The 72,089-nt window shown below is 44.7% G+C and overlaps 1 protein-coding gene, 1 long non-coding RNA gene and 2 pseudogenes across 19 annotated transcripts; 2 read left to right on the top strand and 2 right to left on the bottom strand.

The window, feature by feature from the left end:
• Nucleotides 1-17,802: 17,802 nt before the first annotated feature.
• Nucleotides 17,803-33,896, top strand: LOC125517180. 18 transcript variants are annotated; one of them, XR_007287454.1, is made up of 18 exons: nucleotides 17,803-18,409; nucleotides 19,130-19,233; nucleotides 19,894-20,025; nucleotides 20,106-20,254; nucleotides 20,628-20,696; nucleotides 21,565-21,621; nucleotides 21,697-21,798; nucleotides 22,346-22,455; nucleotides 23,675-23,771; nucleotides 24,852-24,962; nucleotides 25,172-25,237; nucleotides 25,408-25,540; nucleotides 28,806-28,895; nucleotides 29,469-29,539; nucleotides 29,749-29,900; nucleotides 30,459-30,583; nucleotides 32,606-32,712; nucleotides 33,595-33,896. It is a non-coding gene; the product is annotated as an uncharacterized LOC125517180 (long non-coding RNA). The 18 variants fall into 18 exon arrangements; XR_007287448.1 differs by lacking the exon at nucleotides 25,172-25,237 and having other exon boundaries at nucleotides 24,160-24,962; XR_007287450.1 differs by lacking the exon at nucleotides 25,172-25,237 and adding an exon at nucleotides 24,160-24,213 and having other exon boundaries at nucleotides 22,346-23,771.
• A 1,391-nt stretch (nucleotides 33,897-35,287) lies between these two features.
• On the bottom strand, nucleotides 35,288-43,660 carry LOC125517178 (calmodulin-binding protein 60 B-like). The gene is made up of 8 exons (XM_048682363.1): nucleotides 43,355-43,660; nucleotides 40,040-40,115; nucleotides 39,860-39,918; nucleotides 37,951-38,444; nucleotides 37,716-37,876; nucleotides 37,435-37,638; nucleotides 36,293-36,482; nucleotides 35,288-36,068 (listed from the first exon to the last, which is right to left on the bottom strand). The coding sequence occupies exons 1-8, from the start codon at nucleotides 43,438-43,440 to the stop codon at nucleotides 35,497-35,499; spliced, it is 1,842 nt and encodes a 613-aa protein (XP_048538320.1). The 5' UTR covers nucleotides 43,441-43,660; the 3' UTR covers nucleotides 35,288-35,496.
• Nucleotides 43,661-43,833: 173 nt separating this feature from the next.
• On the top strand, nucleotides 43,834-55,503 carry LOC125517179 (annotated as a pseudogene).
• Nucleotides 55,504-57,149: 1,646 nt separating this feature from the next.
• LOC125517177 lies at nucleotides 57,150-59,916 on the bottom strand (annotated as a pseudogene).
• Nucleotides 59,917-72,089: the final 12,173 nt, after the last annotated feature.

The raw sequence follows: 72,089 nt of genomic DNA, 5'->3' as shown, positions 1-72,089 counted from the left end.
ATCAGCCAATAATGCACCACATGATTACTCTAAGGGATCACGTGTATCTTAAGTTGAGCTATAGGCAGAAAAAAAACATAGTACCTCCGTTTGAAATTACTTGAAAAACTGTTGTTTCAGCGTCAAGTAATGCCGGATGGAGGTAGTATATCTTTTCATCAAGAGTTTATACTTGGCTTGTTGGCATATGAGCATACAAGTGAGCTCTCCCGACTCTTTTATTCTCTGCCACGTCATAACATATTCTGCATGGTAAATTTTGCTATTGATACCGCCGCCAACAGTATTGAAAATGATTTTCAGTTTTGTTAAAGCACATCTAGATGTGTTATAAGTATTGCACATCTAAGTCCCATGTCATTGATCTTATGTTGAGATTCGTGTAGATATTTTCTTTTTCTTTTTTCTCTTTTTCTCTATGCTTAATTCACTCACTTAGATGTGCAATAACTAAAGCACATCTAGATGTGCCCTAGACACACCCAATGATTTTATGCCATCTTGATCCTATATGGGATTGTCCTACGGCTCTTTTATATCGTGATCTCACAGATCTAGAGGCACGGTTTGATTGCGATTGGCAGATTTTCAGACAGCAAACCGAAGAAAGACAGACGGAAAAACTGGAAGCTAGAATTCATGAGCATCGAATAATAAACTCAAAACTAACAAGGTAGGACAAGTTCGCCGTGTTGTCCATCGTCGCACGGCGGCATCGGCGATCCAACCATGGCGCGGTCCTCTACCCAAGGTATGTCTTTCCAAACTTTTCGATTATTTTGAAGCGGGTGCTTGGAAGATGGTCGAGAGAAAGAAAAAAGAAACGGCCGGCGGCGGCGGCCAGCCGGCCGGCTGAGATCCGCCACGCGCGCCTCCAGCGTTTGAATTCCCTGATCGGCGCTGGTGGACCAGATGCGGCTGAGGCGAATTGGGCCCGGTCTATGAAGAGGAAGGAAGCCCAGCTTAGGACGAATCAGAGTGGGTCGGGGATAACTGGGTATGAGGCCCAGGTTATCACGGACTCCACATCGGTTCGGTGCTACGGCCCGTGCATGCTCCAGATCGTGAATCGATCGCAAGACTGTTCAGCGCCGCCTCCTAGGGTTACACGGCGTTGTGCGGTGCTAGGCTTCGCGGCGTGCGGTGCAGGACGCGCAGCACGCATCCCCCCCCCTCGCGGCAATGGCTAGTCGAGGTGGTGTTGCTATGACTGGGCAGAAAACGCAGGTTGTTGCCGGGAATGCGCCGACAGGGGCGAGGTGGTGGTGCTCCGCCGGTTCAGAAGTCCAAGATGGCTGTCGGGATGACGCAGGCTACAGGGTCGGCGGGTCGTGGCGGAGGCTCCGATCCTAGGCCGCCGGCACCCCGGCCGGTTGCACAGGCACCCGCACCTGCTGTTGCGGGGCGCGGCAACGGACTTAGGCCGCCGCAGCCCGGTGTGGTCGGCATTGCTCCTTGCAAGCAGGCACCGGTGCTTGTGCAGCAACCGTGGGCGGCACCTGGACAGCAGCCATGGGCGGCGCCGCCGCCCCACTATGTGGCTAGGCCGCCTCAACAACGTGTCATGCGGTGCAGACTCAAGTACTGCCTCAACATGTGCATGTGGGTGATGGAGGTGCGGATGTTGCTCGTGTACCGGTTAACCGCGGCGGTATTGGACAACCTCAGGGACAATGGGGTGACGATGGTTACAATGCCTATGGGGATGGCCGTCATCGTGGTTCGTCGTCGGCGGGCGGCGGGCGCGGATATGCATGGCAAAGTGATGGTTCAGCTGAAAGACCGTTCTACGGCCCCACGGGTGGTTTTGTTGAGGGGGCATCTGGCCCAGATTACCAGCAGTGAGGTGGATACCGAGGTCATCGTGGTGGTCGCGGTGGTAGGAACGACTATCACCAACCTCCTCTGTCTGTTGTGGTGGAGCCGACGATATCCTCAGAGGTGGTTGCTATCGGTCAGATGCCGGATGTGTCTGGTCAGGCTATGGAGGTGGTGACGGCGTTGGCCAATGCTGAGGTGCCTGAGACTGATACCTTGGTGTCGGATGCTGCCAGTGCCGCCGACAAGACAGATGCGGATAGAGCCTCTAAGTGGGCTCGTAAAAAGGAGAAGATGTTGTGCTATCGCTGTGGTGAGAGGGGCCACTTTATAGCTGAATGTGTGACTGAGCTTTGTGATACCTGCCTCAAGCCTGTGCATGACATGGGGGAGTGCCCAATTCTGCGTGATCAGCTGCCGAGCATCACCATTTATGGAGTTTATTGTGCTGAGCTGATGTTTTTTGAGTCTCCTAGTGCGAGGGAGATACCTGAGGAACCCCAGAGCACGACCACGGGGGTTGTCAAAGTCACGAAAGGTGATGTGTCTGAGGCACAGATTATGCACAGGCTCAGTGAGCTAGCTCCAGGTAATTTTCAGTGGGAGCTTACTCGTCTCGAGGCCAATACGTATAAGGTTGACTTCCCTACAACAGAGGATTTGGAGCGTCTTCTAAGTTTTGGGCTGTGCAGAGTACCTGGCACAGAGTGCATCCTTGAGTTCCATGAGTGGAAGAAGGTCGAGCCACAGGGCAAGCCTCTCACTCAGGTCTGATTACGTTTCTCAGGGGCTCCATCAAAGCCGCTTCAGGATGCTCGGGTTGCTGCTAGCTTGGGGATTTTGGTCGGGAAAACCGAGAGGGTGGACATGGCTTTCACCCCAGCTCACGGGGGTGGCCTGACTGCTGGTGAGTGTCCTAGACATTGTGTTTGTGCCTGACATGGTCAAGTGGACTTATAGGGGCCAGGTATTTAACCTAGAGATTGAGTTTGAGGATACAGATCTCTTTGCTGAGGCTCTGGCAGGGACGGATGTGGATATGCATGATAAGGATGATGGATCCGGAAATATGGATGCACGAGGGGAGGAGGTTGGGCGTGAGTCGTCCAATGGCCCGGGTTCCACTTCGCAGACGCCCGGGACTGGGGCCGCTTCTTCAGTTACAATGCCGATGAGAACTCTGAGATTCGATTCGTTTGAGCCAGTTTTTGCTCCTCCTAGGTTGTGGAGTGATCGAGTTGAGTCTGAGGACGTGCTAGAACGCACGCTCCCTCCTCTAGACTTCGCAGCGGCTGTTGGCTATAGCGAGGGGTGCCTGGAGGCGTCGGTTACTCAGATGACTGCGGTCGAGCGGGGGGGAGGATCATGGGCAGGTGGCCCCTCTTTCTCTCCCTCCTTCTGATGGTTCGCCGCGGATGAGGACCGCGGCGGAGGTGTCTGCGTTGCCGACCGGTGACATGACCAGTATGGGCAGGGGACCCGGGCAGGTGGCCTCGGTTCCCTCCCCTCCCGCGGTGGTCGGGGCAGCCGTGCCGGTGGCGACCTTGGGACCCGGTAGCCGGCCGTCACCTGCTCAGCTGCAGGGGCGGCTCCAGCCGACGCCGACCAAGGTGGTCACGTCACCCCCTTGCCTGAGGGCAGGGTCGGGTGGGGTGCGGGGGTAGGTGACCCCCGTGCTCACTTCCCCTTGCTCGCTTGTGGGCGGGACGTCGACTGTGCTGGCCGTGTGTGGAGGGGAGTGTGGGCAGGTGGCCCAGCACTCTCTTCCCTCGGGCTCGCCGGGGACGTTGGCATCCCCGCCGATTCTTACGGTGTATCTTCGTGCCTCTCCGGGTGTTGCAGCCTGGCCGTGTGTTGGGGGGGTGGAGGCCTTACCCCAACCAGGGCCACTCAGGAGGAGGTCATCGCTTTTGGAGGCATTCCGGATCCTATTTCTGAGGGGCGACGGTTGAGCTGCCGTCTCCAGGACCAGCCGGATGTTGATGACATGCAGCTGAGGTGCGCCAAGCGGGCGGCCAAGCTTCGTGATATTGAGATCACTACCGGTATGTCAGTTAACACTTACAATTCCATTCTGCATTTTTCTAATGATGAGATTATTCATAATGCAAATCAGTTAGGAATTTCACTAGGTAGTGATGATAGTGAAATCTCTAAATCCGTTAATGATATCCTGGATCTTGAAGCGGAACGCGCTTTAGAACTGATTCGCAACCTAGCAGAGGTAAAACCTATGAATGATTCAGACATTGATGCTTTAGGAGTTAGCGTGCTAGACACTTTCTGTGCAGATATTGCCCCATCCCTCCCTGAGACAGAGGAGGATGACGATTCCATACCCCTAGGGGATATTGCACCCTCGAGGATCGGAGTGTTAGGTCCATGGAGTCCGGTTGTGAGGACCGGATGGAGGACCAAAACAAGCCTAAACGTAAGATCTATCCAGCTTCGGTGGTGCGTAGAAGCGCTAGGAACCGTACGACCAAAAAAATTCATGATAAATTATGAGAGGAATTTTTGGGAATAGCAGAGGTATGAAAGACTTGGCTAAAAGAAGATTTCTAGCGAATGCTTCTATCGAACATAGATTGGACTTTATCGCCCTGTCTGAAACGGGAAGGGGTAATTTCTCACCACGGTTCCTAACTACTTTATCGGGAGGTATCGATTTTGATTGGCACTGCCTTCCCCCGAGAGGAAGATCAGGTGGGATCTTACTTGGGGTTAGATGCGAGATGTTGGAAGTCCGAAGTGTGGTGATGGGATATTTCGTCGTCAAGTTTCGGGTTAGACCAAAAGCTGATGGGTTTAATTGGGCATTGGTGGCGGTATACATGGCCGCGCAGCCAGAACTCAAACCAGATTTCTTGGTGGATCTTGTCCGTATATTGTGGTTCTGAGCAGCTTCCAATCTTAGTTAGAGGTGACTTCAATATTATTAGAAGGAGAGAGGAAAAGAACAATGATAATTTTGACGGCAGGTGGTCTTTTATGTTTAATACCATTATAGAAATCTTGGATTTGAGAGAGATAGAGCTTCCGGGTAGAAAATTTTCATGGGCTAATACTTTGCCAACTCCTATGTTTGAAAAGCTCGATCGTGTCCTCGCGAGTGTTGACTGGGAGCAGAAGTTCCCTCTGGTAATAGTCCAGGCGTTATCGCGCGGAATTTCAGACCACACCCCTCTATTGGTTGACTCAGGTGGGGCAACACATGTGGGGAATAAAAATACATTCTCTTTTGAATTAGCGTGGTTCGAAAGAGAAGGTTTCTTCGAGCTAATAGCCAGGGAATGGGCTAAAGATGTGATAGGAAAGACTTCTGTTGAGAGATGGCAGAATAAGATCAGACACTTGAGAAGTTTCTTACGTGGGTGGGCCAAGCATCTCAGTGGGATATATAAGGTTGAAAAGGAAAGGCTCCTTACTCTTATTCATGCCTTAGATGTAAAAGCCGAATCCACAATCCTAGAAAACCGTGGAGCTTCATGCCAAAGTAGACGCGGAGATGCTATTGAAAGAACTCCTGCGAGAGGAGGAATTGAAGTGGGCATTGCAGGCCAAGGTCCGCAAAGTTGTCCAACGGAACGCCAACACTCAATTTTTTCATATGATCGCCAATGGCAAGCATAGAAAGAAAAGAATATTTCAGCTTGAGCAAGACGAGGGGACGATTTTAGGACATGAAAACCTAAAATTATACATAACCAATTACTACAAGCAGTTTTTTGGGACTCCGGAGGATAATTTCGTGTCCCTGGATGAGTCGAGGATTGTGGATGTTCCTCAACTTGCCGCAGATGAAAATGATCTTTTGACTGCCCCATTTTCGGAGAAAGCGGTGTTTGAAGCTATTTCGCAGATGAAGAATAATAAAGTGTTGGAAATATGCCCTAGAGGCAATAATAAAATGGTTATTATTATATTTCTTTGTTCATGATAATTGTCTATTGTTCATGCTATAATTGTGTTATCCGGAAATCATAATACATGTGTGAATAGATAGACCACAACACGTCCCTAGTGAGCCTCTAGTTGACTAGCTCGTTGATCAAAGGATAGTCATGGTTTCCTGACTATGGACATTGAATGTCATTGATAACGGGATCACATCATTAGGAGAATGATGTGATGGACAAGACCCAATCCTAAGCATAGCTCAAAGATCGTGTAGTTCGTTTGCTGTAGCTTTTCCGAATGTCAAGTATCATTTCCTTAGACCATGAGATTGTGCAACTAACGGATACCGTAGGAGTGCCTTGGGTGTGCCAAACGTCACAACGTAACTGGGTGACTATAAAGGTACACTACAGGTATCTCCGAAAGTGTCTGTTGGGCTGGCACGAATCGAGACTGGGATTTGTCACTCCGTATGACGGAGAGGTATCTCTGGGCCCACTCAGTAATGCATCATCATAATGAGCTCAATGTGACCAAGTGGTTGATCACGGGATCATGCATTACGGCACGAGTAAAGTGACTTGCCGGTAATGAGATTGAACGAGGTATTGGGATACCGACGATCGAGTCTCGGGCAAGTAACGTACCGATTGACAAAGGGAATTGTATATGGATTGATTGAATCCTCGACATCGTGGTTCATCCGATGAGATCATCGTGGAGCATGTGGGAGCCAACATGGGTATCCAGATCCCGCTTTTGGTTATTGACCGGAGAGTCGTCTCGGTCATGTCTGCATGTCTCCCGAACCCGTAGGGTCTACACACTTAAGGTTCGGTGACGCTAGGGTTGTAGAGATATTAGTATGCAGTAACCCGAAAGTTGTTCGGAGTCCCGGATGAGATCCCGGACATCACGAGGAGTTTCGGAATGGTCCGGAGGTAAAGATTTATATATAGGAAGTCCGGTTTCGGCCATCGGGAAGGTTTGGGGGGTCACCGGTATTGTACCGGGACCACCGGAAGGGTCCCGGGGTCCACCGGGTGGGGCCACCTATCCCGGAGGGCCCCATGGGCTGAATTGGGAGGGGGACCAGCCCCTAGTGGGCTGGTGCGCCCCCCTTGGGCCTCCCCTGCGCCTAGGGTTGGGAAACCCTAGGGGTGGGGGCGCCCCCCACTTGGCTTGGGGGGAAGCCACCCCTTGGCTGCCGCCCCCTTGGAGATCCATCTCCCTAGGGCCGGCGCCCCCCCAAGGCCCCTATATAAAGAAGGGGGGAGGAAGGGCAGCCGCACCCCTTGCTCTTGGCGCCTCCCTCTCCCTCCGTAACACCTCTCCTCCCCGCTTACGCTTGGCGAAGCCCTGCCGGGATCCTGCTGCATCCACCACCACGCCGTCGTGCTGCTGGATCTTCATCAACCTCTCCTTCCCCCTTGCTGGATCAAGAAGGAGGAGACGTCTTCCTAACCATACGTGTGTTGAACTCGGAGGTGTCGTCCGTTCGGCACTAGGTCATCGGTGATTTGGATCACGTCGAGTACGACTCCATCAACCCCGTTCTCTTGAAAGCTTCCACGCGCGATCTACAAGGGTATGTAGATGCACTCCTCTCTCCCTCGTTGCTAGATGACTCCATAGATTGATCTTGGTGATGCGTAGAAAATTTTAAAATTCTGCTACGTTCCCCAACAGTGGCATCATGAGCTAGGTCTATGCGTAGTTTCTATGCACGAGTAGAACACAAAGTAGTTGTGGGCGTCGATATTGTCAATTATCTTGCCGTTACTATTCTTATCTTGATTCGACGGCATTGTGGGATGAAGCGGCCCGGACCGACCTTACATGTACGCTTACGTGAGATTGGTTCCACCGACTGACATGCACTAGTTGCATAAGGTGGCTGGCGGGTGTCTGTCTCTCCCACTTTAGTCGGATCGGATTCGATGTACAGGGTCCTTATGAAGGGTAAATAGAAATTGGCAATTCACGTTATGGTCTTGGCGTAGGTAAGAAACGTTCTTGCTAGAAACCTATAGCAGCCACGTAAAAACTTGCAACAACAATTAGAGGACGTCTAACTTGTTTTTGCAGCAAGTGTTTTCTGATGTGATATGGCCAAAGGATGTGATGAATGATATATGTGATGTATGAGATGATCATGTTCTTGTAATAGGAATCACGACTTGCATGTCGATGAGTATGACAACCGGCAGGAGCCATAGGAGTTGTCTTTATTTATTTATGACCCGCGTGTCAACATAAACGTCATGTAATTACTTTACTTTATTGCTAAAGCGTTAGCCATAGTAGTAGAAGTAATAGATGACGAGAAAACTTCAAGAAGACACGATGATGGAGATCATGGTGTCATGCCGGTGACAACGATTATCATGGAGCCCCGAAGATGGAGATCAAAAGGAGCAAATGATATTGGCCATATCATGTCACTATTTGATTGCATGTGATGTTTATCATGTTTTACATCTTATTTGCTTAGAACGACGGTAGCTTAAATAAGATGATCCCTCGTAATAATTTCAAGAAAGTGTTTCCCCTAACTATGCACCGTTGCGAAGGTTCATTGTTTCGAAGCACCACGTGATGATCGGGTGTGATAGATTCTAACGTTCGAATACAACGAGTGTAAGCCAGATTTACACACGCAATACACTTAGGTTGACTTGACGAGCCTAGCATGTACAGACATGGCCTCAGAACACAGAAGACCGGAAGGTCGAGCATGAGTCGTATAGAAGATACGATCAACATGAAGATGTTCGCCGATGTTGACTAGTCCGTCTCACGTGATGATCGGACACGGGCTAGTTGACTCGGATCATGTTTCACTTAGATGACTAGAGGGATGTCTATCTGAGTGGGAGTTCATTGAGTAATTTGATTAGATGAACTTAATTATCATGAACTTAGTCTAAAATCTTTACAATATGTCTTGTAGATCAAATGGCCCACGTTGTCCTCAACTTCAACGCGTTCCTAGAGAAAACCAAGCTGACAGATGATGGCAGCAACTATACGGACTGCGTCCGGAACCTGAGGATCATCCTCATAGCTGCCAAGAAAGATTATGTCCTAGAAGCACCGCTAGGTAACGCACCTGTCCCAGAGAACCAATACGATATGAACGCTTGGCAGTCACGTGCCGATGATTACTCCCTCGTTCAGTGCGGCATGCTTTACAGCTTAGAACCAGGGCTCCAAAAAGCGTTTTGAGAGACACGGAGCATATGAGATGTTCGAAGAGCTGAAAATGGTTTTCCAAGCTCATGCCCGGGTCGAGAGATATGAAGTCTCTGACAAGTTCTTCAGTTGTAAGATGGAGGAAAATAGTTCTGTCAGTGAGCACATACTCAAAATGTCTGGGTTGCATAACCGCTTGACTCAGCTGGGAGTTAATCTCCCGGATGACGCGGTCATTGACAGAATCCTTCAGTCGCTTCCACCGAGCTACAAGAGCTTTGTGATGAACTTCAATATGCAGGGGATGGAAAAGACCATTCCTGAGGTATATTCAATGCTGAAATCAGCGGAGGTAGAAATCAAAAAGGAACATCAAGTGTTGATGGTGAATAAAACCACTAAGTTCAAGAAAGGCAAGGGTAAAAAGAACTTCAAGAAGGACGGCAAGGGAGTTGCCGCGCCCGGTAAGCAAGCTGCCGGGAAGAAGCCAAAGAATGGACCCAAGCCCGACACTGAATGTTTTTATTGCAAGGGAAGTGGTCACTGGAAGCGGAACTGCCCCAAATACTTAGCGGACAAGAAGGCCGGCAACACTAAAGGTATATGTGATATACATGTAATTGATGTGTACCTTACCAGTACTCGTAGTAACTCCTTAGTATTTGATACCGGTGCGGTTGCTCACATTTGTAACTCAAAGCAGGAGCTGCGAAATAAGCGGAGACTGGCGAAGGACGAGGTGACGATGCGCGTCGGGAATGGTTCCAAGGTCGATGTGATCGCCGTCGGCACGCTACCTCTACATTTACCTACGGGATTAGTTTTAAACCTCAATAATTGTTATTTAGTGCCAGCTTTGAGCATGAACATTGTATTAGGATCTCGTTTAATTCGAGATGGCTACTCATTTAAATTTGAGAATAATGGTTATTCTATTTATATGAGAGATATGTTTTATGGTCATGCTCCGATGGTGAATGGTTTATTCTTAATGAATCTCGAGCGTAATGTTACACATATTCATAGTGTGAATACCAAAAGATGTAAGGTTGATAATGATAGTCCCACATACTTGTGGCACTGCCGCCTTGGTCACATAGGTGTCAAACGCATGAAGAAGCTCCATGCAGATGGGCTTTTGGAGTCTCTTGATTACGAATCATTTGACACGTGCGAACCATGCCTCATGGGTAAAATGACCAAGACTCCGTTCTCAGGAACAATGGAGCGAGCAACCAACTTATTGGAAATCATACATACTGATGTGTGCGGTCCAATGAGTGTTGAGGCTCGCGGTGGCTATCGTTATGTTCTCACCCTCACAGATGACTTGAGTAGATATGGGCATGTCTACTTAATGAAACACAAGTCTGAGACCTTTGAAAAGTTCAAGAAATTTCAGAATGAGGTTGAGAATCAACGTGACAAGAAAATCAAGTTCTTACGATCAGATCGTGGGGGAGAATACTTGAGTCATGAATTTGGCACACACTTAAGAAAATGTGGAATAGTTTCACAACTCACGCCGCCTGAAACACCTCAGCGCAATGGTGTGTCCGAACGTCATAATCGCACTCTATTGGATATGGTGCGATCTATGATGTCTCTTACTGATCTACGCTATCATTTTGGGGCTATGCTTTAGAGACTGCCGCATTCACTTTAAATAGGGCTCTATCGAAATCTGTTGAGACGACACCGTATGAATTATGGTTTGGGAAGAAACCTAAGATGTCGTTTCTAAAAGTTTGGGGATGCGATGTTTATGTCAAGAAACTTCAACCTGAAAAGCTCGAACCCAAATCAGAAAAATGCGTCTTCATAGGATACCCTAAAGAAACTATTGGGTATACTTTCTACCTCAGATCCGAAGGCAAGATCTTTGTTGCCAAGAATGGGTCCTTTCTAGAGAAAGTGTTTCTCTCGAAAGAAATAAGTGGGAGGAAAGTAGAACTTGATGAGGTATTACCTCTTGAACCGGTAAGTGGCGCAGCTCAAGAAAATGTTCCTGAGGTGCCTGCACCGACTAGAGAGGAAGTTAATGATGATGATCATGAAACTTCAGATCAAGTTGCTACTAAACTTCGTAGGTCCACAAGGACACGTTCCGCACCAGAGTGGTACGGCAACCCTGTCCTGGAAATCATGTTGTTAGACAACGGTGAACCTTCGAACTATGAAGAAGCGATGGGGGGCCCAGATTCCGACAAATGGCTGGAAGACATGAAATCCGAGATAGGATCCATGTATGAAAACGAAGTATGGACTTTGACTGACTTGGCCGATGATCGGCGAGCCATAGAAAATAGATGGATCTTTAAGAAGAAGACAGACGCGGATGGTAATGTAACCATCTATAAAGCTCGGCTTGTCGCTAAGGGTTATCGACAAGTTCAAGGGGTTGACTACGATGAGACTTTCTCACCCGTAGCAAAGCTGAAGTCCGTCTGAATCATGCTAGCAATTGCCGCATTCTATGATTATGAAATATGGAAAATGGACATCAAAACGGCATTCCTTAATGGTTTCCTTAAGGAAGAATTGTATATGATGTAGCCGGAAGGTTTTGTCGATCCTAAGAATGCCGACAAGGTGTGCAAGCTCCAACGCTCGATTTATGGGCTGGTGCAAGCATCTCGGAGTTGGAACATTCGTTTTGATGAGATGATCAGAGCGTTTGGGTTTACGCAGACTTATGGAGAAGCCTGCATTTACAAGAAAGTGAGTGGGAGCTCTGTAGCATTTCTCATATTGTATGTGGATGACATACTGTTGATGGGAAATGATATAGAATTCTTGGAAAGCATAAAGGCCTACTTGAACAAGTGTTTTTCAATGAAGGACCTTGGAGAAGCTGCTTATATATTAGGCATCAAGATCTATAGAGATAGATCGAGACGCCTCATTGGTCTTTCACAGAGTACGTACCTTGACAAAATATTGAAGAAGTTCAAAATGGATCAGTCAAAGAAGGGGTTCTTGCCTGTATTGCAAGGTACGATATTGAGCATGGCTCAATGCCCGACCACGGTAGAAGATAGAGAAAAGATGAGTGTCGTCCCCTATGCCTCGGCCATAGGGTCTATCATGTATGCTATGCTGTGTACCAGACCTGATGTAAACCTTGCCGTAAGTTTGTTAGGAAGGTACCAAAGTAATCCCGGCATGGAACACTGGACAGTGGTCAAGAATATCCTGAAGTACCTGAAAAGGACTAAGGATATGTTTCTCGTTTATGGAGGTGACGAAGAGCTCGTCGTAAAGGGTTATGTCGATGCTAGCTTCGACACAGATCTGGATGACTCTAAGTCACAAACCGGATACGTGTATATTTTGAATGGTGGGGCAGTAAGCTGGTGCAGTTGCAAGCAAAGCGTTGTGGCGGGATCTACATGTGAAGCGGAGTACATGGCGGCCTCGGAGGCAGCACAAGAAGCAGTCTGGGTGAAGGAGTTCATTACCGACCTAGGAGTCATACCCAATGCGTCGGGCCCGATGACTCTCTTCTGTGACAACACTGGAGCTATTGCCCTTGCCAAGGAGCCCAGGTTTCACAGGAAGACCAGGCATATCAAGCGTCGCTTCAACTCCATTCGTGAAAGTGTTCAAAATGGAGACGTAGAGATTTGTAAAGTACATACGGACCTAAATGTGGCAGATCCGTTGACTAAACCTCTCCCTAGAGCAAAACATGATCAACACCAGAACTGCATGGGTGTTCGATTCATCACAATGTAACTAGATTATTGACTCTAGTGCAAGTGGGAGACTGTTGGAAATATGCCCTAGAGGCAATAATAAAATGGTTATTATTATATTTCTTTGTTCATGATAATTGTCTATTGTTCATGCTATAATTGTGTTATCCGGAAATCATAATACATGTGTGAATAGATAGACCACAGCACGTCCCTAGTGAGCCTCTAGTTGACTAGCTCGTTGATCAAAGGATAGTCATGGTTTCCTAACTATGGACATTGAATGTCATTGATAACGGGATCACATCATTAGGAGAATGATGTGATGGACAAGACCCAATCCTAAGCATAGCTCAAAGATCGTGTAGTTCGTTTGCTGTAGCTTTTCCGAATGTCAAGTATCATTTCCTTAGACCATGAGATTGTGCAACTCCCGGATACCGTAGGAGTGCCTTGGGTGTGCCAAATGTCACAACGTAGCTGGGTGACTATAAAGGTACACTACAGGTATCTCCGAAAGTGTCTGTTGGGTTAGCACGAATCGAGACTGGGAATTGTCACTCCGTATGACGGAGAGGTATCTCTGGGCCCATTTGGTAATGCATCATCATAATGAGCTCAATGTGACCAAGTGGTTGATCACGGGATCATGCATTATGGCATGAGTAAAGTGACTTGCCGGTAAAGAGATTGAACGAGGTATTGGGATACCGACGATCGAGTCTCGGGCAAGTAACGTACCGATTGACAAAGGGAATTGTATATGGATTGATTGAATCCTCGACATCGTGGTTCATCCGATGAGATCATCGTGGAGAATGTGGGATCCAACATGGGTATCCAGATCCCGCTGTTGGTTATTGGAGAGTCGTCTCGGTCATGTCTGCATGTCTCCCGAACCCGTAGGGTCTACACACTTAATGTTCGGTGACGCTAGGGTTGTAGAGATATTAGTATGCAGTAACCCGAAAGTTGTTCGGAGTCCCGGATGAGATCCCGGACATCACGAGGAGTTCCTTAATGGACCGGAGGTAAAGATTTATATATAGGAAGTCCAGTTTCGGCCATCGGGAAGGTTTCGAGGGTCACCGGTATTGTACCGGGACCATCGGAAGGGTCCTGGGGGTCCACCGGGTGGGGCCACCTATCCCGGAGGGCCCCATGGGCTGAATTGGGAGGGGAACCAGCCCCTATTGGGCTGGCGCGCCCCCCCTTGGGCCTCCCCTGCGCCTAGGGTTGGGAAACCCTAGGGGTGGGGGTGCCCCCCACTTGGCTTGGGGGGGGGAAGCCACCCCTTGGCCGCCGCCCCCTTGGAGATCCATATCCCTAGGGCCGGCGCCCACCCCCAAGGCCCCTATATAAAGAAGGGGGGAGGTAGGGCAGCCGCACCCCTTGCTCTTGGCGCCTCCCTCTCCCTCCGTAACACCTCTCCTCCCCGCTTACGCTTTGCGAAGCCCTGCCGGGATCCTGCTGCATCCACCACCACGCCGTCGTGCTGCTGGATCTTCATCAACCTCTCCTTCCCCCTTGCTGGATCAAGAAGGAGGAGATGTCTTCCTAACCGTACGTGTGTTGAAGGCGGAGGTGCCGTCCGTTCGGCACTAGGTCATCGGTGATTTGGATCATGCCGAGTACGACTCCATCAACCCCGTTCTCTTAAACGCTTCCGCGCGCAATCTACAAGGGTATGTAGATGCACTCCTCTCTCCCTCGTTGCTAGATGACTCCATAGATTGATCTTGGTGATGTGTAGAAAATTTTAAAATTCTGCTACGTTCCCCAACATAAAGCTCCGGGCCTGGATGGATTTCCAGTGGAGTTTTATAAAAAATGCTGGCATATTATTAAAGGGGATTTGTTACCGATGTTCCAAGATTTATTCTCTAGACAGATTCAGTTGTTTCACCTAAATTTTGGAACAATCACTTTGCTCCCTAAGAAAACAGAGGCTGTGAGAATTGAGCAGTTCAGGCCGATCTGTCTTCTTAACGTAAGTTTCAAAAAAATTACCAAGGTTGGGACTAATCGACTCACGCAGATTGCGCACTCTGTGGTGCAGTCGTCCCAAACTGCTTTCATGCCAGACAGAAACATCCTAGAAGGGGTTGTGGTCCTTCATGAAACGCTCCATGAAATTCACACAAAAAAACTAGATGGGGTTGTTTTCAAAGTGGATTTCGAAAAAGCGTACGACAAAATTAAATGGCCTTTTCTTCAACAAGCTTTGCGTATGAAATGATTTGATCCGGCCTGGAGACAACAGGTCGAATCTTTCACGCAAAAAGGAAGTGTTGGAACCAAAGTAAATGACGACATAGGTCATTATTTCCAAACACATAAAGGCATGAGACAAGGAGATCCGATGTCACCTATTCTGTTCAACATTGTGGTTGACATGTTGACGATTCTAATAGGAAGGGCTAAGGATGCTGGTCAAGTGGGAAGTCTGGTTCCTCATCTAGTGGATGGAGGTGTGTCTGTCCTACAGTACGCCGATGATACTATCATCTTCATGGAACATGACTTGGCAAAAGCGAGAAACATGAAGCTTGTCTTATGCTTATTAGAACAATTGACCGGACTAAAGATTAATTTCCACAAGAGCGAATTGTTCTGTTTTGAAAGAGCCAATGAGGAACAAGAGGCATATAAGCAATTGTTCGGGTGTGAATTGGGGGATTTACCTTTCACTTATTTGGGAATACCAATTCACCATCGTAAGCTAACAAACAAAGAATGGAAGTGCATTGAGGATCGATTTGAAAAGAAACTTAGTTGCTGGAAGGGCAAACTAGTGTCATATGGAGGCCGTTTAATTCTCATTAATTCGGTTCTCACGAGCATGCCTATGTTTCTCTTGTCTTTTTTTGAGGTACCAGTTGGAGTTCAGAAAAGACTAGATTTCTATTGATCCCGTTTCTTCTAGCAGAGTGATCATTTGAAGAGAAAGTATAGACTCGCTAAATGGGATATTATTTGTCGACCGAAAGACCAAGGGGGTCTAGGTATCGAAAATCTTGAGGTGAAGAACATATGTCTTCTCAGCAAATGGCTGTTTAAGTTATCTGGTGAGACGGAGGCTACATGGGCACAGATTCTGCGTAATAAATACCTTCATTCCAAAACTTTATCCCAGGTGAGAGTGAGGCCGATGGATTCGCCTTTCTGGAAAGGACTGATGAGAGTTAAATCAGTTTTTTTCAATCGGACAAAGTTTGTGATCGGTAATGGTACTTCTATGAGATTCTGGGAGGATACTTGTCTAGGGGACTCACCCCTCGCGCTTCAATATCCTTCTCCTTATAGCATTGTTCAATGGAGAGACACGTCCGTTGGGACGGTGTTTCAGTCCACGCCTCTCAATATTCATTTCAGGAGAGTGCTAGCAGGAAAGCTTTGGGAAGCTTGGCTCCATCTTATGAGAAGACTGGTGGATGTGCAGCTTTCTCAATGACCCGATCAGTTGTGTTGGAAGATAATTAGGAATGGAGAGTTTACGGTTAAATCCATGTATCTGGATGTTATTAATTTTGGCTCTATTCCTACTTCGAAACATGTTTGGCATGTCAGAGTACCTTTGAGAGTTAAAGTGTTTATGTGGTTTGTGCACAAACAAGTCATTTTAACTAAGGATAACTTGGTAAAATGCAACTGGGTTGGGTCTACTAGATATAGTTTTTGTGATCGGGGTGAATCCATCCAAAAAGGGTTTCCCCCGCTTTGTATTACAAAGGACCAACATCAAACACCTTTTTCTTGACTTCCCATTGGCAAAAAATTATGGCGGACGATTCACATAGCCTTTAATATTTATTCCTCCGAATAATATTAACACGTTATTTGGGACGTGGCTTGATGGGATAGTGCCCCGAACAGCGAGACACATTCGTTGTATGTGCTTTATTATGGGCTATCTGGAATTGCAAAAATGATTTGGTCTTTAACAGAACAACAAATACTCATTTTTTGCAGGTTATCTTCCGAGCCACTGTGTTGATTCGTATGTGGTCGCTACTCACTCCAACGAAGGCCAGAGAGCGTTTGGTTACTGGATCTATCTGATGGGAGATGGTAGCACGAGCTATTTTCAACCGGTTTGGATGGCGGTCATGTAATAGGATAGGCAATTAGTTTCCTATCTTTCTTTTGCCAGCCGGTTGTGGCTTCCTTTTTTATTTTTAGCTCTTTGTGAGCATCTTTTTGTCTTTTTGGAGATTTTAAGACCTCTGTCGAACTGTTTTGCTTAGTAATAAAGATGACCGTATGCATCGTTCTGATGCAGAGACCGGGGTCATTCCCCTTTCCGGAAAAAAGGTTGATGCGATTTTAGAATTAACAAGATAAGTCAAATGAAGTGAAGAGCAATCCAGAATCCTACTTCCTCAGTTTCTAAAATAAGTGTCTTAAGCTTAGTACAACTTTGTACTAAAGTTAGTACAAAGTTGATACATTTATTTTGAGACAGAGGGGGTATTTTGTGCGAAAATGCCTTTTGGAGCTCGGCCTCCATGGAGCTCGGTTTTTGAAAAACACAAAATTCATGAAAATTCATATTTTTACAATTCAAAAAAATCTGAAAAAAATACAGATATACATGGAGGCATAACACAAATGTGTGTAAATTTTTAGAACGAAATACGTTGAAATGAAGGTTGTGCAAAAAAGACAAATCTGAGGCTTTTTAACACATGTTACTATTCATCCTCAAAGTCCAGAAATTTGTCTTTTTTATATAGGTTGCATTTCGAAGTATTTCATCTTGAATTTTTACACACACATACATTTCATCCTTGTATAGTTGCACGTTTATTTTTAGAATTTTTTGAAGTCAAAAAGTTTGAATTTTGATTTTTTTCAAAAATAAAGGGCTCCATGAGCTCGGTCACCAAAACGCCCTACTCGTATTTTGTGGGGGTATGAGAAAGTTGCAACTGATATTGGAATCCACCCATGGTGAAGGTAGTTCTCCAACTAATTATGTAGCGTGTGAGCTTCACCACTCTAAAATATGCAGAACAAGGTTCCCATTTTTATCTCTCTAGTCCTCATCAAGAGATATGAACCGGATGGATGCCGGAGGCTCCTCAGCGATTTGAGCTTCTCGGTCGTCCGATCGTTTTCTTGATTGCGTTCTGGCCGTTGGATCTCGGGCTCGGTCGTCGTGGGCCGTCAGATATTTACCAGATCGTTGTGAGCCGTTAGATAAAATTCAGTGCGCCCCGGTCGTGCCACCGCGCGTAATTCCAGCGCCCCCACGAGGGCATTTTCGTCATTTCACCTGGTGGGAGAAATGCCCAATAGCGCTGAGGTGAGTCCGTGGACAGCGAGCACCGGATCGTTCCCCTCCCCCTCCCGCTCGCTCGCTCTCCTCTCCTCCCCGCCCCCTCCCTCGAAACCCTAGCCGCCGCTACCCATCGCGCCCTACAGCGCCGCCGCTCTCGCGACGCCGTCACTGCTCTCCTCTCCCTCTCTCCGACCCGAGCCGCCGCCCTCCTCTGCGTCTCCGACCTCCTCCCCATGGGATTGCAACAGAGCCCCCCAGCAATGACGACGAGCAGTAGCGGAGGGAGGACGAGGAGCACGACGGCGGCGGCGGGGAGCAGCAGCAGCAGGCCAAGGCGGAGCTGCCCTTCTCCGCCATGTGTGTGCAGATCTCCCGCAACACCTACCCCAACCTCCGCGCCCTCCGCAACGCCTCCCACGTCGATCTCACCGATGCCCCACATGTCAAGATCTCCGAGGGCGACTTCGGACACATCCTTGACGACGTGCCCCACCTCGCTGACTACTACGTTCCGGTGAGCAGCCCCCCTCCCCCTAACCTGCTCCTCCTCACTCGACCGCGAGTCATGGTTCGCTGTGACCTGCGGGTGCCATCGTTTCAGCTCGTGGTGATTGGTTTTGTGCGGTGTAGCTTTAGCTAAGCGACTGTCAGTACGAGCGAAATGATCCGACGCTGATTTGGCTGGAAACGTGACCGCGATGTGTGCGGGGTTTGGTTGATTTGGGATTTCTGTTGTTGAGCCACGAATACAGAGTGCTTAATGTCATCTCAATTTTTCTTACGTTCCAGCTCCACTATTAGTGTTGTTAAGCTGCTGAGAATAGAAAGCAATGTAGCAGGAATACAGAAGTTGAGGTTTTCATTGCTTTGGTCATACAGTTTTTTAAACTATATACTAGAAGAACAGGGTACTCATTCCTGCCTTCTAAGAAACTATGTAATTGACTGCTCATGTTGGTTGTAATACATTGCTAGACACAGAGTTGTACATTTTTCAGTTAGGTTTTTGCAAATCAAACTATATTCAACAAGGCATCTCTCCTTTTGAAACACGAACACTCAACCAGGGTACGCTACGCCCCTCTCATGTTCCTTTCATTTTTTCCTTAGTTGGGTTCAGAGATCATTGCACAATAAAACTGATCGATAACATTTTCATTGTGGTTCTCTAATCTTTTGAACTTGTTAGAAGTTTTCTAAAATCCAATTGTTTGTTATTTTTGGTACTTTTCAGGTGACCCATTGCAGTTCAGAGATGGTTTATATGAATTGTTTATGATCTAGGCCGCTACCAAACGCCTCTGGAGAGCAGTATACTATTTCTGAATTTACCAACACGTGAGTCCTTGCTCACATGGATTACATATTCCTATAGAAAATAGATTACTTTGCTAATAGAGTATTGATGAGTCTGGCTAGATTCTTTGCTCACACGGACTAGATATTCCTATAGAGAATAAATTTCTTTGCTAAAAAGTATTGATGAGTATGGCTACAGGAGATAGTGATTCTTTTGTAGCTCTTGATTTTGCTACTTATGCAAGGTTTTTGGCTTTAACCTTTTTTTTGGGGGAAAGATCATCCTTTCTGCACTTTATTCCCTCAAGATAAACTGCGTGATGGGATGAGTATGCATACAACACAACTATTGAACCAATGACCATGCTTGAATATATATTAAATTAGACATATTTTTTTAGTTATGACCTTTTTATCATTCTGAAGGTTCTTTATTCTAAGGTGAAAAGGGATTTTTGATTTTCCTTCTGCAATCAAAGTATCGTATCATGATAGTACCTACACGTCATGTTGAATGCTATAAAGAACATGATCAATTGGTTTCACAAGGAGATGAATATGGACTGGTTTAGGAAAAGAAATTATTTTGTACGTATGCATTGGTAATTGTTCCTCAAAAAGATGCTGGTTAAACTGAGTCATGTTTTGTATCTTGGTCTGTACCCTGCCTAATATCCTAATATTGAACGTGAACTTCAGATATGGAGTATTGGTTCTCCTGATCCTAACTTCACATTAGATGGCCACTCAAAAGGCGTGAACCGTGTTGATTACTTCACCGGTGGTGATCGACCATTTTTTATTACTGGATCTGATGATCAGACTGCAAAGGTGTGTCATCTGCAATGAATTGTGCTATTGTGAGGGTATATTGGGATTGATCTGACTTATTACTCAATTTGTTGGATCAGGTTTGAGATTACCAAACCAAGAGATGTGTTCAAACACTTGAAGGACATGCACACAATGTGTCTGCTGTCTGTTTCCATCTAGAACTACCTATTATAATTACTGGCTCAGAGGATGGCACAGTTCGCTTGTGGCACTCTACAACCTACAGGTACTCTCTCTCTCTCATACTATGATATTGCTTGGGGATGATACTAACAGTGCGCTCTCCGAAAACCAGCTTTGTTTTACTAAAATCTATTTAGTTACACGCAAATACAGTTACTGGCCGAAGTTTTTTTTCTTCTACATGTTTTTTGTTTGCAATAATAGTAATATCTTCTACACGCAAATACAGTTACACGCAAATACAGTTCCCAACTCATGCCAGTTTATTTCTTTAAATTGGCAGTGTAGATAGTGCCTTGTTCATGAATCATGAGCAAGAATGTGGTCTATTCTTAATTCTTCCATTTCTCCCAAGCATTTAATTATTTCTTTTCTTGTAGAACAAGTGAATAACACTTTGCTTGATGCACTTACAGGCTTGAGAACACTCTTCATTATGGTCTTGAGCGAGTTTGGGCTTTAGGATACATGTAGGGGTCAAGAAGGTAATGAATATTTTGCTCTTCCTCTATTTTAGTTCTATGGTAATATGGTCAATGTGAAGGGCCAATACACGAATATGTCTTCTCATCTGCTACTGAAGCTCCACACGCACTAACAATCCATTTTCTTTTTCTGCGACACAATTTCCTATATTGTGACAACATTGTGTATCTGCTAAACTGTTTCTCCCAAAAAAAATCTTCACTAAAAATGCATAGTTCATGCTTTTATTTATTGTTCTTTCCTTTCAAGTTAAGGTAGTGATATATGATATTTTAATTTTTATAGGATTGTGATTGGATATGATTTAGGGAAAATTATGATAAAAATTGGCCGTGAAGTTCCAGTTGCTAGCATGGACAACAGTGAAAAAATCCTATGGGCAAAACATAACGAAATCCAAACTGTTAGTATCAAGACTGTTGGTGCAGGCAATGAGATTCTTCTTCTTTGCCATGTTAAATGTGCAGGATTGTGAGTTACTTTTGGTGTAACCACATTTTTACATTTAGATATCCTATTATTTCCGGCATTTACAGTTGCTACGGTATAATAAAGCTCTTCTACTGAAGTGAAATGCATAAGTTCATGATTAGTATTAGCACAATATGGAATTGAGTGTTGGTTTTGAATTAAATTTCGATGGTTTAAAGAAGTGCGCATGAGGTTGTTATGACTTATGGATAAACACGTCATACGTGCCTTGATATTTTTGCACGTTGCCTTTACATGAAACTTTAGGAGATAGGCTCCTCTAGGATTTATATAGTTTCATTCTCTCAGTAGGTTAAGCTGATTTGCCTTGTCGCCTGTTCTTTCTTCTTGTATGTTTGTCTGTTCTTCCTTGATTTGGATCTGGTTTGTTTGCAGGTCTATCGTTAGTTTAGCTGCTACGTCGGATCTGATGCTGTTTTCGCCGATATATAGGTATGCATCCATTCTGCTCCCTTTCTAGGCCGCCGTCTACCGCATATATTTGATTTTACCTTTGATTTGCTGCAGATTTGTTTGTTGCCTCTTGTTTCACGTTCTTCCGGTCGATCGCTTGCTCGATCTGTGCCTGAACATCATCTCCATGTCGCGGCTTCGTGAACGGATCTTCAGGTCGACCACTCTTCTCCTCCTCCTTACTCCTCTTTTTCCCTAGGTTGGTGTTTGTACATCGTGGTGCTTTTCTCCCCACTTGATAGAAGAACGATTGTATAATTTCTTTCTATGCACTTCATCAAGCACATAATTTAACTAAAACTTGTGGTTTGTTATGGGGCCTGCATCTGTAATGGTTCATTAAGGTATCTTCAGTATTTTTTGTTTCTTTCCCTGTTTTGTCATCTTCAGTATTTTTTGTTTCTTCATACGTGCATTTTTATTGTCCCAACAATCCACTGGCCTGACGGGCACGCCAAGGCACACATTTAATTATCAGAAGATGGTTCTGTTTTTATGGGGCCTGCATTTGTAATGGTTCATTAAGGTCACCATTGAGCCGCCTTCTGTACTTTAGAGGCGTATTGTGCGGCTACATGTTTGTGTTTTTTTATCCATTCACCCACTGCAATGTAAATTCAAGTTCTTGGATTTTTATTTCTTGTTTCTTCTTTTTGGTGAGCGAATTGGCTAATTGAGCTATTTTCCTCTTGGTTTGTTGCAGCAATTGGGAAGGATCGTCCTGTATTATCTATCATGGTTATTAGCTAGCAAGAGTGATGCCACAAGTGGATCTGCCCAGTAAATTTGTTAATTACTTCCTTGCAAGAATGAGTTGAGTTTGGTTTCTAATCCCTCAAGTCTATTCAAGATTGCCCATTTTTTAGTTACATACAAATATGCACCTTGATTGCTATGCATAATCACGTAGGTAATTCCATCTCTTTTTGTTGATGCTTTATCCTGCTTGGATCATATATGCTTCTGTATAACACTGATTGAGGTGGACAATTATAAATTTACTACACGCATATAAGCTTTCTATACATAGATAACTAGAGCATTATAAAGTAGTGTGTCATGTTCTAATTATAAATGAAGAGAAAGTTAAGAACTTTGTAATTACATAGTAATCATGGCTAGATCGTAGAGGTTAGAGATGTACAAATGATTGATTAAAAATATATATTTATATTTGCAACAACACAATGGATCATGCCAGGTAAATATTTTTGTAGAATATAAGTCAGGTTTAGAACTTTTGACCACGACAGGTGAAAAACCAAAGTAAATCCATCGTATATATTCAGTATAATGTATATTTAGATATTCATGGCGCTGCATAAGCTTAATTAAGTTCCCTGGGAGCACTAGCTGCTCGTGTATACATGTATTTCTTGATTCTACTAAGATGCAGTCAATCTTTGAAAATACAGTAAGCACCTGTCATGAAATTTAGAACTGGCGTGATGTGTCTCTATGTTAATAACTATCATGCTTGCGTAGCTGGTTGATTTATTTGATTATAATCAAATTGGACCGTCATAATTTTAAGATCGTGATTATTCAGATGAAAAATGATCAAAGAAATACTGTACCAAAGTCACATCTATTTAGATCATGATTAGGCATACAATTGCTCCTTCAAATTATTGTGATATTGTAGTGCTCTTTAGTATTATGTATTGTGGTGCTGTACCTCCTTTTCTCTTCTTTCCTGGACATATACTCTGCACGGGAAGTTACCTATTGCCCGCTACACCTTTCTATGAACTTTTGTTAATAATCTGCCTATAATTATAAGAAAAAAAATGCATGAATGTATATAGCTTTGCACCAGGACACTTTACTTTTTCTATGACCTGTCATTTTTGTGAGCTGCAGACGATTTTGGCATTGATGTTCTCATGCAAGTCATCTTATCTTTACAAGCCTACTGATAGAATACACTCAAGATAGGACACCACATGTCACTCCTATGTTTATAAGCTTATAGAAGCAAACATTTTCATTATCTTTGGCACTTATATTGTCATAATATTAACTTGTGCAGCAGAGCTTTAAAATCAGAATGGGGCAATAAATGTGTCCACTATGACAAAGTGAAGACAAAACGAATGCATCGAGTTACTAATGCAGTGGTTTTCAAGGTTGGACATTGATATCAACTATGATTATTTAATAGAGAAATTCTGTTCATATGAAGCGAAAGAAAAGCATGCAGTACCTTACATTGACAGTGATTATTAGGCCATTGTGGTACTTCAAATTCTGATAAAGAATATATATCATGACCAAGATTTGGGATTTGGAGAATCTCAATTCTGATATGTACATGCATCTCCTTTTATTTTGTCACGCTATTGAATGTTCTGATATGGGACTACTTACTCTGTATATCTCTTATATATAATAAAATTGTCTATATGTAAAGTTTTCCTATTTTAGTTCTATTATGTTGATGACGAATGGTTCTGGAATTTGGAGATTAACATTTCATAATCTCATGTGCTAAATTGGATGCTACCTTGCTTCCAGCTTTTATAATCTCATGAGCCTGTTGAACTCAATGATGTTATTCTTCTGGACAGAGTAAATGTTTCTTCTTACTCTTGAACACTATAATCGGTTGCTCTGTTACATGTGTTAAACTTGCCTTCATACTAATGCATCATGTCGTTTGATCTTCCACGGCTTACAATATCGTTGGGTCCGGCACCCTCGCGCCAAGACGCATATTCTTATTCTTTATTTGCCAAGACGCACCTTTATTTGCCAATATCGTTGCAGGATTTAGCTACAGATAATCATTAATCAACTAATGTAATTTCTTTGCCAAGTTGTAGTTAGAGTTAAATGTGCCACTGGTTATTTTATATCCTTTATTTATTCTTATTCTTCTAAATGAAATAGGAGATTTGTTGGTGCTCCATTATCTAAATATCACTGACAAAATGTTATTCTCATTTCAGTTGAGAGAAAAGTTGCATACTTTGTGAACCAATTGGAGATTCATGTTGTTTCCCTAGATATTGTGTAGTTAGAGTTGATGTCACTGTTTATTTTATATCATTTGTTACTATTCTTTAATCGCCAAATCATATAGGAGATTTTGTTGGTGCCCAATTAACCAAATGTTACTGACAAAACTGACAAAATGTTGTTCTTATTTCAGTTTGAGCGCAAATTGCATGCTATATAAACTAACGGGAGATTTCTGTTGTTACCAGAATATTGTAGGAAGGGTGGACTATGAAGGGAAACACTGGTGTTCTAAGATAGATGTTCTGTGTTTGAGATCTTGCCTTGGTAGCTGGATGCCTTGGTGCAAGACATTCAAGGTAAGATTGATCCCCTGTACCCATGAGTTCATTTCTCATGTAGAGTTAATAGTCCTGTTATTTTTCTATACACTATGGCAGAGTAGAGATATATTGTGTATGCCAACATGTATATAAGAGTAATAGTAATATGATACTTCTGATTGTAGATCCAAGGTTTTAAACCGACAAAAAATGCTATGAGTTCTCATATCAAATTTTTATGCCAGATGTGCATGCTCAAAGATTTTGGTCGGCAACTTATAGTGTGTATCAAAGGATTCTGAAAAAATAAGGTTGAGTTGTTATTGGACATTGGACCTTTATATCTTTTGCATGACATTTTATTTACTACTTGAGCTCTGTATTTTTCCTGTGCATATCTTTGTGCTAAAAAATGCATTTCTGTTAAATAGTAATTCCTAACTAATTGTTTCTGATAAACAATGATGCCTTCCTTACACAGGTTGTTTGATGCGTTCGTGCTCGTCGGCGGGACGGTGCAAGGCGCAACTCCGACACGGTTCCTCGTTGGTTGGACGGCGTTCAGGCGCAACCCCGGCGCGCACTGAGTACTGCCTCGGCTACAGCCTCCCTCGGTGAGGTCCATCTTCCTCCCGCTCCTCTGCTTCGGCTACTGTATGGGACATTGCCATGGCTATATTGATGTGGTGCTTGTCTGGTTGATGCTCTATGCCCTACTCATGCATCGGTTCCTACTTGAGCTCTGTACTTGTGGATCCATGCCATTTTAGGGTTTGCAGGCTGTTGTTCATGTTTAGTTGCTATCATAGGAGCTAATGTGATGCTCTGGTTTACATGTGGATGCCCTGGTCCTATAGCTATGCTCCTGGATTTGCTAGATTGATCAGTGGCATTCGTGCTAGGGCGATGATGATTAATCGTGGCTGAAATAAGTGTGCCTTTGAGCAATCGTGGCACCTGTGCGTATCAGGTTGGATCCTCCCTCTTGTCTCTAGAATCCTTTTTGATCCTGTGATACTTGTTGTTGTCCTTGGATGGTCATTCTTGTTGAGTGATAACCAGGGCAGCTCCACTGTATGAACAGATTGATCTGGTGATAAGAGATGACGGGGGTAGGTTATATGATCGAGGAAAGGTGAATCTGAGCCCGCTATGCATCCCCTTGTTAGACTCTGAACTGAAATGGAGCTCTCCCATGCGTTTCCCTTTGTTAGAGTCTGAACCGAAATGGAGCTCTCCCGTGCGTTTGGATTCTGGACCGTCGGATCGAAATCTCCTCGCGATACAGGCCGTCGGATCTCGATGTAAATCGCTGTGGGTCGTTGGATATTTACCGATCAACTTCGGTCGTCGGATAAAATTCCAATGGCAACAGAATGTAAATATCATGCCCCCACCAGGGCATCTGGGTCATTTTGCTTGGGGGGGGTATAAAATGATCGCGGCTTCCTGCGATGAAAACCTAGCTGCCGCCTCCTCTCTCACTCGCTCTTGCAGCTCCCTCCCTCCCTCCCACGCAGGTGGTTCCCATGGCGATGGCGGCAGCGGCCACGGAGGAGGGCGGCATATCAGCGGCGCCGGCAATGGTGTCCGTGCCGGCTATGCAATGAATCCTGAACCATTTTTTATTTGTATTTAAAGTTGTTGCTTATTTATGCTCAAGTGGTGTTCGTGCTACGGCGGTGATGATTACCTTGGCTGGAATTAGTGTGCCTTTGAGCAATCGAGGCACCAGTGGGTATCAAGTTGGATCCTCCCTCTTGTCTCTAGAATCCTTTTTGATCATGTGATACTTGTTGTTGTCCTTGGATGGTCATTCTTGTTGAGTGATAACCAGGGCAGCTCTACTGTATAAACAGATCGATCTGGTAATAAGAGATGATGGGGGTAGGTTATATGATCGAGGAAAGGCAAATCTGAGCCCACTATGCAATAAAACTGCAGCTACCTCCCCTAATGTGTGTAATATTGAAGGAAAAAAAGAACTTTTCATGTCTTGCTACTTTAAAATTCCAAAAGGTTCATTCTTCTTTTGTTGGTTACTTAACCATGTTTTTTGTTTTGCTTTGGTTCTGGTTGAGATACTAAAGGTTGTTTATATATGAAAAGAACAGACACTTATAGTTTTGTATGCCTCAACTGTAGCTTAGGATCCAGTGTTGTAGTGCTTTGCCTAATTAAAAAAAACTATAATCAATAATAGTCATTCTTTCCTTGTGATTTGAACTCTGAGAGGGCCATTGATTCTTGATCTTAAGGTGACCCCATTTTTCTATGCCTCATGCTCATGCTGCTCTATGTTCCTTTTTAAAAATTCTTGCTTGCATTTTGGGTTGGTTTTCTGCTCTATGTTCCCTTTTAGCGTTTCTTTCCGTTGTTGCTGCACTCCCTTTTCTGTATACTACTTGATCTTTTTGTATCTCATTCTGCCGCTTCTTGGTTATTAGATGCTTTGAGTTTGAGTGGCTTGAAGATACAGATTACACAATGTTCTGTTCTGTCATATGCCATCTTGATATGGATACAATGTTAGCTTTTGATATGAGCTAGAATTATGTTGCCCCACCAGCCTGAAAATGTGATAAATAAAAGCCTAAAATGCTCGTTTATTTGTATTTACAGGCTTCGTTGTGTAGATAATTTACTCTTTGTTCCATAGGATCACATTTGGTAGTGGTGTGACCTGAACCTTGATTCTTTCTTCTTGCTGCTGCTGCTGTATTCTGTAATGGAACTGTTAGATAAGGTAGTTAACTGTCTAGCCGTAGGTCTTAGTAGTGCAGATTCATTTTCTTTTCTAGGGTGTGCAGAAAAAAATCAGGAGATGGTAGTAACTGGCAGCTACTTCTGAGTACAAATTTTGCTTTTCTGGATTATCATATTCCTTTTGTTTCTCATAATGAAGCCGCCGGGCAGTGCTCCAATATTGTATTACTGGGCAGTGCACGCCGTTGCCGCCAGTTGCGCCTTGCGCGGCCGAGGGGCGCCAGCCGCAGGTGCTCGATGCGGCGCTCCCCTGTCACTCCTTCTGCGACCGTTGTAGGTGTTCCCCGGTCGTTCATCGTCCTCCATTGGCAGGAGGGGCTCGGCTGCAGTTCTGCTACAGTCAATCTCCTCTCTCTCTCTCTCTCTCTCTCTGCTCCACCCATCATCGTGGAATTGCAGGTCGTTCATTAACACTATTTGATATCTGAGAACTAGAAATGCTGAAATCTGAAAACTGGAATCTCCAGTTAACTGAATTTTTGAACGTTTAATCTTGTCTAACTATTTGTGAGGTTTATTGGGGTTTCCAGTAGATAAAACCTAACCCTATGTATTTATAAATGGAGCAGAATTGTATTTATAGAACTTTAGAGAATATATTGTTGTCTTCTTCATATTCTTTTATTACTGAGCCACCATACAAAACTCTCTAGAGCAGAACTCTATTTCAACTATAAATGACAGGAACAAAACTTTTATATATTTTCTGTGTGTAGATGCTTAAGCTTAAGCTTGTGTTATTTGCTTCAGTTAGATATTAAAGAAGACTGAGATTGAGTCGATGGTGTATATACTTGATATATATAAATGGTCAAAATACGGAAGTGCTTTTATGAAAGTCAAATATGCAGTTGTCTTCCTGTTTGAATCTTCATTGTTGATTCCAAGTTTGCTGCTTCCCAAAAAGTGGAGATTTGTAGTACGAACAGAACTTCAACCTATTCAACATAGATCTTAAACTGACCAGACAATAGTATAATATTTTTTATTTACGTCCTTATAATTGTATTGCCACAAAAAACAGATTTGGAATATCAAAGAAAGCAGGTTCTTATGCTACATAATTGTTTCCTCTACTTATAGTTAACCTCTCTAATTTGTCGTCTCTAACAGCCAAGATGAGTGCTCTACTCTTACGGCTCATGCTAACTGAACTGGTGATGTTTCTTTCTTCACCTCGATTGACGCCACATGTTCCCCCTGGTGAGTCTTGACACCATGTTTATACAATTAAGATCGTCCTCTGGTTGCTTGAACACATTTGATTTATTGCAAATTTTGGTACACTATTTTGATAGGAGTGTTCTTTGCTTACCGTTCACACTTACTAGGTGTTTTTCAGAACGTTTGTTAGAGCATAGTTCATATATCTGGTACCTTAGCATTGTTAGCTTTTAAACTTGTTTTATGTCCATCACCCAGACATCATCTTATGTTCTTCTCAATTTGTGTGCGCAAAAGTTGCAATTCCATGTTCTAGGCTTAGCTCAACCAGATAACATGTAGGGAGTTCAATTTTATTTGTTAATATAATGGTGGAATCATATATCTCTAAGGTGCAGTCATTAGTCAAGTGTCAGTAACTTGCTGGTAGTTCTATTATGTCATGAACTAAAATGTTAAGGAGATTTCTTCCGTTTTATGAATTAACGATGTGGCCAACTGTTGTGAAGTCTCAAAAATGAGAAATGGTTGTCCATCAGTTGGTTTCTTGATTTTCTGCTTGGTTTTGTGAAATACATTTTGATTAGGGTTAAGGTTGGCCTTTGGTCTCAGGTTGCCGCGTCATCCTCGTCTTCGGCTTGCAAGGGACTGGATCTGGTGTGATTGATTCTTCCTCTCGCAAGGTGGGTACATCCTCTGTTTCGATTTCTTCCACGAGTTTTGGTTTGCTGACTGAGAAATTTCAAGCAGAAAATGCACATATTGTACTTCTCTTGACTATTGTTTCTTCCTCCATTTTACCTTTCTGGGTATGTCCATTTTTCATTAGATACTTTTCTGCAGCGCATATGCGACAAATTCACAAATTTATAATTTTGACGTACTGCTGAAGGTAGAGGGACAAAAATTGAAGATCCAAATGAGCGACTCAAATTCAGGATTTGAGTTACCAATGTAGTGTCTACGACTGGCTGATGGTTCAAGAGTTCGAAGAAAGTCAAGCAGAAGGGAATACTACACATGCCCACGCTGCTATATGCCAAGGTATCACTTCAGCGGTGTTATTAGTTGCCATTCTGTCCTGATACAAACATGAGCCTAGAGTAGAGGAAGCACAACCCCAGCAAGAACATTCCTGTCTCAACATATTGGAGCCCCACTTTTGCGGATTTTGCTAGAAGTTAAAACAGTTGCTACTGTCACAACATACTAGATGCAACTTAGTATGCTGCCCTATGTCCCTCTTAGTTTCAGCACCACAAGAGCAGTATTGAGATGATTGGAAGTTTCCTTCTCTTCACATCTATATTTTGTTACAGGTTAAAAGGTCTGAAAATCTAGGTATGCTAGCATTGACAATCTTGCAGCTCTTTTGAATTAGTCCTAAATCATAACAAAAAGCTTTCTGTCATGATAATATATATTTCCGGATACATACTAGAGGCTACATATTGGGCAATACTAGAGGAAACATACTAGAGGCTACATATTCCGACTTGCCAAGCCTTAAAGCCAAGTTTTTGTTCATCGATTTACCTACAAAAGATTAAGAGTTATAATAGATTCTCTGATCTAAACGAGTTAATGCAATGTTGCTGGCAGGTGCTAGAGGCCACATATTGGGCAGGAGCTTTCGTATGGTGTGCAAGTGCTAGAGGCTACATATTGCTGGAAGGTGCTCAATTCACATTAGGACAGCCCACCCCCAAGAAGAAATTAAAACAGAGGTGAGACCTCAACTTCATGCCGATAAAGTTAATCGCTTCACATATACACGGTCCTTCACTCTCACTGATAATGCACCTTCACTTCCTTTTACCTGCCTATGTAATCACAAATATGAGAAACCTATTGCCTTATTGAACTTTGAAGATCCACGTTCCGAGGTACATAATTGACTATATTGGCAAGTTACATCTTTTTTGTGGGCAGGCAAGTTACGTCTTAATTCTACTGTTTTGTCCAACCTTGCATTTTTTAAATCAATGGAGAAGACCAGTTCTCTCCAAGTGCGCATAGTCCTCTTTCCTGTAACCATATGAACTACTAAAGCCAATCTGTTGTTGGACTGGGTCACATACATTTTGTGCACCGCGCTTCCATACTCATGTCATATTTTGGCAAGGGCTATTCTCACTAACATATTCTGTCGTACCAACTGTCATCTTATGTAAACATGCTGTCAACCTATGAAACCTACTTCCTCCGTCCCATAATATAAGATGTTATACCAACCAATATATGAGTACATTGGTTGTAATAACATTGGACATTGCTTTGTTGAACATCTTTCTGAGTTTCACTTATGCAAAACAATGACATATTCTTTCTTGTGTCATATGGTGGACTTTTTTGTATTTCAGTGGAACTGGACTGTGATATTAAAGATCATGCCACTGTTATGTTTTAGGAGCAAGTTGTTACTAATGTTGGATTATCAAATACCATTTTAAACTGGAGTTCACAAAAAAAGTCAAAACATATAGCGATGTAGCACATGATTTTACAAGTTAATTATCAGCACATATACATTCATTGTTCTTCACGGATTTCTTGATGCTAAAACCGCCTGATACATGGAAGTATACACCTCTGCTTACTAATAGGATCTATTTGAGTATGTACTCTAGCCTGGTTAGATATATCTTATGCATGTTCTTACCTTTGTTTCCTTAGTGTACAACCTTATACTTGGTGTCTTTTGAACTTAAAATGTATTACGTAACAACGGGTGAAAGAGCTGGTGTACATAATCATCGGAGAGTCGGGATAAAACTGAAAAAATGGAACTCTTGAGCTTTGTCACATTTTAGTAGGAAAAGTTGATATGCAGGTTGTCAAGAGCTTCTTTTTTGTCCATCAGATAGTTTATATAGCTTTGTCACCGAAGGTAAGTTTCGGATAGGGGATGCTGCTTGTGAAAATTATATACAACTACGAGTCCCTAGGTAAGTTCCGCATAGGGGATGTTGCTTGTGAAAATTATATACAACTATGAGTCCCTTTCTCTTTCCTGATATTTACAATTCCTTTTCAATTGGCCGTCACCGGCACTGGCTGAAATATTTAGTTCTGTTGTCGCGCACCTAATACTTGCACACTATTTGTTTATCTATTTAGTTGGTCCTCACTGAAAATATATATATTGTCCGCGATGGATGTCGAATTTGGTGTGGAATAGTTAATGAGAATCTGGAGAGTGCCTAATGTTACATCAACCTTTATTCCGTCCCAGATACACTATTAGTGTTGATCAGCTACAAAGAACACTAAATAATATATGGGGATTAGAATGTAGGTACATGGAATGCAATCCAGCAGAGGAACTCAACAAATGAATAGACTCATAGAAAGCTACCAGTTCACCTCACACTTGATCTATTAGCTTTTTTTATTTTTCAGTAGTAGCATGTATGCCATGTAGATGAGTTATTCATAAAACTTACTGGTTCTCTTGAGGAAACATCTACTTTATCAAAAGACATCAAAGCTAATTTTCTAGGATGATATGATGATACCTTATATAGAATCCAGTTTACTCGCTCTTCATAGAAGTGCTTTTTAAGTGGTAGAAGTGTGCAGAACATTTTTACTCCCTTTTCTCCATTAACTGTTCAATGGATGAATAATTATCTTTCTGCTTTAGGAATACTAGCTTGATTAATTAGTGTCTCTGTGCGATCGAAAAATTTGTAAGTCCTGAAAGTGAATCCTGACCGATGTACCCCTGCTTACCTTTCTATGCACAGATTATTCACTTTGTGAAGATCAATAACAATGAGGAGTAGATGCCGGCAGCTGAGGCGTGTTTGTCTGGTACACACGAGCCAATTTCTCCTGTTAGGGTGGACGACATGTATGACTTTACGTCTTTACCCCGCATGTCGGTCCTTGGTTTGCTTGATTTTTAATGAGCGATGTGAGATTGATAGCGGGTCACATGTTTATCAATGTTATTTTGGCATCATCAAATTACTTACCTGCCAGTTCTTCTGTCGCAACTCTCTATCTTTTTGTTTATACATTTAGAAATCTTGTCTTAGGTTACAACAACTATTAAAGTAGTTGTATCTTGGCCTCTTGCACTTTACCCGCGTTCAGTCTTCTCATGTTTGATTTTTATGCTTCTATTTTTTTGGCTGACGAGAGCTTTCATGGCTGCTTATGTCATGTGAGTAAGCCCATGCCAAATGTTAAAAAGTAAATAGGAATTGAGCTACAAATTCTTAGAGGAAATCAGATAGCTCCATTTGGAAGGAAAACTGAAAAACACAACTTCCAGTTGGCTTTGATAGAATAGCAGCAGATCCAACCATGGCTAGCCAGAATAGGTTCTTCTTCGTCAATTGGGCTAGAGAGACGATCGTGATTGGTCAATATGGTAGCATACAAAATATGTCACAATGTCAACCGACTGTAGATTTGATGGTCCAGTTTCACAGGCAATTGACATTTGTATCAATTATCCTGTGTATACATTATGCTATATGACCATGGAAGGTATGCCTACAAAATACAGAGCAGTTTGGTCTACAAAACATTTTACAAATATATTTGACGGTCCATATGTGTGTTTTCCTTTGACCCTGCAAAAGAATTGTAAAATGATGAGCAGTTCTGGAAAATACCAGAGGCCCAACTAAGCACAGTAGAAAGCCCGCATCTCACTTTATCATTATATAATTCATTTTGGTACCATCTGACCTAATGTTTTTCATTTCCTTCTGCTCCAAACCAGGCAAGCAGCCGCGATGACGGACAGGCCGCTCTCGCACCACCAGACTCCCTTCAGGGTAGTTACCCACGGGCACGTACTTTTGCCGTTTATTTTTACTTGTGATTCCGCTCGTTGTGAACGTGGCTCGATCCATGTTGTGGCCCAATTATTGTTTTTGTTTTGTTTTGATGGATCGTCTTGGCTTGCTTTTGGCCTGAAGTTGTTGCCTTGCTTTTGGCACACCTGATTCCACTACCTTTTGTTGTTGCTTGGACCAGTTTCTATGTAATGAACATATTTATATCAATGTTGTGCTTCTGTTATAATCTTGCTATATTACACTGGTGATTTTCGGTGATTACTCTGATTTCTACTTGCCCCAGTGAGTATTTACACGGTCATACTCATGTTGTATAATTCCTTTGGCTAAATTGTATAATTCTGACAGGTTCATACATCATGTTAAGGAGTATTAAGTTATAGCACGCTTACTTAGGTTCTTTGGCATGTTATTCATAGGGTTATCAAGTAGGTCCTAATAGGGTTACTCACAGTATTAAGTTAGGGATTAAACTTGTGGCGGTCCAATATCATGCTATTGTGTATATTTGCAATGCTTTGGTCACTGTATTATCGTTACTGGATTGGATATGACTTTTACCCGGCAGCACCCGCTGCCGGGTGCGGCAAGCCGCACTTCCTATCTAGTAGTTTATGCTTGTAATAGTACATGCGTTACTGGAACTTATATGCTACATTGACGGAGATTGTGAACATGGTGTGGGAGGCGGTGTAGCCATCTGCGTTTGCTTACAGTTACGGGTAGCCTTCACAGCTTTGGGCGTCAACGAGAATGCATGGAGCGTCAACCACCTCGAATAAGATACATAGCACTTCAAAAGGAAAAATCAAACCATGATTAAAAACTTGAAAAAGAAAAGGACGCTACATCTACTAATTAGGGAGGAAAGGTATCGGGCTGAGGTGAAGGCTTAGAAGAAAAATCTCTGGAACACTCGCCATACTGATCGTTCAGTTGTGGCACCGATTCTTGCCGAAATAGGAGAGCTATCCTTATCTTTTCAAGTTTTTGTTATTCAGTATGTAACTCGTTCAGCAAATTTATCATCTTATCTTTGTGCTAAGCATGCCTGTACGCTGATGGTCACTGATAGCTGGCTGGACTCTGTACCTTCGTTCCTCATCAACAGCCTCATAGTTGACTGTTCGAGGACCGCCTTTGTTGAACAAAAGCTCCCAAAGTTTTCTGCAAAAAAAAGAAAAAGAAAAATCAAAGGGGGTAGGGGCTAATTAGGTGTGGACACGTACCTCCGTTCCTTTCGTCCGTAAGCTGGTATTCGTTGATTACATTTTCGAAAGAGAAAATTAATTGATATTTTTGAAAAGGAAAAGATGTGTGCACCAGTTTGCCCTCCATTCGACTAGAAGATGTCCACGTCCCTTCAGCTCAACTTCTCATAAATGGCATACTTGATTGCAACAAATACCCACCGTATGATCACTTGACAAACGAGGCCAATAACATAATGCCGACGTACCACCCCAACAAAACAATTTAGCATTACAAGAACGTTCTCCCAGAAGTTCTGGACTCCAACCGATTAATAGCCACAAATGCATAATACTGTCAACATCAATTCACACCGTCTTCTACAGTAATATTCTGCACAAATTAAGCTAAACGGAAACAAGCTAAACAAGAATTTATGTTGAAATTATACAAGGAAGCAAGTCGACATTTTTTTTACAAGGTAGCAGAGCTACTCGCTGTAGATTTACAGAAAACTAGTTCCAATGGCAATCACGACGAATATGTGAGAACCAAAGAACTAGTTCGCAGCAACAGCAGCTGGTATTTGAGATTTCAACAGTAACATCTAATGGCGAGCACACGCCAAAATCTTAATCCTCCAGCTCAACAATCTGCGCCCTTCTCTCGGCAGCTTTCTTCCTGACAAATATTCCCCATCTCATAGCAGCCTTTATCTTGAGCCACCCGACAACGGCTTTGCCCGATGGACGGCTGGGCTCACCTTCAGAGTCTGGGTTTGGGAATGGAGATGGAATGTCAGGGAAGGAAAATGTTTCGTCTGGCAAACCAGTAGAAGCTCCGCCCATATTGAAGATCCTGAGCAGCTGCTGCATGTCGTCACCCTCGAGCAGTTGGTGGCTTTTCATGCGAATGTCTTCAGTGAAATCATCAGCATACTGACCATCACGGTTGTGATGCCAATTATCGTAGCCGACGTTTGCTGGCTGAATTGGTTGACGTTGAGAAATTGTGTGATGCAACTGGCCGAGTTCCAGACCCATGCCATCACTTGCTGTTCCCTGATTAGACCCCATCAACATGGTAGGCGGCAAAAATGAAAAGGCATCGTCATATGGCACAGGCACATTAGCAGATGAACTCTGAAGCTGAACAGACTGTGTTGCTGTCTGGTTGCCATCATAACCTATAGAACCATTTGTGCCTGAAATGAATGAAACAAAACATATGGTTTTGAGAAACTGCTATTCCAGAGTGACATCATGAAATATTTCATACATCTCATACACCCTTTGCTTTATTTGTATGTATATATTTATATCCAAAATCAATGTTTCAGTTTTTCCAACGCATCAAGTCATTTTCCTACTTCAGAAATAAAATGGCAAAAATACTTAGAATTCTGTATCTAAGCACTTGTGTGCTTACCTGTTGTAGATGGTCCTGGCATACTCGTTGAAGAAATGCACTGTACATATGCAGCAGGAGCACGAGCCTCAGCTTGATTAGTTAATGCAGCCTTTTTCTTCGGTTTAGGGTTCAAGAGAGCTTTGCCATCATATTCAATAACATACATCCAATTATCATATGCTTTCTTCACCAGCCCATCAGCAAAATGCTGTCGCAAACAATAACATTCTAATCAGTCAAGATTTTATGTTAAAAAAAACACTTCTGCTGATTAGAGCAGAGAAAGCCGAACTCGCTCCTTGAAAAAATGAAAAATAAACAAGTGCCCCAGATTACTTAAACACACCTAAGCATAGTGTAGCACATCTCAGAAATTACTGCAGTTAATAGGAAGGCCAGAACAACTATTATACATTGGAGAAACTGGCTATACCTAAGGGTTTAACGTACCTAATGAGCATTCAGTGCGTTAAAAACATATAACTGTACCAGAAATTTAATACGTAGTGGTTAATACACATTATCCATGGCCATCATTCTTGAATATAAAGGGTGTGTGGACGGAATCAAGACCAATGTGATATAAGATGAAGTCAGACCTCAACATATTACTCCCTCAATCGCTGTTTCTTGGGCGTCTTTTCCCAGATCTAGGGCCCTGGAGGTTTTTCTCCTCCTTTCTCTTGATAATACTCCCGCTTACGTGACGTTCCTGTTCCCCTACCATAGTAAAAGCGCTAATAATCCCTCAAGTTCCAAAATCTAAACGTCCCGACCATATACTGGAAAAAAAATCTCTGGGACATCTCCTTTCATGTAGCCTGTTCAATGGTAGGCGGACTATTGGTGAGCAGAGATCAGGGCGAGCAAAGGTATGCAGACTCTGCATGAGATGAACTTCTCAGACGAGTGTGAGAGCAAAATCGACCAACTCTCAACTAATCACGTCCATGCCCAGAGTCCTTAATATTGACGCCCAAACTAAAGCGCCCTAGAATTGGGAACAGAGAGCATACCAATTTCAAAACTCCAAAACAGGATAAATTTAATTGCATTATCTAGGACGGGTGCATGTTAAAATGAATGGGAACAACATTTAAGTTCAACAAAACATAACACTAGATATCAAATGCACCCAAACATATGCCCATAGCACAAACCTTTTGGCCATCATCAAGACTCTCAGACGAATAGAATTGCTCGCCAGAAATCAGCCCACAGAATGCATAGAGGTCGTTGAAAATAGCACCAGCAGTTCTGTTCTCATCAGAATAGTATATGTAATATTTTCCACTCAAGACACAGGTTTTTGCATGTTCAACGAGGGAATCCCACATCTTGTTGGACATGCCACTTCCGAGGATCTAAAACAACAGAACAGTATATAAAATAGAACTAAAACAACAAAAGATCAAAGGCCGTGGAAAAGAAACGAACTTACAGTACGCAGCTTCTGTGGATCCCGAACCACAAGCCTAAGAAAATCTTCAACAGTTAAAATTCCAGATTTATTCAGCCTCTTATGGAATGACCCATCTTTTCCTATTTTCTCTAACCTCCAGACCTCATCCTTCAATGCAGGTGGATAATGCTTCTTGTACACTAAAGAAGTGAAATTCAAATTGTTCAGACATATGTCAAGCAGAAGCACATGATTACCATTACAGAAAACTTACATTCTCCTCTATGGTCCTTAACCATAAAAGCTTCAGTTTTTGCCTCACGGATGCGAACACCCTCACAAAACCCTGAGGCAATTTTCAAACCAAGTCTGAATTTCCTACTCCTTATCCAGCTAGAGTTATCTGTGAACGTGAACTCCCCGATTGTGCCAACACCTTCTTTCAGTGTGACTTGTATATCGCCAGTTATAATAGGTCGTTTTCCCTCACGCTCCTTCACTATATGACTGTCAAATTCCTCCTCTGTCCAGCCTTCCTCGTCCTCATTGTTGAAATCACCTTCTAGAACAACAATATCAAGCTTGGCAGACGACTCCAGCCCAGATGATACAACACAGCCATTGCCGGTATCAAGCAAAACAACATGAATTGCAGCCCCCTGCTCCCCTTCAACTTTTCCTCCGGTAAAAAGGGGAAGGGACAATCTTGTCCTGAATTGGAGTTGCAGATTTCTTCCACCAGGCCCTTCAATTCGCTTTGGAGAAGACCTGCATTATTCCAATCAGTAGCAGATAATTAGTATCAAGGTGGCTCCCAAAGAAGGCCATTTCACCTTTTAGGCCTCAAAGTTTACATACTTTGCGAGGATATAGCATGATGCGTGAAGCCAAATTACATTGCACACCGCAAACATCAAGTTACTTGTAAGACCATCATGTGTTACTTGCACTATATTGATATATTTTACAATTCAGTAAGGAAAGGGTGTTATGTGTCATACTCCTTCCATTTCAAAATAATGTCCTCCTGGAGCTCCAAACATTTTTAGCCGCTTTAATTGCTTTTTTTTCCCGTCAACAACGTCATAGCAGATAGAGCTAGTTAACTCCTCCTGATGTTTGCACTTCCCAAATAATTCATCTTTAGATCGCATGTGTTAGGGCAGGAAAAAGAGGTACGCCTATGTCTAACCCTAGACGAACATCTATTTTGAAAGGAATGAAGTGCACAACTAGAAGGTATAAGGAAATACTAGGCTACGGTGATACTCCCTCCGTCCGGAAATACTTGTCAGAGAAATGGATAAAAATGGATGTATCTAAAACTAAAATACGTCTAGATACATCCATTTCCGAACGGAGGGAGTACATGAATTTTTCCTTAACACACTGACAAAGCTACATATACATTTGAAAACTTATGAAGTATTCAATAGTGTAGTTCCTCTAGTCTAGAATTGACACTGACCACATGGGATCTCCAACTAAAACATAATAAGCCACATAAAGTATCTTCGATTTCTATGCAAATCAACCATAAGAAAAGATCCCGCTTCCTTATTGCAGTCCTGAAGTCAGGTGTAACATGAGTCTATAGATTGAAACATAGAAAGAAATTATAAACGGAACGGAACCGATTGTGCCCCATTTACGCCAAGAGATGGACCTGTTGATGGGGGAGGAATGTATGTGGGTGTCAATAGGAGAGGTAAGCTATGGCTTGGCTGCTCGCATACTCCTATGTCAAGGTAGGGTTAGAGGTCATGCCTAGGTTGTTTGATGAGCTTTCTTTTCTAAAAAAAATGAGACCAACCCAAGGGCTAACCCTCATTGGCTTTTTTTTACAGGAGAAACTCCACGAGCAACCGCGTCAAAGCCGAGGCTCGAACTCAGGTGGGCTGGCAGCTACCCCAGCTGCCCAGCCAACGGGTCGACGCCACGTCCTCTGAGCTTTCTTTTCTGGCAGAGGGCTGCATAGCCATGTACAGTGTCCATAAATATTTCAAAAATAATCTGATACACCTTTGATACATACCACAGAAGGCATATCCGTGTCAGGTACGTATCACAACATGGAGAAAGCACCAAACAAACGGTTCAGTGCATCTTAAACGGAAAGTAACATATTGACGTTTTAACAAAGAAACTAATATATTTGCTTCATTGTTGGTTTGATGTCATACCTCCCAGTGATTGCAGCAGGACCAAGTTTTCCCAAGGCGCGCTCCACTTCTTCACTAACCTACAAGCAAAATACAAAATTACAACCAACACAAAGAAACACAAAATGACAATATACATTTTGCAACTCCATAAAGATATGTCATAACAGTATTCCTTTTTAATACTTGCTTTGTTCTTACCACTCTACGGAGAATTGGTTCCAATGATGAGCAAAGCCTCTGCAGACTATCCACCTTTAGTGCTTCAACAATAACACTGTACAAGCAGAATGAATAAGTACAAAAACCATGATTAAATGTTGTTCCAATTGAAAGGTAAACCCAACAAAAAATGTTCAGTAAAACCATTTAAGATAATACTTAGCTAATATTCAACAGGCCACAACTCAACATCATAATGTTACAGCACTTCACAGTCTTCTAGCATTTTGAAATAGAATTACGAGTACAGATACATGAAAGCGAAAGAGACACACTTGTTAATGAAAGATGGTAAAATAATACTTCTTAATTGTCCTACAATGATTTATGTAGTTTTGTAGCACATCTAAGTATCCAACACCGCATGTTCACACAGACCACAACCAAGAATGTGCCATGTGCCAAACACACTGGAAACGCTTTCATATGTTCATATGGTCACACTAAACAATGTCAAGCTTTGGCTATTAAAAAATAGGAAAATGGTATGGAGGTTATGCTTAGAGCATCTCCAGCCACGCCCCCAACAGGCCCTCCCCAGGCGTTTTTTCCGCGCCGGCGCCCAAAAATCGGTCAGTCGCGCCCACAGGAGCCCGTTTTTCGCCGGCTTGCGCCGAAATTGGCGTCGGCGGCCCTAGGCCGAACCCGGCGCGCTGGGGGGCACCGGGGCGAGCGGCTTTGGCGCGAAAGAGCCGCGGGCCCGCCGAGTCAGCGGCACGCGCCTCGTCTTCCCCAGAACGCCTCGGTTTCCCATGGGGAATCAATGGCAAGGCTGCCGCCGGTCAGCCTTGCCATTGATTCTTCACGGGTGGCGTGTCACGGGCGGGCGGGCGCGGCGACACCTCCCCTTCCGCCATGCGTACACACGGCGCGGGGCTATAAAACCAAAGGCTCCCCCTCGCCGCCAAGCTCTGCCTCCCTCCCGTCCGCCGCCGAGCTCCCCTTCCCTTTCCCTCTCGATGGCCGAACGCTTCCCTGGCGACGCCGCGGCGGCCAACGGCTTCGGCCGCCGCTCGCTCCGGGAGTGGGAGGCGTACCTCCTGTTCAAGGCCAACATCCCAGCACCGCCGGACATGCGCGCCGGGCCGACGGGGTGGAAGCTCAACAACGAGGGTGTCCCCATCCCCCCGGTGCCCGACGTCGAGGCGCGCCCCGGCATCTTCGCCGCCGAGGTCGACCGCATGCGTTCGTCCCTGACGGAGGAGCAGCGCTCCCTCCCCCAGTACGCCGCCGACAACCACGCGGCGTGGGCGGAGTACTTCCAGCGCCGGCAGGCGCAGCGGCTGGCGTCCACGAACGGGACGCCAGTGGTGGGCAGCGTCAAGAACAGCGACGAGCGTCGCGTCTGGTGGGGCGTCCCGGGCCGCACACTCCACGAGGTGCTGGCGTACCTCAAGGGCGGCAATGACCCGCCGCTGGCATACCCTGCCGCGGCGGTCGTCCCGCCCCCACGCCGGAGCGCCGGGCCATGGGTGCCCAGGAGGTTTGGCTCCTCCTCGTCTTCCTCCTCTTAGTCGTCCTCTCGCTCCTCCTCCCACTCTTCCGGCTCGCCGGCGTTGTTAGGCGTCAAGGCCGAGCCGGCCGCGGAGACGCCGCTCGGTCGACGCACCCGCAGTGTCGGCACCGTCATCAACGAGGGCGGCAGGCGCGCCCCCTCCTCGGCTCCTCCGCGCTACGTCAAACCAAAGACGGAGCCGGGGCTCGCCGTCGTCAAGACGGAGCCCGGGCTCACCGGCGGCGTCAAGGAGGAGGAGCTCGACGACGCGGTGGCCCTCAAATGGGCGCGCGATGACTGGGCACACATGGAGCTGGAGCGCCAGCGCCTCGCCTACAAGCGCTTCGGAGCTCGGCGCCGTGGCCGGGACGAGGGAGGCGTCGTCGTCCGACGACAGCGACAACGGCGTGCCGCCGCCACCGGTCCGCCATGGAGACGCCGGGCAGGGGTCCAGCAGGGGCGGCCGCGCCATCAAGAAGGAGAAGGCCGCCGCCGCCGACGAGGACGGCGGCGACGTCGGCGACTTCGCCGAGCTCAGCGACTTCTTCGCCCCGTAGTTGGTTTTTTTTAAATAGCTTATGTAATAACGCCGAACATGTCGAATATTATGTCAAGTTTGCCGATTTTAGCGCCGGCTCGCCCCCAGGGGGCGCGTAAAATCGCCGCTTGGGGGGCCAACGGCTGGAGATGCTCTTATAAACATGACGCCCAGAGATAGCGCTTTAGAGATAGTTCTTGCCATTAACTAGGGAGATTCTTGTCAGTTGGCCAGTTGGGGTATTTTGTAAACGAACAAGTTCAATGAGATAGCAAATAAGACAATTTTAACATGGCCAGAGTGCTAATTTATGTATTTGCTTAACTTATGTGCATGAGGTTAAAATATATAACAAAAGAATAGAGTGAATGACAAGCCTGGAGTTAAATTTGATTTTGTCTGTATGTGTGCTGGATGATGCACACCACTTTTCTTACTCCCTCCTTCCATCTATATAGGGCCTAATGCGTTTTTCAAGACCGTCTTTGACTATTGACAAAATTAATAGTACATGACATGCATAATATGAAAATTATATCATTGAAAGCTCCTTTCACATACGAATTTGATGATGTGTTTTGTGTAAGTTGCATGTCATATATTATTGCTCTAACATTTGGTCAAAGTTAGCCTCGAAAAACGCATTAGGCCCTATATAGATGGAAGGAGGGAGTATATTGTTTTCCATGGTAAGCATAGGCGTCCATGAGTGTACATCCTTCTATAACAAGGTCACGAGCGTGCTCCTGAAACTACTTATAACGGATCTTGTCCTTTCTCTCAACAGTTAACTGCCAAGTTAGCAAGTTACCAAGAATTCAGCACTTCCCAGCAAGTCACACCAATCCCAGCTCAAATTCTTCCTAGTACTGCGTGGTGATCCCAAAAGGCACTTCAAAACGCCCATGGTTATCAAAACCATAACTGAAATTCCAAAGCTATGGCTAGACGCAGCAACTAGAAGACCAATCATCACCCCGCTAATAACAACCTGACCACCGCTTGTCCATGAAAAAACAAACATGTCTTCAGATTTTCAGCTAGACGGCCCAAGTCGCAAGCAACAAATCTGGACACAAATTCCCAAATCCCAATCATAGAGTGCCGTAAGCCGGCGCTAAATCACGAAGGCTTTTGAACGATCCAGCATACGGACCCAAGCAACTCCACTGGCTAGCACTCGCGCGGCTGAACCGGCACGACTATAAGGAAATCACATCACGCACTTAAAAGGGGTGCTAAAACTGAACGAATTCCTGACCTGGCAAGAGCCGGGGGCCGCGACCGCTTGGCCTCAGGGCGGCCGTCGCCGGCGGCGGCGGCCTCCAGCCCGCGCTTCTCGTTCATCGCCGGCAGCGAACCCTAGCCGGCACCCGCGTCCAGATTTCGCGCGACCGCCGCCGCCGCCCTCACCGATTCGGCGCGCCGGAGGAGTCGATCGGCCGCGGTCGGCTGGGCCGGGCGCTGGATTCGGGGCCGGGCGGATGGGATCGCGGCGATGAGGTCGGGGAGGTGAGGGGAGAGAAGGCAACGGCGCGTCGGCGTCGGCGGGGGGGCGGATGGGTCAGAGATCCTTTTGGCGAGACAGATAGAGATTGTACCCATCCACTGACGAAAAGCGCGCGGGGCCCACGGCGGCAGTGTGACGTCGCCGCCCGGCGGGTGACGTGTCCGCGGGCCCAGGCGTGGTGGCCTAAATATATTCTATCCGAAAGCCCAGCACGACACGCCGTGGCTGGCAAGTGGTGGCGCGGTGCGGGGTCGGTCGGCGCGATCTTTTTGCTGGGGCAGGGTTAGGATAATGATTAGCACACGTGGAACGACTGTAGTGGGCCCAGATCCCGACCCAACTTGTGATCAGGCCTGGACGACCCCGCCCAACCAAAGCCACGCGACCCACGAGAGGCCCACGAGGAAGTGATAGCTGCTCCTCGTCCCCGGCTCCGGCTGCTCCCCATCGCCGCCGCCGGCGTCATGTCCTGCGGTGGCGTCTTCCTCGGCGTCGACGTCGGCACCGGCAGCGCTCGTGCAGGTTTGCTGCCTTCGAAACCACTCCTGTCACTATTCTTTTTAGTTCCTACTACTAGTAGTAACCTCAGCATTTCCATATTAAGGCGAGATTTGGCAGTCTACTACTCCCTCCGTTCTCAAATATTTTTCTTTCTAGAGATTTCAACAAGTGACTACATACGGAGCAAAATGAGTGAATCTACATTCTAAAATATGTCTACATACATCTGTATATTATAGTCCATTTGAAATGTCTAGAAAAACAAATATTTGGGAACGGAGGGAGTAGATATGATAATAATTAGTACCACTTTTGTACCCAAGTGTCACGTCCTAGAGACGGCAGGATTTCGCCGGCGACTAGCGCAGGTCGGAGGAGGGGAAGGAGGAGAGATCTGGGCTGAGGTTGGGAGGTAGGAGAAGCAACAAAGAGGATAAGAACAAAATGAGAGGTTCAGAGCTTTTTCATTTCATCGATACCGATTACAATGGATGACCGTTGCTTATAAAGGCGCACGGCTCGTTTACAACCCAACTCTGGCCCAACGGCCCACAGTGCCATGCTGGCCCAACTCTACCATTTGAATTACCCGCCAGTGCTTTACGTGTCCTTCTTTGCCTGTTTATGTCTTCCCGCTCTGTTGACGCTCATCGTCAGTGCGCTAGTACTGACAGTACCCGCCCCAGGAGAACCAGCCTGTCCCCATGCTGGTGCGTTGGGGTAACGCGCGCAGCACCTCGTAATCTTCCCATGTAGCTGCCGATGCTGGAACTGATGTCCATTTCACCAGAACTTGCTGATGTGCTGCATTGCCCTTCTTAACCAGTCTGCGCTCCATGATTTCTTCAGGCATCAGCCCCGGTTCAGATAGATCCAGCGGTTCCGGCAGGGTAGTGAATACCGGAGTGTGATCAGGGATGTGTTCCTTTAGTTGGGAGACATGGAATACTGGATGAACCAGACTGCCACGAGGAAGTTCCAGACGATATGCAGCATTGCCCACCTTAGCCAGAATCTTGAATGGTCCAAAGAACTTCATTGCAAGCTTAGGGCATGGCCGATTGACCACTGATGATTGTGTGTACGGTTGCAGTCTGAGATATACCATCTCTCCTTCAGAGAACTGGCGATCAGTTCGTTTTCTGTCTGCATACTGTTTGTACTTGCACTGTGCTTTGGCCAGATGTTCCTTCAGTGTTGCAGTATGTTGAGTGTGCGTTGAGAGCCATTCCTGTACATCTGGATGCAAGGACTTGGCCTGCCCTTGTAACTGGCCCACGTTGGCCTCATGGCCGTACAGTGCTTTGTAAGGAGTACAACCGAGCGAGGAGTGATACGTTGTGTTGTACCAGAACTCCGCTTGCGGTAACCAAGCAGCCCACTTGTGCGGCGAATCATGCACAGCACAGCGCAGATACATTTCCAAGCATTGGTTTACCCGCTCGGTTTGCCCATCCGTCTGCGGATGATATGTTGTGCTCATCTGCAGCTCGGTGCCCCAAATTCTGAATAACTCTTTCCAGAAAGAACTCGTGAATATCTTGTCACGATCAGACACAATAGACAATGGCAGACCGTGTAGCTTGACAATCGTGTTGAGGAAAACCTTAGCCACTGAGGCTGCTGTAAAAGGATGTTTCAGGGGCAGGAAGTGGCTTACTTTGGTGAAACGATCGACCACGACCAGTATGGCATTATATCCTTCTGATTTAGGCAAACCCTCAATAAAGTCCATGCTGATTGCCTGCCAAGGACCATCTGGAATTGGCAGAGGTTGCAGTAGACCTGGTACTCTACAGAGCTCATGCTTAGCTTGCTGACAGATGCTGCACTGTTTAACAAAGTTCTCCACATCCTTCTTTAATCCAGTCCAACTGAACAGCTGCTTGACTTTGTGGTATGTGGGCAACATGCCAGAGTGTCCCCCAACAGGAGTTGAGTGGAAAGCTTGAATCAGTTTGGTTTGGAGTCCAGAATTGGCTCCCACCCAGATTTTTTCCTCATGTTTGATCAGGCCATCCTGGAGTTGAAATCCAGGACAAGCATTTGCATCTATTGCCATTTTCTGCAGCATGGTCTGAGCAAAGGGATCCACTGTATAAGAGTTTAGGATTTCCTGTATCCATAGGGGTTTACTGGTAGAAACAGCTTGTACAGGGAACAAGTGTGCCACTCTGGACAAGGCATCTGCAGCAATATTCTCTACCCCTTTCTTATACTGGATGGAAAACTGGAGTCCAACTAATTTTGTCATGGCTTTCCTCTGCAAGTCAGAAGTCAAATTTTGATCTCCAAGGTGACACAAGCTCTGATGATCAGTTTTGATCACAAATGGGGCTCTGGACAAATATGATCTCCATCTATCAATAGCCATCATAATGGCCATAAATTCTTTTTCATAAATGGAAATCTTCTGACTATTTGTCCCCAAGGCCTTACTGTAATATGCAATTGGATGTCCCTCTTGTGTGAGCACTGCTCCAATTCCAGTGTTGCAAGCATCTGTTTCAACTGTGAAAGATTTGTTGAAATCTGGTAGGGCCAGAACAGGAGTAGTTGCCATGACCTGCTTCAAGAGTTGAAATGCAGTCTGAGCAGTTTCAGTCCATTGGAATGCTTGTTTCTTTAACAGGACAGTAAGAGGTTTAGCTAACAGACCATAGTTTTTGACAAACTTCCTAAGTACCCAGTTAGCCCCAAAAATCCTCTCAACTCAGTAACATTAGTTGGAGTGGGCCAGTCCACCATAGCAGCTGTCTTGGCAGGATCAGTGGTGACTCCTGCATCAGTAATAATGTGGCCCAGATACTCCATTGACTGCTGAGCAAAGGCACATTTGCTTTCCTTAACAAACAAGTTGTTCTCCTTGAGTATATCAAATACTTCTTGCAAATGTTGCAAGTGTTCTTCCAAAGTCCCACTGAATACCAGTATATCATCCATGAATATGTGCACAAACTTTCTGTTGGAACCTTTGAAAATGAAGTTCATGAAACATTGGAAAGTAGCTGGAGCAGTACACAATCCAAAGGGCATCACCTTAAACTGATATTGTCCATTATGTGTCTTGAATGCTGTCTTAAACTCATCTGCTTCTGCCATCCTTATTTGGTGGTAACCTGATCTAAGATCCAGCTTGGAAAACCACTTAGCACCTCCTAATTCATCCAACAGTTCATCAATCACTGGCATTGGAAATTTGCTTTTAATAGTGAGGGAGTTGAGTTTCCTATAATCCACACAAAACCTCCAAGTACCATCTTTTTTCTTGACCAATAGTACAGGTGAAGCAAAAGGGCTCAGGCTGGGTGTGATCAGTCCAGACTGCAACATTTCTGATACCTGTTTCTCTATTTCATCTTTCTGCAGAGGAGAGTACCTATAAGGTCTGCAATTAACAGGCACAGCATCAGGCACCAAGTGTATCTCATGGTCAAACTCCCTGTGGGGAGGCAAGTTTTTTGGATCTATAAATGCAGCTTTATTTGCTTGTAGCAGTCTGTGCACTTCCTCTGGCACTTCAGTCACTGGAGCCACACAAATGTGATGCAAGACAGCAGTTGCCCAGATGTCATTTCCCTTGTCCCACTTCCTCAGTTGTTCCATAGAAACTTCCTGAATCTGATCTTGTTTAACAGGTAACACTCCCTGCAACTTGATTTCTTTTCCTTGGTAGTCAAACTTGATCCATTTATCTGCCCAATGACACTGCATAACTCCCCATTTCTCTAGCCAATCCATCCCCAGAATAATGTCATACCCTCCCAATTCCAGCACATGCATGGGAGTAGAGAAATTATGGCCCTGAATCCACCAGTTCAGTTTGGGCACAAACTCTGTACAATCTACTTTGTCTCCATTTGCCACCTTCACATGCAAAGGGGTTGCTAGTTTCTCTGCAGTAACTGGTACTCTGCTCAGCAAGGCTTTATCTACAAAGGTGTGAGTGCTGCCCGAGTCGATCAGTATCAGGACTAGTTGATTACCAACAAGCGCTCTGAGTTGTATGGTTTTAGGATGAGCTGCACCAGACAAAGCTGTAACTGAGATGTGAGCACATTCAGGTTGATGGTCGTCCACCAGAGCATCTAACACTGCATCAGAGATGATCTCATGAGGGTCTACCAGTTCTGCTGCTTTTAACTGAGCTGCAGGCGCAGGTGCTTTGTTACAGGTGTGTCCAGGGACGTATTTCTCACCACAGCTATAACACAAACCATTCGCACGCCTGTACTCTTTGAGCTGCTTGGCCTTCCACAGTTCACCCGGAGCAAAATTGTGTTTGCTGTCGGATTTGGTAGCAGTGTTCTTCTGAAAACTGGACTTATATGACTTTTGCTGATTTAAGAGCCCTTCCTGCACTGTAGCATACATGGATGCTGTTTGCACATTAGCAGGAAGCTGGAGTTCCACCACACTTCGCAATTCCTCTTTCAGTCCCATTACAAACCTGGTCACCAGAAATGTGTCACTTATGGCTGGCTCATATAACCTGATGTTGTACACCAGCTGCTGAAATTGCACTTTATATTCTTCCACTGAACCCTGTTGTTTGAGCATCATTAACGACTTCAGTCGCTCTCTGTGTATGTTCACATCAAACTCTTGCAAAACAGCAGCACGGAACTGTTCCCAAGTATGAAATGCGCTGTTCTGTTTGAATGCCTGATACCAGTGAGCCGCGTTGTCTGACAGATACAGAGAAGCAGAAGTAACTTTGAAATTGTCAGGTATGCGATACAGCTGGAAAAATGCTTCACACTTGTCTAACCAAATCCTCACATCTGTACCGTCAAAGCGTGGGAAATCCATCTTAGGCATCCAAGCGCGTTTGCCGGTGGACTCATCTCCCCCCACTGCAACACCGTGGCCCGCAGGCGGTAACTGAATAGGAACTGGGGGAAAACGCGGTGGCGCACGGTACTGACCTGGTGGATTAGCACCCAGTATGCCATCAGAAACCTCCGATGCAGTCGGTGACGAGCTTCCACTCCCTTGCGCACAATTCTGCTTGCCCAGCTGCGCCGCGTGCGCCTGCTCCTGCTGCACCTTCCCCAGTGTGTCACAGGACAAATTGACCTTCATTTGTACCTGATCCAGCCGGGTCGCCTGCTCCGATAGCTTGGCGTCCAGGGCTTCCAGCTTCTCGCAGATGCCGTCGACCGCAGTTAGTTTTGCCTGGGCCGCGCGGATCTCCGCCAGCTCCTGCAGCATCCGCGTCTGAAACGCCTCCATCTCGTCCGCGAGATAGCGTGTCTGCGGGTTGGGCTTGAACACCGCCGTGGTGACGAATTCCCCCAAATCAACCCACCTCGGGTCAGGATTTACGCAGATCAAACCCTAAGGTGATCCGCTACCGTCGCGTCGGAATTTGCCGGGTACGAATTGGGGGAAAAAAATTGGCGGCGCGAGCGGAAGCGGTGGCTCTGATACCAGATTGTCACGTCCTAGAGACGGCAGGATTTCGCCGGCGACTGGCGCAGGTCGGAGGAGGGGAAGGAGGCGAGATCTGGGCTGAGGTTGGGAGGTAGGAGAAGCAACAAAGAGGATAAGAACAGAATGAGAGGTTCAGAGCTTTTTCATTTCATCGATACCGATTACAATGGATGACCGTTGCTTATAAAGGCGCACGGCTCGTTTACAACCCAACTCTGGCCCAACGGCCCACAGTGCCATGCTGGCCCAACTCTACCATTTGAATTACCCGCCAGTGCTTTACGTGTCCTTCTTTGCCTGTTTACGTCTTCCCGCTCTGTTGACGCTCATCGTCAGTGCGCTAGTACTGACACCAAGTAACCATTGCTAGAGAAAATTGGAGTAGCTCAAGGAAGACTGTCTTGCAGGAGTCCACTTTGGTGATGAACTAAATGCTAGCTTCATGACAGGAAGTATGTTTTTTTCAACAGAAAAAATGCAAGGAAATATGTTTGGTATTCGGTAACTCTCACTAGCTCACATACTGTGATGGTGGGTAATATGGGATCGTGTTTACAGACTTCCTTGCCACTGAACATATCATACAAACTTGAAATCTGAGTTGTTGTTTTTTCTCATTTTGAACTGAACTTGAAAGCGGGAGTTCATCTTATTGGGTTAGTGTTGTAAATTGTTCGTTGTCTGTTGATGCAGGACTCTTTGATGACAAGGGTAAGTTGCTCGGGTCAGCGAGCAGCCCTATACAGATATGGAAAGAGAGAGATTGTGTAGAGGTTGGCAACTTCTACGGTGACCCATTCATTGTACTGCATGATCAGTATGGGAATTAAATACCGTCTTTGGTAATTCTTGGTTGCTTTTACCAACAGCAATCGTCAACGGATATCTGGCATGCAGTGTGTGCTGCTGTAAAATCTGCGTGCTCGTTGGCAAATGTTGCTCCCGAGGATGTTGTCGGCCTTGGCTTCACCGCTACCTGCTCCCTTGGTTTGCCCTGATCTCCACATTAGCCGCGTGCCTTCTGTGGTTTGAATGGAGAATTTTGTGTTTGAGGTGAGTAGAGCTCTACCGACTTGATAACAGAGGATGGTGCTTGCAGTTGCTGTGGGTGCTGATGGTTCCCCTGTCTCGGTTTCTTGGAATGGTGATTCAAGAAGGGACATCATCGTGTGGATGGACCATAGGGCTCTCGACCAGGCTGAACGAATTAATTCTCACAGTTCACCGGTATTGCAATTTTATGGCGGGAGTGTCTCCTCAGAAATGCAAGCTCCAAAGGTAACTCTTTTTTTCTCCATGCATATGATTCTCCTACTTCCTGATTCATTTTTTGTAAATACCTCTAATGATGTTGTTGGACATCTGAACCATTGTGTTGGTTGCCATGTTGTCAGTTGTCACTTTACAATCCTAAAAGTTTTGCTTGAAAATCTCAGAATGTCAGAATTCCAGCATTTCAAAAACTGAACAACACAATGTTCCTAAAAAGATGTTTTGCTTACAGAATACTGATAAACAGTTTTGAATTGTTTTGTAATGCGAAGGGGGTTAGACAAGGTTTGTTTTGTATTTTACAGTTACCTCCATTGATGGTATCCTATTTTGACTTTACCTTTTACAGCTTTTATGGGTAAAGGAAAATCTGCAAAAACCTTGGTCTATGGTATATAGGTGGATGGACCTCGGCAACTGGTTAACATATAGGTGAGTTTCAACGCACAAGTTCTCTAAGCCTGCAATAATCTATGAGTTGAATTTCTAACAAGTTTTGCTTCCACTGTTTTTTTTTTGTTTGCTAGGGCAACTGGTGATGAAACCCGCAGCTTATCACACATGGAACAGTGGAGGGAATCAAATCCACGTGGTATGGAACCATATGGAACGGATGAAGTCTTTTGGGCAGAAATAGGTTTGGGAGACCTTTATGAAGGGAGCCAGGCAAAAATAGGTTGAATGCTTATCCATTTCTCTTTTTTGTACTAAAGGTGATGTATCATTTGTAGTTCTTAATTTTCTAATACACCACCCTATGCAACCCAAATAGGACACTCCGTTGTGTTTCCTGGTCATCCTCTAGGTTCTGGTTTGACACCTACTTCTGCAAAGGCAAGCAAATCAGTTTTGCTCTTGATTTAAACTGACATTGTTTAAGCTGCATTAATGCTAAGTGTTTTCATGAGTGAACAAAGGTACAATCGATTACCTAAGTGCTTTCTTTGTAGTTCTTATGTTAGAAACAAGAGAATAAATGTCTGTGCTGTTAATTTCCATTATTTGACTTTTTAATGTCGCTTACCTCCAAATTTCAGGAGTTAGGCTTGCTTACTGGGACTCCTGTTGGAACTTCGCTTATTGATGCTTATGCGGGGGGGTCTTGGAGTCATGGAAAGTGTGCCAGATGTAGAATTGAAAGCTGACAGTAAGTGTCGGTTCCCCTATGTTTTTCTAAGAAACTACCATTCCTTCTAAAGCTTCACGTTTATTTATGTGAAACATTTGTTCCTGAGAAAAATGTAAAAGCTCGTTCCTCGATGCATTGATAGAGAAAATTAATATGTACAAGCCTAAGATAGGAACACCATGCACAAGATTATGTGGAGCATTTTGTTTGCAGTGTTTGATGAAGAAGCAATATGCCATCGCATGGTCTTGGTTTGCGGAACATCTACATGCCACATGGTTGTTTCAAAGAATAAGCTATTTATCCCTGGTGTCTGGGGACCATTTTTGTCTGGTATAGTTGTCTTCATATATTTTACTTCCTTATGTTCCTTGCCAGAATCTCTGTTAATTTATCTCTGTGGTTGGTTCTCCGCAATCTTATCTTGACTATGTTAAGTTAATGCTTTTATTTCTTGAAATTTTAATGCTTATCTTTCCATTCCACATTCAGCGATGATACCTGAGTTTTGGCTCACGGAGTGTGGCCAAAGTGCAACTGGTGCTTTACTTGATTACATTGTTCAAAACCATGCTGCGGCTCCCCTTCTGGTTAATCAAGCTGCTTCTCAAAGTAAGTTTCATGTTTGCTGATGCAGATTATCTTTGATGCTGTACCATATGAAGGTCTGTAATATTCTTCTCAAATTATCCAGGTATGTCCATTTATGAGTTGATGAACAAGATATTGCTTTCGATGGCACATGAACAAAATATGCCTTTTCTTTCTGCCTTGAGTCAGGACACCCATGTCCTTCCAGATTTTCATGGAAATCGGTAAGAGTTAAGCATTCGGTGCTTAACCAGGAATGTTGGCTATCTAGATCTTTTTTCTTTACAGTTTATGTGACACCAAAAATGGTACGTCGGTTTTAATTAGAAGATACAACCGTGAGCACACGCCACGGAGGCCATGTCTCAAATGCAGGTGGGCTGGGCAATTGTATTTCTAGCCAACTACTGTATGACACAAAGATCTCAGAACAGTTCAACCAGGCTTTGTTTCCTGTCATGAATCTCAACCAGCCGTTATGTAAAATTAATATGCCGTTGACATATACATCATCTTTTTCACTCTGGGTGGTTAAAATTGAATGCATTATGCCAACTTTTATGCCATGCAATTATAAGTATTTATGTCATCTTCTTTTTTAGAAAACAGGTTATTAGTATTTCTCTTTTCGTGCCATTCTAATTAGATATACTCAACTAACAATGCGGCAACAGGTTTTATCACTCGGGCAGCTAGCAATCTCATTTCAAGACTAAATCATACTCCCTCCCTCCCATAATATAAGATCGTTTTGCAAGCTGTTTCAACTTGCAAAACAATTTTATATTACGGGACGGAGGAAGTACCAGAATTTTATCACTTATCAGGCTATCACTTGCGCGCAAATTATTATTTCTCCCTCAGTGTTTTGGTGAATGTTTATTTGCCACCAGTGACACACTTCCAACATGGTTGACTTGAATGAAAAATTATTGTTATGGTTAGGTCCCCTGTGGCTGATCCAAAATCGAAAGGGGTGATTTGTGGCTTGACACTTGATACAAGTGAAAAACATTTGGCGCTTCTGTACCTAGCAACAATTCAAGGCATTGCTTATGGTACTCGTCATATTGTGGAGCATTGTAATGCTCACGCGCACAAGGTATTTATTTGATATCAATGATCTGAAAAAGTAACTTGGTATAGAATCGGTGCTAGAATATATATATTTTCCTTCATGTATAATAGATCGACACCCTTCTTGCGTGTGGCGGACTTTCAAAGAACTCCTTGTATATCCAAGAACATGCAGATATCACAGGCAAGTCTCCTCTTCCTGCAGCCAGCTCCCTCCTTTTCCTCCTCTCCATGCTCTTTGAAATTTTACTTGTTCTTTACAGGTTGTCCAATAATACTGCCTAGAGAAAACGAGAATGTGCTTCTGGGTGCTGCTATTCTGGGTGCTGTTGCTGCAAAGAAGTTCGCTGGTGTTCATGGCGCAATGAAAGCACTGAATGCAGCGGGGAAGGTATATTCTTTTTCTTGAACATGCATCAAAATGCAGGCTAGTTTGTACTCCCTCCGTCCCATAATATAAGATGTTCTTAGAACCAATATACTGACATATTGGCTGTAATAACATCTTATATTATGGGACGAAGGGGGTCCTAGAAAGAGCATGTCCAAATGACAAAGCTATGCGAACAGAACAAAAACCAGCAGACAAAAAAGGTAAAAGAGAAAGTAGAAGAAAAGGACTTGGTAATTTTGAGAATTCTCGACTTGAAGCTCTTGATTTTGGCTAAGAAATCCACTCAAATTTGTTGAATTTTTTTATTGTCTTGGATCACGTAGGCAGAACAAGGTATGCAACACAATTACCTTGAATTCTAGTGAAGTGATACAGTTGAGACAGCATGGCATCTTTACATTAAGTGAATCTTTAGAAACAAATATGTATTGCACACAGTATGAGTACTAGGAGATTCGGCCGCGTGGTTTGGAAGCTTCTAAAGCATACACGGCGCTCAACAAAGGCACGGGGACATAATCTGACTTGTTGGCGATGCGCAGGCCCACGCCATCTCCTCCACCATCGTTGTTATCTTCTTGGTCTCTTCTCACTGACGTTGCTCCTTGGTGTTGAGAAACATTACCGGGCCTGGCCAGACTTTGTCGGGCTTGGATTCAAGCTTGTTGACCTGGAGGAGTGGCACTTTGGTAGTACCAGCCCCAGATTAAGATTAATAAGATTACTATTGTCGAATATGCTTCTTCTGAGCCGGCGGCACCACTCGGCCCTGGCCACGGCCCGCTGCCGCCTCGTGCGGGTGCACCTCACAGGGATGTAGTCGCTGCGGACGCATTGTGCCGCCTCCAGCTCACTCCCCTCGATCATCAGGTGCTTGGAAAAATAAAAAATCTGACTTAAAACTGGACCGTGGGTTGATGTATAGATATATATTGCTAGTTTTGTGTACATGTCCGAGTCGGCCTGGCGAAATCGGATGGAATTCTCTTGTTTTATTACATGATTTATCTGATGAATCACAAAAATTCTCTTTGCAGGTTGTGCGCCCGTCTTCGGATCCTAGGGTGAAGAAATACCATGACGCCAAGTATCAGATATTTAGGTCCCTGTATGAGCAACAGCTCTCCCATCGCTCAACCATGGCGCAGGCATTGCACTAGAAGGGCTATGTGACCAATGAGGTGGCCAATGAGCTGGAGGCTGCATCCTTGGTACTCAAAACCATGTATGTGTGGAAAGACATCATAGCCCCTTTGTGGGTTTTGGTGGTAACAACAAATTATTAGTGGACTAACATCTTAGCCCCTTTGTGGGTTTTGGAAGGTTGTCTAGCTTAAATAAACAAAAATGGCCACGTCGTTACCATCAAGTATGGAACAATCCACTCATGTCGTTATATATATTCAGATAAAGTGACATGTTCTCGCTTTGAAGTACTACCTATAAACAGGTCTATGAAGCTCCGCGAAACCTAATTGATACGGGGATATTTTAGTTTCTCATGATTCCTGCTGCTTTTTAACTGTATGAAACAAAATCAAGAACTAATACCAGGTACTTTTAATCTGCTATACAGATGTTCATCATTATTAATTATTCAGAACTACTGCAGGGAATAGAAGATATGGAGAACAACATATGAGTAACCAAATAGATGGTCACATCTGCCAAACATGACATATGTCACACGTTTTTGGCAATTATCAGAACAGATTGTTGAATGCATCCAACCAAAACATGCAGTGTGTTCATCTGAAGGATGACAACACTTTATTGCACATAATGCTTCAGGTTCATCTGTTTTTTACTTACAGAGACGGTCAGCTATAAATCCAATATGACAAAACAAATAAAGACCACATAGGCCTTATTACTTTGCTGAGGATTAGTATTCGTCCATTCATAGAGATAGCACCAAAACAAATATATCCAATAATATGCTTCCTCATTATGCTATTTACAGTTCACTATTATGATATCACAGATGCTATGGTGATCCGCTTCTCTAGGCTGCAAACGTATCGGCAACTGTTCTAAAAGAAAGGGGTCATGTAGAAATTGTGATGCCCAAATAACATGGGCAGGGTTAGTAAAGGCTCATAGGGCACATCAGGAAATTGTATTTGTTTATGTTTCTATAAACAGATCAATATGCAACAGCATGTCATAGATTGCAGTTATGTTAACTGTATCACAGTAGTTTTAGCTCAGTCTAGTCCTGCGTATATATCGATTAAAAAATTGTTTGTTTGTCTGGTTGAGGACCATGCCTTTATATGCACCACTAATGATTGGCCTAAATACATACGTGGTTGAAGTTCCAGAAACTTTTACATGTTCGATAATTGCAGACATTCATGGAGAAAAGAGGGGTTTGAATCCATCAACCAGGAAATATGAACCAAACACATCTTGTAGACAATCATTGTACTTGTTCCTCTCCAATCAGCAACCAATAACCAGCTGCAAAATAGATTATTTTTTCATATTACTGAGTCATTGGACATCATCATAAGTCCTTGTATTTGAGTGCACATCATCCTTCATCGATGCCTACAATGCCGCGTGATGCTTCCATCTGATGGACCATCTGTTCTACAAAAACATAAATGATTTATGAGGCAGTACATACAAATTACATATATGAAAAAGTTTGTACGTGTATTTATTTTAGACCAAACAATAAAACTGTATACTATATCCTGTATCTTTGACATGTCTTGATGTAAATTTTTCTGTAGTCCTTATGCGACAAAGACAATCTATTTCAAGGAAAGATTAATGGGTCTTTCTTGTCTAGTTCGAGCAAAGACGTGAGTTATTCTATTTTTGGCAACAAGCTTTGAGCTACTCGTATATACACAACAAATTAACACTGAAAATTTTTCTACTCTGCTTAAAACAAATACCATTCTGCACAGGAATAAGTGATATACTCAAAACCTGAATTGCAGTATTGTCCTAACAGCAATCTTAAAGACACTTAATGCCTTATCAAAGACACTTAATGCCTTATCGAGTCCGGTAAACTTAGAAGGGTAACGCTGCAACAAGTAGTATGTGCAAGATATGGCGTCTTGGTATTGCTCCATCACAACTGGAGATCGCCGGCAACCACATCCATCAAGCCCGGCAACCACATCCAGTGATTTAAGAGATTTCACAATGAAAACGAATAAGAGAAATATCCACAATTTCCACTGGACAAAATATACTTAACAATAAGGATAAGAGTACATTATCCTCCTTGACGGTACCATCTGATTGAAAAGGTTCAACGGTGACAATTAATCCATGCATAATACAACAGTTCCTGTCCGCTGCAGCTTGCAGACCAAGAGTATTATTTCTTCTAAAAAAGACTTCCCCTAAACTCGGGAAGTGGATCCGGACGAGCGAGGGCATCCCCTCTTTGATTTTGTAGCCAAGCGATGACTTCTCCTCCAATGTCCACTCCTGGCGCATGTGCTTGCACCTTTGACACACTGGACTCTTGTATAGCTTTATGTCCTCCAGATTCACTGCTGCTTGCATGATGCTCCTGGCATAGCTCACGAGTTTGTCTTCTGCTTGAAACCTCCCATAGATACTGAGCCCAGCAAGGTTGTGGTGCTTGAAATCAGATGCAGATGGTTCCCACTCCAGTCCCTTGTCCTTCTCCTCGCTAAATGCGCCATTCTTCCTCTGCTCCCCTGTTACCACTAAACATAAATGATCCCGCACCTGCGCTCAATCAGGTCAAGAAAATATTAATTCCTAACTGTTAAAAAAAAGTTTGAACTTCGAAAATGAGACAATGAAGAAGAGAATTGGTGCAAGAGTTCACCACGATGCGTAGTTCCTTAAGGTTGGGTGCACCTTCGAGTAGGAACATTGTCCAAGTCAGATCGCATTCTTCAGGAATGTTAAGCAAATTCACAATCCTAAGTTTGTGGAACACAGGTAACAATTGCCTTCGACCTTCCGGTTTGACCCAAATCTGCAGAAGAGGGATAATCCAGACTTATGTTAACCACAAGTAATGATTACAACATGCCAGCCAAACATACACACATCACTGACAACATTGAGGGCCTTTTGACTAACCTTTTCGCTTCTGAAGTTCAAATGCAGGTTGCTTATGGCAGTCTTACCAAGCAACTCACTTAACTTGAACATCTTGTGCCAAGAGAGAGCAGTATTAATGATGCTCACAGTCTGGAGCAGTGGAACATAGCCAAGACAGAAGGGATCATCTTTTGATCTAAAAATACTAAATTTCACTATTGTGAGCTTTGGTGCCCAGATGAACCCTCTTAAAGCAGCCGCTGGCAATCACTAGTTCACTGAGTTGCAGGTGCTCCACTTCCAGCAAAGACTGAATACCCATGTCACAATTGTGGAGGAAGAGGAACTCCAGTTGCTTGCATATACTAAAAATTTTGGGGAACGCTGATTCTCCTAACCTCAAATTCTCTAGAGTGAGGCGTGCAAGACAACCAAATGTGTTTGGACATGAATCAAAGAATGACATGAACTGCCTCCCATTTGTGAGCAGCTCATCCTTGGTACAATTTCTACGCACCTTCGTCAAGATTGTGAAGTCAACTGAAGCAACCTTTTGTGTTGCTATGCTGTTGGCAACAGTCTGGCCAATGAAAATGGACTCATCTCCCAAGTAGAATTGCATGCACAACAGCTGAATGGTGTATAGACTTCCAGCCCTCCTTTCCAGTATGCTCCGGGTTGCATCCAGAATGGTGGTGTTGGACCGAACTATATCATCTTTGGTTAACTTGCTCATTGTATGCTTGGACTCAAAAGAACCCGCCCTTATAATGACTTTTGAGAGTCTAGCTGGGACGTCCTTCCAACGTCTGGAGAGGATGGTGGTTCGTGACGCGTCAGCAATATCAAGTCGCTCGACAATGTTGAGCAAAAGGTCATCAGGCAACTTGCTGAGCCTATCATCTTCATTGCCCTCCTACATTTCATACGGAAAGGAACCAGAGTTGATTTCTTATTAGCCTCATCACAGATGCAATTTTGATATTTCCCACAAACAAAGATAAAAAGTTTATACTTTCCCATGGACGATGCAAGTTTTAGTGTATAATTTTTTTTACTACCATAAAGAAAGATGCAATTTTGATTATACAAAATTCATACTCCCTTCCGTCCCAAAATAGAAAGACACAAATCTAAGACAAGTTTTTTGGGACGGAGGTAATAATTACCCATAAAAGATGCAATTTTGATATGCAATTTTTGTACTTACCCACAGGAAAAAACAATTTTAATCACACAGATTCTATAATGTCCACAAGAAAGACACAATTTTGAACACGACTTCTGATTATGGTTCCTACTTATTTTCATTCCTAGTAATTTTTTTCGCGGGTGATGTTGCAAGAGAGTCTAGCGAAAGGAAGAGGGTCAGGAGGAGAAACTCACCGCCATGAAGATGAGGACTTGCCGAGGGCCGAGACGGATGGTCGCCGGGGTCGCCAAATGTCCGCCGGGAGTTGCTGATCTCCACTAAAAACAAGTGGCTTCCCGCGGTGCCCGCCCGGGCAGATATACGGCGGCTTGGACCCCGCCTCCGGTGGCAACTAGGAGAATGAAATCGAGAGAGGACCTGTTTCTGATTGTAGTGCTTCGATTGCGGATTGCGACTAAAGAGGGTGGCCGCTTTGATCGGGGACTGCGATTCCGAGAGGAGCCGCTCGATTGCGGATCGCAGCTCGACAAGGAGCTGTTGCGTCGATTCGGGATGGGAGCTCAAGCACCGCTCGATCCTCGTATGAGGACCTCGACGGCGATGGCGACGGCGCAAGGAGGAGCTTTTTTTTTTTTTTTGAGAAGGCGCAAGGAGGAGCTGGATACACGGCAGGCGGCGGGGGAACCGCGCCCTCCAACGGGCCGACCCGAACACGCAAATTTGTTGGGGACGAAAAATTGACCCGTGCAGGTTCCGGAGGTCTGAAAAAAAAACAATCGGTGAAGCAGGATATTTCAGCTTTTATCGACGGATTCCGCTGCCGCGCAGCAGAATCTGAACCAAAGGGCGAATCCAGCAGAATCTGATTCCAAAAATCCGTTGTCAAAATCTAAACTAAAAGCGGAAGCAGCTCAGGACGTGCTTTTCAAAATCTGATTTCGCTGCGGGCCAAAATCTGAAAAAGCCGTACCAGCTGGTTTGCCAAATAACCTACATCTTTTTCACATAAGATTTTCCACAACTGTTTTTCCACAGCAGATTTTTCACAGCTGCTTTTAGAAATCCACAGCCGAACCAAACAGGGCCTTTGGCCCCAGTGCCGCATATGTCCAGTTTTGGCCTTCTGTTTCCCCAATCGCTAGGAAATTTTGGCGGGGTGAAAGTTTCAGCTCACGCCCTCCATTCCGCCGTCGTCGCCACCATATCTCGATGTCGATTCCTGCTGCCCCTGGCCACGCCGCGCCATCAAGTAGCTCCTCGTCGTCTGTTGCATCTTTTCCACCACTTTGGGAGCTCGCGGGTGGCCATTCCTTCCTGCACGCGTGGCCGCAGCTACCATTGATCCGCAGCGGAGCTCCGCGCGAGGCCTTGTTGCGGTCAGAAGAGGCTGCTTCGAGCGTGATTGAGCCGTGAATTCATGCTCGCAGCCGCCACGCCTGCTGGGCGCCGTGAGTTTGGGGGCGCGCAACCGTGTGGAAGTAGGGGACGGATTTGCTACCACCGTCGATGGGAAGAAGCGTTGTCCTTGCAGCCGAAGATAATTTTTCTGGTGGTTTCTGTCAGTTTTAATTTTAGAAGACAGCCGATATGTAGATTAAATTGTGGATTTTTTAGATGTATATTTATAGGAGTTCATCGTCGTTGCCACGGTCAGATGGTTCTGACATAGAGGAATTGCGTTAGACGATGATGTCGAGCACCTCGTCTTGTTGCATCTCGTTTAAGAATTAGAGGATGGCAAGGAGTGGTTGCAAAAAAAACACCACATTGAAGCGTAGGGTTGCAGAAAACACTCTTCTACGAAAATGTTGCAGAAAACACCAATTTTTTGCCTAATCATTTGCAAAAAGCACTGAACCATATATTTGAGCATTTTAAGCTCTATTATGACAGGTGGGGCTCTATTTTGGTAATGTGGCATAACAGCCCCGATCTGATGCCGTCTAACGGCACTACAGTTATATCGGACGCGTCGTCTGGGTCAAAATCGCATCGAACCGGCCCTCTCCTCACATCACTCGCATCTGGCTCGCCCTTTCCTCACTCTCTATTCTTCTCCCTCGCAACCACCCCAACCGCCGGTCGTCGTCCTGCTGCTCCATTGCACCATGGTGTCATGGAACGACGACGATACCAATGAGGATTCAGTCGTGAACGACACCTCCTTCTGCGATGGCATCATCAAGGTCAGTTTGTTAGAGAGCTAGAGCTAGGGTTAGGGTTAGGGTTAGGGTTAGTGTATTGGGGATTTTGTGAATCGGCTCGATCTGAACCTAGGGATTTCTTTGTTTGCTCCCGCAGATTCCTGCTACCATGCACGATCCAAATTTATGCGGCACTGACGCAGATGTCAGTGTGTTGTGCGAACACGACGAGTCGGCAGAGCGCTTTTGTTGCATTTGAAGGGATGCACATCGGCATGAGGTTTCTTGGATGTTCTCAGAAGGTATGCTTCAGAACATGTTTAGTGGAAACTGCTCATTGGATGTATTAATGCTTGGTCCACATTGTTTGATCTGGTTAGTGCTTGATGCTTTGTTTTATCAAGTTGTTTAGCTTTGTTAAGTGATTGTTCTTTGTTTAGGCCTGTGTTGTCATTAGTGCATGGTAGCCATTGTTTATTGTGGTAAGTGCTTAATTAAAAAGCTGATGTCAATGTTCATTGATTATTGAACCTCTTTAACAGTGGATGCCTTTAATAAACATGTTGATTCCAGCGGTCTCTATAATACTACCTATTGTCTACCTACAGTGCTATTTGTTTATGTTAAGAGTGGGCATGGCACTGCAGTTTGTACATACCACTCACTTAGCTTATTCTTTAATGGTTTATTGTTTGTTTTATAGGAAGGCATAAATTGTGGAGTAGTTCAATGGATTGATTTTGAACGGCCAGACTCAATGGAGAAGGCATTGACCAAGTTGTGGGATATGTATGAGGAGAGTAAGGCAGCTAGGACCACTGACAATCTTGAGAGTTCATTTACAATTCACCACCTGACTGAAGAGAAGCAAAAACTATAGGAAAACTATGAGAAGTTGATGTAGGATGGAACCCTAATCGGCCGATCTTTCACGATAGGAGCGGATCCCGTGATGAACACGAAGAACACGAGGAGGGAAACAAGGGAAAACCCGAGGGAAACACAAGAGAAACACTAAACCAACAAGAAATAGTTACACATGTGCTAGATCCTCGAGTACATAAGAGATCACACGGTACACGATCAACTATGGACGATACAAAGGTAGCCGGTATTCTTCGTGAGGAGGTCTTGAGGTTCTTCCCGTAAAAGGGTCTTGAATCCGCTTGGGGGATCTTCTCCGAGGAGGCGCTGTCTCCGAGGAGAAGGTAACTAAGTGGATGAGCAAAGCTCTCACGTGAAATATGAGCTAATCCTTTGCTAACCCTAAAATGTAGGTAGGAGAAGAGTATATATAGTCTAGGGGGTGAAGGGGTACACGGGCCTCGGCCCTTACACTGTGCGCAGACAAGGGAGGCCGGACGTTCGGGCATCGGGCTGGATGTCTGGGCGTTCGCAGAGGGCCGGATGTCCAGGCTGAGGAGGCCGGTGAAGCTGGCCATGTCGCTCTCGGGTTCGGGGGTGTCCGGATTTCCGGGCAGGGGGCCGGATATCCGGGACCTCGGGAAGGGCCGGATGTCCGGGCTTGCGGGGCCGGATGTCCGGGGCCTGTAGGCACTTGGTGGTTGAACAGCTGTAGTGGACGACGCTCCAGGGGCCGGATGTCCGAGGTCACGGCCGGATGTTCGGGGCCTGGGAGATGTTCTTGGCTCCTTCCGTTGGTTCTCTTCATCCGTGGACTTGGGGACTTGTCCGTCTTCACGTGCATCTTCAGGAGGGCCCTCTTGGTACCTAATCATGTACAACGTCTCGGACTTAGGTAGTAGCCATGTCTCGAGAGGATCATATGTAATATCACTAAGGAGAGAAGTCACCTCGGTCTCGAGAGCTCTAGCTCTAACTCGTGTCATGGGTCCTCTTGGCTCTTGTTGAGGCGATGGTAGGTCCATGGGGATGACCGTAGGATGCTCCGCATCATCTCCCCTCCATTGGGGAAGATTTGACCTCAGATCGAAATCCTCATCACCATGGTAGGGCGAGAGATCTTTGATGTTGAAGATGTCGCTCACGGAGTACTTGTCGAGCGGGATGTCGATCTGGTAGGCATTGTTGTTGTAGCGTTCAAGCACCTTGAAGGGTCCATCCGCTCGTGGTCGAAGTTTGGACTTGCATTCGTTGGGGAAGCGGTCCTTGCGAAGGTGTAGCCACACAAGATCTCCAATGTTGAATACCATGGGGTGCTTGTTGATGTTGCGCTTGGTTGCAAGTCATTGTACTTGGCGCTCGATGGTTTGCCTTGTATCCTCATGCACCGTCTTGAGATGGTTCACACGTGCACTACATCCATATTGATGCGCTCTTGTAGTGGTAGAGGGAGAATGTCCAATGGGGACAAAGGGTTGAATCCGTAGACGACCTCGAAGGGGGACTTGCCGGTTGTTGAGTGTCTCACGCGGTTGTAGGCGAACTCAGCGATAGGTAGGCACTCCTCCCACTCCTTGATGTTCTTCTTGATGAGTACTCGAAGTAGAGCGGAGAGTGTGCGGTTTGTCACCTCCGTTTGGCTGTCGGTTTGAGGATGGTAAGCCGTGGAGAAGAGTAGCTTGATTCCGAGCTTGGCGCATAGGGTCTTCCAAAAATAGCTAAGGAACTTGACGTCGCGGTCCGAGACGATCGTCTTTGGCAATCCATGAAGACGCAAAATTTCCCTACAAAAGAGATTGGCAACATGTGAAGCATCGTATATCTTGTTGCAAGGAATGAAATGTGCCATTTTTGAGAATCGGTCCACAACGACAAATATCGAATCCTTCCCATTTTTAGTCCTAGGCAAGCCAAGTACAAAATCCATGCTAATGTCTTCACATGGTTGGTGTGGAATTAGTAGAGGCATGTAAAGGCCATAGGATTGAGCTTTAGACTTAGCTTTGCGACATGTAGAGCATCAGTTGGTGAAGCGATTGACGTCACGAAACATCTTGGGCCAATAGTAGTTCTTGGAGAGCGTAGCAAAAGTCTTGTCGCGTCCAAAATGTCCCATTAAGCCTCCTCCATGAGATTCCTGCAAAAGCAACAAACGAAGAGAAGACTCGGGGATGCAAAGCTTGTTAGCTCTCATAAGATATCAATATTTGATGTAATAGCGTTCCCAAGAGGTATGCGGCAAGCACTTGGCATAAGGAGTAGCAAAAGTAGGATCATGCTCATACAAGTCTTTTATGTGCTCAAAGCCAATGACATTCAACTCAAGTTGAGTAAAAAGCATGCATATGCGGGAAAGGGCATCTGCAACAATATTTTACTTACCTTTAATGTACTTGGTGACATAAGGAAAAGACTTAATAAATTCACTCCATTTAGCATGACGCTTGTTCAACTTGGTTTGGCCCCTAAGGTACTTGAGCGTTTCATGATCGATATGAATGATAAATTCATGAGGGCGAAGATAGTGTTCCCATTCATGCAAAACGCGGACTAAAGCATATAGCTCTTTGTCATATATGGGGTAATTGAGTTGCGCTTCGGAAAGTTTCTCACTAAAGTAAGCTATGGGGCGCTTCTCTTGCGTTAACACACCTCCTATGCCATTACCGCTAGCATCGCAATGAATCTCAAAGGGTTTTTCAAAGTTGGGTAATGCAAGCACGGGAGCATGAGTAAGCAAATTCTTAAGCTCATTGAAAGCGGTATCTTGGGATGGTCCCCAAACAAAAGGCGCATTCTTCTTGCTCAAAGCATGCAAAGGCGAAAGCAATGGTGCTAAAATCTTTCACAAAGTGACGATAGAAACCCGCAAAGCTACGCACTTGTTGCAAGTTGGTTGGTTGTGGCCAAGTCTTAATAGCATTGATCTTAGACTCGTCAACATGAACACCCTTAGAAGAGACAACAAAACCTAAGAAAACAAGCTTATCAACACCAAAAAGGCATTTCTCCATATTAGCATAGAGACGCTCTTTTCGAAGAGTTTGTAAAACGGTGCGGACATGGGTGACATGCTCTTTGAGAGACTTGCTAAAAACAAGGATATCATCGAAGTAGACCACAACAAACACACCAATGTAAGGGCGAAAGGCATGATTCATAAGACGCATAAATGTACTCGGTGCTTCCGATAGACCCATAGGCATGACTAACCACTCATACAACCCAAACTTGGTTTTGAAAGCGGTTTTACATTCATCACCCTCTTGCATGCGGATTTGATAGTAACCACTCTTAAGATCAATTTTGGAAAATATAGTGGCACCACTAAGTTCATCAAGCATATCATCAAGGCGTGGAATGGGATACCTATAGCGAACGATGATAGCATTGATAGGTCTACAATCGGAGCACATGCGAAAGCTACCATCTCGTTTTGGCACAAGAATGACCGGGAAGGCACAAGGGCTCAAACTTTCACGCACCTGTCCATGGTCTATGAGATGCTTTACTTGCCTTTGTATTTCTTTGGTTTCTTTGGGGTTGACGCGGTAGGGAGCTTTGTTCAGAAGAGGTGCTCCGAGGATGAGGTCGATGCGGTGCTCGATGCCTCGTAGTGGAGGTAGTCCCGAAGGTAGCTCGTCGGGGAAAACATCATGAAATTCCTGCAAAAGAGAAGATAACACTAAAGGTGAGAGGTGCTAGCTTGTGTTTCATTGTCCTTGCACAAAAGGACGTAGTGTAGGACACTAGATGGGTTCTCACACACTCCTCTTATCTCACTTTTGGTGGCAAATAGGACCAAGTTTTTCTTGTCGCTCATCGTGGAGGTGCTCGATTTTGGCTTGTGGCACTCACTCTCTTTTTGGTGGTTCGCTCTCTCACTATGCTCTCCACGATGGGTGGCTTGCTTGTCGGCGACCACTTGGCTTGGAGACATGGGACGAAGTACGTACTCATTTCCGTTCATCTTGAAGATGTAGTGGTTCGTTTGGCCGTTGTGGATGACTCCTCTATCAAATTGCCATGGGCGTCCAAGGAGGAGGTGGCAAACGGTCATTGGAACGACGTCGCACTCTAAGGTGTCTTCGTAGGCGCCAATTTTGAAGGAGACTTGTACTTGATGCTCGACTTGGATAGTGCCGGAGTCGCTAAGCCATTGCACTTTGTATGGATGTGGGTGCTTCATCTTGGGAAATTGGAGCTTGGAGCAAAGTTCTTCAGTTGCGAGGTTATGACAACTACCTCCATCGATGATGACCTTGACGGATCATCCATTGATGTCGGCCTTGGTATGAAAGATGTGGCATCGTTGGTCTTCTTCTTGGTGATGTTGGAGAGTCAAGACCTTGGATACAACAAGAGCGGGACTTGAATCTTCATCGCAAAAGACTTCTTCCTCTTCATCGTTCACTTGCCGGTGCATGGAGACGTGCTCAAGAGCGTCCATTTCTCCTTCACTCATCGAGTCGTAGGTGCCTTCGTCGTTGAAGATCATGGTCCACTTGTTGGTGCACTCATAGGACTTGTGGCCTCGGCCTCCGCATGTGAAGCATTTGAAGGAACTTGTCTTGACGGTATCATCGGTTGGATTAGATGATGATGAAGCTCTTGACTTGAAGTTGTTCGTTGTAGGAGGATGACTTGGAGTTGACGAAGCTTTCTTGGAACTCAACTTGTCGATGTTGCTTGTAGAAGGCTTGGTAGATGGTGTTGCAGTCATTGAAACTTGGGTGTTGGAGAAGCCGTAGTACTTGGATGAGAACTTGGCATACTTGAAATCGTCTTGCACTTGACGTTCCACTTTTGTAGCTTGATGCACGAGCTCAATGAGGTTCGAGTATGGTTGGAAGTCGGCGATCTTCTTGATAGGATGGTTTAGTCCATTCAAGAAATGTGCCATTGTTTTCTCATCATCTTCCGTGACATTGGCTCTTATCATGGCAATCTCCATCTCCTTGTAGTACTCTTCAATGCTCTTGGTTCCTTGCTTGAGTAGTTGGAGTTTCTTGAAAAGGTCACGGTTGTCGTAGGTAGGCACAAAGCGTGCTCTCATGACATCCTTCATTTGCGCCCAAGTAGTGATGGGTGGTTCACCTCTTGCCTCTCGGCGCTCGATAACTTGTTCCCACCAAATGAGGACATAGTCTTGGAACTCAAGGGATGCCATTGCGATCTTCTTCTCTTCTTCATAGTTGTGCAAACGGAAGATTTTGTCGACCTTCAATGCCCATGATAGGTACTCTTCGGGATCGTTGCTTCCATTGAACTTGGGCATGGTGAACTTTAGCTTGCTGTAGCGTTGCTCTTCATTGTGTTGGGGTCGAGGATGATGACGTCCATGTTGTTCATGATTGTCCACCTCATGTTGCTCTTGGCGAGGAGGGTTTTTGACCTCATGTTGGTCTTGTCGCGGAGGATTCTCATTGCCTTCATGCTCTTGGTGAACTTGATGTCCTTGGGGTTCTTGAGGAGCTTGTGGAGGGGCTTGTCGAGCTCGAGGACGAACTTGACGATGCACACGTGATTGCTAAATCCTTTCTTGGACCTCTTCGCGAAGTGCTTCCTCTTGTTGACGCCGATGGCGATTACGTGTGGCGACTGCGTGACTTGAATCTTGAACTTCACGTTGCGCCGCAAGTGCTTGAGCTTCACGGAGTTGTTGTTCTTGGCGTTGAGCCTCGGCATCTTGTGCATCTTGGTGTAGACGTGTGCGCTCTTCCTCTTCATGCTGGCATTGTCGTTGCCGTTCTCGTGCTAGCGCAAAAGCCTCTTGGGTTTGACGTAGTCGGTGCTCTTGAGAGTTGGTGTCACGTAGAGGATTGAGGCGAGCTTGAGGATCATTGCGCGCGGCACGTCGAAGAGTGTTCGATGTCGATGTACTTGAGCCCGAGAGGGTGAAGTCGGATTGTCGACTTGAGCGGCTCATTCTTGATGAGGACAAAGTGGAAGAAGAGCGGTTGAGCAACAAAGCGTGAATCTCGTCCATTCTTGCGTCGTTCTCTTGCTTGTGATCGTCGAGCTTGTGGTCGAAGTAGTCCCTTGTACATTGCTCGGAGAGCCACAAGTCGGCGGCGAGGTTGTCGATGCGTTCACTCATTGCTTGTTGCTCTTGATGCAAAGCACGTTGTGCACCAAAGAGGTGGCTCTTGGTGGCGTAGGAGTTCATATCGTCGTCGTGCTCAATGAAGAGTGGGTTGGTAGAAGTACTTGGCCTATCCATCATTCCAAGAGAAAAATGTGAGTGGTAGAAGGAGAAGAACGAATACCAAATGTACCTTGACCGAAGTTGAAAGTGGATCAATGATCACTCCAATGTGGACAAGGAAATAGCACAATTGGTACCAATTCTTGTCAGTTTCTCACACCTACACAAGTAAAAAGCTTATGGTGGAGCTTGGTTAGGATGGTGGCACAAAATTTGATGCAATTGTAAGTGAGCTTCAATAATGTTGGAAAAGATTCGCAAGATTGCAATGCAACAAGTAGACCAAGCAATATACCGTACATGGAAACACACACGCAAAAAGATAAGTGGGGTCGTGCAACCAAGGATGAGCCAAAATGTGGAATCCACAAAAATGCTCTTGTTGAACAACACTAGAGAGACGCTAGCACGATTGCACAATAGGCGGATACAAAGACTTGTGCACAACCTACTTAGCAAAAATGCGACGACTTCTATCCCAAGTATGCTCTATGTATGGTGTTTCGATGCTATGATCCAAGATGATCTAGTATGACAATCTTAATGTTGTATGATGCTATGGTTCTTGCTTAAAAGCTCTTTGCTTATCTTTCCTTTTTGCTTCAAAGCTTGTTTGGCTCTTTGTTGTTTGAGCTCTTTTCTCATGCAATGCTTCACAAACCAAGATAGCAATTGTGTATGCGATGACAACCTTGTGACACAAGAGATGTGTTGGGTTTCGTAGTAATTTCAAAAAATTTCCTACGCACACGCAAGATCATGGTGATGCATAGCAACGAGAGGGGGAGAGTGTGATCTACGTACCGTTGTAGATCGACAACGGAAGCATTAACTTGGTTGATGTAGTCGTACGTCTCCACGGCTCGATCGATCAAGCACCGAAACTACGACACCTCCGAGTTCTAGCACACGTTCAGCTCGATGACGATCCCCGGACTCCGATCCAGCAAAGTGTCGGGGAAGAGTTCCGTCAGCACGACGGCGTGGTGACGATCTTGATGTACTACCGTCGCAGGGCTTCGCCTAAGCACTGCTACAATATTATCGAGGACTATGGTGGAAGGGGGCACTACACACGGCTAAGAATATGATCACGTGGATCAACTTGTGTCTCTAGGGGTGCCCCGTGCCTCCGTATATAAAGGCTCAAAGGGGGGGGGCTGGCCGGCCAAGAGGTGGCGCGCCAGGAGGAGTCCTACTCCTTCAGGGAGTAGGACTCCCCCCTTTCCTAGTTGGAATAGGATTCGCGGAGGGGGGAAAAGAGGAGAGAGAGGAGGAAGGGGGGCCGGCCCCCTCTCCTTGTCCTATTCGGACCAAAGGGGGGGAGGGGCGCGCGGCCCATCTCTGGCCACCTCTCCTCTCTTCCACTAAGGCCCACTAAGGCCCATATACTTCCCGGGGGGTTCCGGTAACCTCCCGGTACTCCGGTAAAATCCCGATTTCACCCGGAACACTTCCGATATCCAAACATAGGCTTCCAATATATCAATCTTTATGTCTCGACCATTTCGAGACTCCTCGTCATGTCCGTGATCACATCCGGGACTCCGAACAACCTTCCGTACATCAAAATGCATAAACTCATAATATAACTGTCATCGTAACCCTAAGCGTGCAGACCCTACGGGTTCGAGAACAATGTAGACATGACCGAGACACGTCTCCAGTCAATAACCAATAGAGGAACCTGGATGCTCATATTGGCTCCTACATATTCTACGAAGATCTTTTATCGGTCAGACCGCATAACAACATACGTTGTTCCCTTTGTCATCGGTATGTTACTTGCCCGAGATTCGATCGTCGGTATCCCATACCTAGTTCAATCTTGTTACCGGCAAGCCTCTTTACTCGTTCCGTAATACATCATCCTGCAACTAACTCATTAGTTGCAATGCTTGCAAGGCTTAAGTGATGTGCATTACCGAGAGGGCCCAGAGATACCTCTCCGACAATCGGAGTGACAAATCCTAATCTCGAAATACGCCAACCCAACATGTACCTTTGGAGACACCTGTAGAGCTCCTTTATAATCACCCAGTTACGTTGTGACGTTTGGTAGCACACAAAGTGTTCCTCCGGAAAACGGGAGTTGCATAATCTCATAGTCATAGGAACATGTATAAGTCATGAAGAAAGCAATAGCAACATACTAAATGATCGGGTGCTAAGCTAATGGAATGGGTCATGTCAATCAGATCATTCAACTAATGATGTGATCCCGTTAATCAAATGAAAACTCTTTGTCCATGGTTAGGAAACATAACCATCTTTGATTAACGAGCTAGTCAAGTAGAGGCATACTAGTGACACTCTGTTTGTCTATGTATTCACACATGTATTATGTTTCTGGTTAATACAATTCTAGCATGAATAATAAACTTTTATCATGATATAAGGAAATAAATAATAACTTTATTATTGCCTCTAGGGCATATTTCCTTCAGTCTCCCACTTGCATTAAAGTCAATAATCTAGATCACATCACCATGTGATTAACATCGATAGTTCACATCATCATGTGATTAACACCCATAGTTCACATCGCCATGTGACCAACACCCAAAGGGTTTACTAGATTCAGTAATCTAGTTCACATCGCTATGTGATTAACACCCGAAGAGTACTAAGGTGTGATCATGTTTTTCTTGTGAGAGAGTTTTAGTCAACGGGTTTGCCATATTCAGATCCATATGTATTTTGCAAATATCTATGTTAACAATGCTCTGCACGGAGCTACTCTAGCTAATTGCTCCCACTTTCAATATGTATCCAGATTGAGACTTAAAGTTATCTAGATCAGTGTCAAAACTTGCATCGATGTAACTCTTTACGACGAACCTTTTGTCACCTCCATAATCGAGAAACATATCCTTATTCCACTAAGGATAATTTTGACCACTATCCAGTGATCTACTCCTAGATCACTATTGTACTCCCTTGCCAAAATCAGTGTAGGGTATACAATAGATCTGGTACACAGCATGGCATACTTTATAGAACCTATGGCTGAGGCATAGGGAATGACTTTCATTCTCTTTCTATCTTCTGTCGTGGTCGGGCTTTGAGTCTTACTCAATTTCATACCTTGTAACACAGGTAAGAAACCTTTTCTATGACTGTTCCATTTTGAACTACTTCAAAATCTTGTCAAGGTATGTACTCATTGAAAAAAACTTATCAAGTTTCTTGATCTATCTCTATAGATCTTGATGCTCAATATGTAAGCAGCTTCACCGAGGTCTTTCTTTGAAAAACTCCTTTCAAACACTCCTTTATGCTTTGCAGAATAATTCTACATTATTTCCGATCAACAATATGTCATTCACATATACTTATCAGAAATGTTGTAGTGCTCGCACTCACTTTCTTGTAAATACAGGCTTCACCGCAAGTCTGTATAAATCTATATGCTTTGATCATACTATCAAAGCGTTTATTCCAACTCCGAGATGCTTGCACCAGTCCATAGATGGATCGCTGGAGCTTGCTTATTTTGTTAGCACCTTTAGGATTGACAAAACCTTTTGGTTGCATCATATACAACTCTTTCTTTAAGAAATCCATTAAGGATTGCAGTTTTGTTATCCATTTGCCAGATTTCATAAAATGCGGCAATTGCTAACATGATTTGGACAGACTTTTAAGCATCGATACGAGTGAGAAAATC

Source organism: Triticum urartu, chromosome 6 (genome assembly GCF_003073215.2).
Source record: "Triticum urartu cultivar G1812 chromosome 6, Tu2.1, whole genome shotgun sequence".
NCBI classification, from domain to species: Eukaryota; Viridiplantae; Streptophyta; class Magnoliopsida; order Poales; family Poaceae; genus Triticum; species Triticum urartu.
This window is presented reverse-complemented; position numbering and strand designations above follow the sequence as displayed.

Excerpts from the sequence above, each read along its gene's own strand:
- LOC125517178 (XM_048682363.1), bottom strand. The coding sequence starts at position 43,440 with ATGAACGAGAAGCGCGGGCTGGAGGCCGCCGCCGCCGGCGACGGCCGC. Across the intron at positions 37,877-37,950 it reads TAAGGACCATAGAGGAGAAT|TGTACAAGAAGCATTATCCA; the intron begins GTAAGTTTTCTG and ends TCACTTCTTTAG. Across the intron at positions 36,483-37,434 it reads GTCTTGATGATGGCCAAAAG|CATTTTGCTGATGGGCTGGT; the intron begins GTTTGTGCTATG and ends TGTTTGCGACAG.